The sequence below is a fragment of the Mytilus galloprovincialis genome, chromosome 8 (assembly GCF_965363235.1).
Source record: "Mytilus galloprovincialis chromosome 8, xbMytGall1.hap1.1, whole genome shotgun sequence".
In the NCBI taxonomy this organism is placed as follows: Eukaryota; Metazoa; Mollusca; class Bivalvia; order Mytilida; family Mytilidae; genus Mytilus; species Mytilus galloprovincialis.
In genome coordinates, this window is record NC_134845.1 from 69,860,600 (window position 1) to 69,920,248 (window position 59,649).

The 59,649-nt window shown below is 31.0% G+C and overlaps 2 protein-coding genes across 3 annotated transcripts; both read right to left on the bottom strand.

Moving 5' to 3' along the window:
• Positions 1–2,822: 2,822 nt before the first annotated feature.
• Positions 2,823–11,908, bottom strand: LOC143043498 (uncharacterized). The gene is made up of 4 exons (XM_076215783.1): positions 11,467–11,908; positions 8,678–8,780; positions 5,446–5,619; positions 2,823–3,592 (listed from the first exon to the last, which is right to left on the bottom strand). Exons 1-4 carry the CDS (start codon positions 11,776–11,778, stop codon positions 3,378–3,380), a joined length of 804 nt encoding a protein of 267 aa, XP_076071898.1. The 5' UTR covers positions 11,779–11,908; the 3' UTR covers positions 2,823–3,377.
• A 7,188-nt stretch (positions 11,909–19,096) lies between these two features.
• Positions 19,097–56,293, bottom strand: LOC143042468 (uncharacterized). 2 transcript variants are annotated; one of them, XM_076214766.1, is made up of 11 exons: positions 56,212–56,293; positions 44,486–44,685; positions 43,432–43,499; positions 42,661–42,848; positions 41,888–42,100; positions 40,316–40,492; positions 35,250–35,303; positions 29,989–30,099; positions 27,431–28,861; positions 26,908–27,082; positions 19,097–25,545 (listed from the first exon to the last, which is right to left on the bottom strand). In XM_076214766.1, the coding sequence occupies exons 2-11, from the start codon at positions 44,525–44,527 to the stop codon at positions 25,278–25,280; spliced, it is 2,727 nt and encodes a 908-aa protein (XP_076070881.1). In that variant the 5' UTR covers positions 44,528–44,685; positions 56,212–56,293; the 3' UTR covers positions 19,097–25,277. The 2 variants fall into 2 exon arrangements, with proteins under 2 accessions (XP_076070881.1, XP_076070882.1); XM_076214767.1 differs by lacking the exon at positions 56,212–56,293 and adding an exon at positions 50,403–50,482.
• Between the last annotated feature and the right edge of the window lie 3,356 nt (positions 56,294–59,649).

Genomic DNA, 59,649 nt, shown 5'->3' on the forward strand with positions numbered 1-59,649 from the left:
GGTTGTAGGTATTCCCATGGGCACTAATTGTGCCCCTTTAATAGCAGACTTATTTTTGTACTGTTACGAATCACAGTTTATGACTAAACTCAGTAAAGACCCGTCGAAATTGCATTTAATTGATAAATTCAACAACACTTACCGTTATCTTGATGATATTTTTTCGTTAAATAATCAAGAATTTTCTCAATATACTGCTGAAATTTACCCCAAGGAACTTACTTTAAATAAATCAAATTTATTGGTTAATAACTGTCCTGTCCTGGATTTAGATATTTCGGTTTTAAATGGGAAACTCCACACTAAAATTTACGACAAAAGAGACGATTTTTCGTTTCCTTATTGTTAATTTTCCATTTTTAGATGGTGATGTTCCTTTGGCACCATCTTACGGTGTTTATATTTCACAACTTGTTCGCTATGCCCGTGTCTGTTGTGACGGTTTTTTTATTTTAACGAACGCAACCTATGTATTACTGGTAAATTATTAAACCAGGGATATCGTTACCATAAATTACTGAAAACCTTTACTAAATTTTTCCATAAATATAAAGATTTGGTTTTGAAGTTTGGATGTACCTGTAGAAAACTTATTTCAAACGGGATAGCACATCCTCATTTATACGGAAATGTTGTTAACCGTGCCCGGAAATTTAGAAATGATCCATGTAAACTTGTCGCTCCTTAAAAAAAACTTATTCTAAAAAGTTACCTATTCAACACTGTAATAAGATCATTGAATATTGTTTTTATTCGAATAAATATTGATTTTGTTATCAGTAGATTAAAAGCTAACTAAATTTTACTAGTATGTTATATATATACATATTCATGGATCTGTCGATACCTGTAACTTGGCAATGCACAATGTCATGTTTTTCTCTGGCTGTTTATGATGTCTTTACACTAAATCCATTGGATGTTGGATGTGTATGGATTGATAGTTTAGTCTTAGATGCATGATTTTTTTTATTAGTTGTTAGTGGCTTTGAACTAGCTGTCAGATAACTGCGAGTACTCTCAGATCTGTTCATTGTGTCTTTTTGTCTCGGGATGTATAAGTACCCGGCCACGTCCACTTATATTTTTGTCCATCTGATGAGTTAAGCCTTTTTCAACTGATTCTTATAGTTCGTTCTTATGTTGTACTATTATACCACTGTCCCAGGTTAGGGAGAGGGTTGGGATCCCACTAACATGTTTAACCCCGCCACATAATTTATGTATGTGCCTGTCCCAAGTCAGGAGCCTGTATATTCAGTGGTTGACGTTTGTTTATGTGTTACATATTTGTTTTTCGTTCATTACAAATGTTAACTATAATGTCGATGAATATTATTGGAATGCATGATTGATTGATTTCTTGTTGCTTAACATCCAGTGGCAAATATAATGCTATGTGATCTTTATATGTGATAAACAGGTGAAAAACAATTAGTTATTGAGTGGACCTAGAGTAAAAAAAGTGCGCTCTTTTCAGTAAAAGATAAGGACAATCAAAACTTTAAAATATACATACAACTGCAGGATGTTGGAAGTCATGCGGCAACAGACGATGTCTGACTTGCCGACAAATACTAAACACTCAAACATTCACTTACCATTCCACTGGCTCTGTGTAAACTATATTTTGTAATGTAATGTTACTTGCAAAACCCAGAATGTGTGTATACCTTCTTCAGTGTCGATGTGGTATTCAGTATGCTGTAGAAACAGAATAGCCTTTCAACAAACGCATATAATAAAATTAACGGTACCAATTTTCTTGCACCAGATGCGCATTTCGACAATACATGTCTCTTCAGTGATGCTCGTGGCCAAAATATTTAAAATTTAAAGCTTATATAAAAGATGAAGAGATATAATCCAAAAGGTCCAAAAAGTATAGCCAAATCCGTGAAAGGAATCAGAGCTTTGCATGAGGGAGATGCATTCATTAATTTATAATAATTTCTAATATTTTGTAACAGCAAATTTTAATAACACAAAAAATCCGTATTTTCATGCCAGTACCGAAGTAAATAAAATAAATGTTCATTGACGTAACTACACCTGCCAGCCCGATCTCCCCGTAAGTCGTCATTTGAGATCACCTGGGCACGCCCAATCTGATCTAAAAAAAACTTTCGAATCACAATCATAGTGTTGGTCATGGTCCAAAAGACTGGTTCGGGAAAGGTTTTGGAATGGAAAGCTAAGGACAGTTTCCCAAGAGGGCATTAATGAAAAAACATAGAATGAGTCACTCATTTTCCTGACATCACTTGTTTCCATTAACTCTGGCTTCTTTACTTGACTTTAACAGTGTTAAATATTTGTTTTGGAATTTTGGAAGTTATACTAGTTTAAATACCAGGGTTCTTTTCATTTGGTAGGGATGTACAAGTACACATTTACGTTCAATTATATCACCTTAGACAAAATATTTCCTTATCACTATCAAACTGCTATTTATTTGGGATGATAAACACGCAGCCTCTGTTTTATTACTTTACCGTTGTCAAACTTGACATATTTTTCCACAATCATACCACATCTTCTTATAAAATTGAGAATGGAAATGGGGAATGTGCCAAAGAGACAATAACCCGACCATAGAAAAAAACAACAGCAGAAGGTCACTAACAGGTCTTCAATGTAGCGAGAAATTCCCGCACCCGGAGGCGTCCTTCAACTGGCCCCTAAACAAATATATACTAGTTCAGTGATAATGAACGCCATACTAATTTCCAAATTGTACACAAGAAACTAAAATTAAAATAATACAAGACTAACAAAGGCCAGAGGCTCCTGACTTGGGACAGGCGCAAAAATGCGGCGGGGTTAAACATGTTTGTGATCTTCTTATATCTATTTATGATTTATAAAGCATTTTCCTTATCAGACACAAATAAACTACTGATATTATTCGTAAGTGCATATACAGACGGCACGTTCAAATCTTTAATACTAATAATTTGTTTTTATCATTGTACGTTGTGTCCTCTTATAGTTGTTTCGGTATTCTTAAGTGTTGTTCATATCTATTATATTGTTCATGTTTAATTTATTGATCGAAAATCAATTTTTATGTTTCAAACTAATATAGTTAAACGAATATATATTTCCAACTGATATAGTTATACAAATTTATATTTCCAACTGATATGGTTTTACGAATTTTTGTAACTAACTGATATAATTATACGAATTTATGTTTCAACCTTATATAGTTATACACATTTATGTTTGATAGTGATACAGTTATGTACAAATTTTGTATCCATAATGAAATATCACATCGGTTTTTTTTTTCTAAATACGAAGATAACAATTGAAAAAAAATGTCAAGTTCATTTGAATAAAGAAACCAACGTTTGAAATAAATGTTTTTACACTTAGAGTACAATTTCGCAAACAAAAGAGTTTTTTTGCCGAATATTACAACTTTCATCATAAATTGCATTGGCTGTCAGAGAACCACACGAGGCGTCACTATCCGTGCGATATCCACTATCAAAGTCATTCAGTTGAACAGGCATGGTATATATATTTTGAAATATATCTCCTGTCATCCATCTTTTTGACCGAAGACCAATCCATATGTTAATACCTAAAATAAATATACTCTGTAGCACAAATGCGAAAGACAAACGTTCCTTTCTTTTTAAAATATTGGGCGCATATGAATAATGATGGTAAATTGAGGTAAAATATTTAAAGAAACAAATCTTAATATTTCATATAGAATTAAGTAAATCTTCCATGTAATTCTTGTATAAACTTTTTTTGCATATAAAGATATAATTAGAAAGTCTATACTGTTATGTAACTTTTACTATAATAATATAAATATTTGATGTGAAATTCTTTCTATTTGACACTAATGTTTGACAGCTTAAACTCTTAGAAGTATTTTCTGTAGCAAATATATCTAAACCTTTTTCTATTGTTCACCTAGAAAATATAACCGGATTTCCCCTAATGATTATACAATCAATGTATTAAGTAATTAGAAAGTATAGTAACCTAAAAATATGTAAAAATGTGAATTAGCTTAAAGAGATCTACAACCAATAGAAACTTTTTTCATGAAATTAACTATCCAAGAAAGCATTTTGATTGGTGAATAAAAGAAGTCCAACCAGCAGTGACTCCCCTTTTACAACAAAAAAAGGGATAAGATCGATATTCCACAAATCATTTAATGACATTTTTTCAACATCCTATAATTAACAGCAGTATTATACATGTATCACTGAATATATGAGGAAACATTACTCATAATATGAAACAGTTTAGGTATCATAAATATATAAACTTTGAATTCATTCGGGTAAACGGCGGATCAAGAATTGTTCATATAATGGACCTTATTGCCATAAGAAAGTACCACTCCAGTGATTTCCTTAATAAACAATCAAATTGTCCAAGAAAAAGAAGTCCCTGCCCATCCCCCTGAAATCCGCCTTCTGGTAGCTCTAGATCATAAAACTTTGCAATTTTGTCCTTGTAAGTTAAACTCCCGAGAAATGTGCCGTACATCTTTAAAATAAAACTAATAATTTACGATTCAGCCAATGTAAAAATAACCACACCGTACACGATTAATTAGAACTTTATAACTGATATAAATATTTAATCAATCAAATTGTTGATAATCTATTACTATTCTACAACAAACGCATACTCGGCTTTTTTTTAACTGGTTTTGAAAATTTACGGTACTTTAGATTTAAAGTCAAATAATAGTCCATGAGCTTTGTCGCAGATTATCATAAAATTTTGCATACAACCTTGGCTGGTTGTCTTACAAATGAAATTGAAAAAATAATGCATTTATCTGTTTTATTGTCTGAATTATTACAGATTGATTTTTTTCACTATGGGCGAATATTTATATACATGAAGAAAGTATATGAAATCGGCGAAAAATCTACAAAAATTTGTATTAAAACATAAAATCTCGAACATGAAATCTCGAATTCTTACTCCATAGATTTAGAAAAAAAAAAGAAAAAAAAAACATAATGTTGTCGATCTGTAAATTTCTGTTTTAATGATATCATATAATCATAGGGTCACTGACTATAAATCAAAACAGGCAGATAGGGAATGTTAACATTCTATTGCGATTTGTTTTTTTCAAAGATGACGATATCTTATCTCATTTAGTATGCAACTGAAATTAATGACAGACATAGACAGTGAGATGAATGTGAAGTCTTTTTTTACTAACTATTAAAAATCTATTTGTCATAAAAAACGCACATCTGTAGATATCAAAATAGCAATCACGCGTAAAACAGACAATCGCACATCAGCGAACGGCCATTGCACTTCGTCCTAGACCAGCGCACTTCAGGGTGACCATCGCACATCAGTGTCCCCATCGCACTTCAGCGTCCCCCTTGCACCCGAGTCCTACACATATATTCACAATGCAAAATAAATTATATGAGTTACCTTTTAATAAATTCTGCATACATTTCATTTTTTCCAACGTTGTTATACTGACTAATTCTGCACCTTCATCCAAACATACTGTCCTTGCACTCGTCCATGTTGATCCTGAGGTTGACACTAACTTCAGACATAAATTTTCCTTAGTATAACGTACATATCCGTCAACTTCACATTCTGAAATATATATTGTATTCATATAAAAACTATTAAAAAAACTTAAACACATAAAACAAGCATGATGTTGTAGAAAACATAAAGCGTAAAGGATATCTTAGACGGTGGTCTTAGGAACTGTTTATATACCACATGATTATAATTTGTATCATTAAAATGGTTGATATAACAGCAAAAGTAAAATGAATTTGAACGAACTAGCTATGCATTTAAAATTTGAAAACTTGATGATATTAAGGCAAAACGGATATTGGCCGATTTCATGTATTTTTTTTATACAAATCTTTTGAAATTTGTACATTAATTCGGCCGTTAGTTTTTCTTGTTTGAATTGTTTTACATGTTTGAATTCGTGTCCTTTATACATGTGGCTGATTGTGATAAATATACTTTTCTCATTATTAAAGGATGTAAGATGACCTATACTTGTTAATTTCTGTGTCATTTTGGTCTCTTATAAAAAGATGTCAAATGGCCATCATACCACATCTTTTTTGTTATATTTATGCTATATGTTTAGAACCCGGTTCATAAACGGGGACCTCGTTTCACCACATTAACACATTTATACGCCGAGGTATGATGTCAATAATAGGTGATTTCCCTCAAGTTAGGTTAACACTTTCACGGCGTTGTTATATTGAGATTGTCCAAATAACGTGTGCCATAATGAACATAAATGTTAAATCAACCTGCATGTAACTATTTCAGCATATTATTTTCCGTAGTTATTTTGATTTCGCTATTCTTCTTGCGTGCTTTAGTTTGTGTAACGCGTAATTTTTGTTTTTGTTTTGAAACAAATGGATTAACAGTTTCTCCTTTTACATTTGACAATTGTCTTCATTCTGGTGCTGGTCATTATGTTATAGCTATCCGAAATGACAAGATCAAGAAGATATATAGCTTGCTGTTCGGTGTGAGTCAATGCTCACAGTTGAAGACCGTTCCTTGGCCGCTAATGGTTTATTTTATAAATTGTGACCTGAATAGAGAGTTTTCTCATTGGCACTTATACCACATCTTCTTCAATCTATGAAATAGCCAGTCGTAATATTGTCTATTAATGAAGTTCTTAATGGATCCATACATATGTTGTGTGCGGTTAGTTGCTTTGGATTGTTTGATTACTCATTACTTCATGTCCTATTTTTACATACAGACAAATCGGAAAGAAAAACAAAACGCTAGATGATTATCTAAACAGTCAAATGCATGATTGTACAACTGATATTCTAGATGTAAGGTCAATTTCTAATTTACTGTAAAAAGGCTCACCACTTTTTATTTATTTTGTATTAACATTCTCTCATAGATCAAATTTATTCGTTTAGTATATGTTTACTTGTTAATATGTCCTTGATTGAGTTAAGTTATTTCAATTGATATTTTACAGTGTATCTTTATATGTTATGATGTGACACTATCATCGCAGGTAAAGGTTGGCAGTAAACCTGTGTCACCCGCTGCATTTGTTGTCACCTGTCCTAAGTCAGGAACCTATTGTTCAATGGTTGTCGTTTGCTGATGTGGTTTTTAAGTGTTTCTAACTTCTCGTATTTTTCTATAGATTAGACTGTTGGTTTTACATTAGTCGTTTAATGTGCACATTATGTAGGTGTTTACTTTTTACAAATTGAGACTTGGATGAAGATTTGTTTCAATGGCACTCATACCACGACTTCTACTTCTATATATCACAGATTTTACTATAAAAACGTATTCGACTTTAGTTCGTTAAATCATATTACATTTAATGTCCCCAAATACTTGCTTATCAATCCTGTTAGTGTCAATATTTTTTTCTGTTACCGAAAATAATTCTGATATCTAAAACAATTTAGATATCTATACCAATATCACGGCGAATATGATTGTAAGTAGAACTTATGAGAGTTAATTTTGTCCATCGAACCGATCATTGGAACTGATTCTATAGTTTGTGCTGATGATGTGCCGTTGCACCACTGTTCCAGGGGAGGGAGAAGGTTGCTCGCTCACAAAAAGTCTCAACCTCACAACATACAGCATGTGTCTGTTCCAAGCCAGGAGCCTGTAAACGTCAGTGATTTTTGTTCATGCTTAAATTAATTTTTCATTATTTTCTTATTGTCCAGGCTGTTTGTTGACATTGTTAATTTGTTTGTCAAGTTGTTTCAAATTTTACTGCCGATTATACGATATGGGAACTGCCCATTGTTCATTGCCGTATAATTCCTAAAATTGTTTTCATTTGGAACTGTTATATGGTTGTCTCCTTGGCGATTATACATGTACCAAATCCCAAATTAAACATTATGATTTGTTTTTTTATGATTGGCTGTCCCTACAATTTGTTTTGTTCATTTGCTAATTGTGATGAATTTTCGATCGCATGGACCATTATATATTGTTTTTATGAATATACATGTATATTAAAATGTGTTGCTGAAGTCATTTTAGGTCATTTTAATTGTTAATTGTAAAACCAACTTCACCACCTTCAACGAAACTATAAATGTTTAAATTCCGTAACGGGTTTTCTTATCACTTAAGTTTTTATCCCAAAAGTGTAACAGAAAAGACACCATTTAACATGATCGACAATGGAAAATAACTCCAAGGTATCGAGCGTAAAGATTACATTTCTGGAAATGGTGTGCACGGGGCAATCATTTTGGGGGAAATTAAAGTTAATTCGGTTTTTTTTCTAAATGACCAACCCTGCAATGCTATGACGAGTTCATTAAAAAAATATAATAGAACTGTAGATGAAAAAAAGTATAATGTACTTTTAAAAGGGGTAGATCTTGTTTCAGGGAGAACACTCTTTAAATTAGTTATACGTTTGTAAAGGTTAAGTTTTATCAATGAATTTAAGCTGATACCTGAAGCAGATTGGAAATTATCTCTGTAACATAGAAGTTTGAATATACTATTAAATTGGTTCACACAAACGTACAGATGAATTTACGAGTTGTTTCCGCTTACCTAAATCTACATTCTTAAATAATCTGAATAATTCAGTAGCAATGATATCTTCATTGATAATGATATTAAGAACAAAGTCTTCCAATACCTTTCACATCTCTATTACATATCTTTTTGTCATCTTTCAGAGTCTGGCAAAATTCTCCCTCAACACAAGCATCGCTGCCGGGACATGGATCATAATAGGAGTCCTAAATATATAACAAAAAAAGATAAACCATCGTTTGTTTCATAGTAAGCTTTTGCACATATATCCCGTTTCTGAATGATTTGTTGTCATAATTGGTATAAACTACAATGCTAAATAATAGACGAGGAAGGTAATTCAGAATAGCATTATCTATGTTCAGTTAGTACGCTAGTATGTATGAATTCACAATATATAAGGTCAAAACATTAGTTTTGAAATGATAATGTGGAACGATTTTCTAACCTTATTTGTCTATTCTGGCTTTATATGCACTTTCAGGGACGTATACTCAACATTTGGTTTTATTCATACCAACAAAAATTAGAAAACCCTTCGGCATTTAGCAAAAGTATGTGTTCTATGCGCATTTATAGATTTTTTCCAATGACCTAATTTCAGTCAGAGTTTTTTAATTACTTGTTTACCATTGGTGACGAACAAATTCCTTCATCAATCGTCAATTGCTCAACTTTACTTTACCCCCTATATCTTCGATGATTTTTTTTCGATTTTCATCTTTTTTATAGATTTCTAAATTTATGCTATAAGTGCACATTAATTAGACATAGAAGTTGAAAGACGTACAACTGAAAAACTTGAAATAGAAAAGAAATTAATGTTTACTTATTTAAAGTCCAAAATACATTGAAGAATCAAGTATTTCTTCATCACTTTATAAAGACATTTACTGATAACTTAAATTGTTTAATTTGTTTTAATGAATTGTTTAAACGGAAGAAATACATCACAGAAGCCCTTATTTGGTTTGCGTAGTTTCAGCGGTAGCTTATTATGTACTTTTATGAAGGGGAGTGGTTTCATGTTTAGTAAGGAAGATGAAGAAGTCCAATTTAATATTATACTTATTTTCAAAAGAAAGGAGATTATCAATAAAGTTCAACGGGTCAGTAATTAAACAAAAAGATTAACGTGCGCAAGCATCTATTAACCTTCTACGGTACTGAAATTCAAGAGAAGTCAATCGAAACATTTTTTGGCTTGCTTGAATTTGGAAAATGAAATAAAGTGTTCATCGAGTAAGCAACATGGTTTAAACTAGTTTGCTCGATATATGTATAGTTAAGTTGTTATAACGAGGGAGATAAACTACGTCGTTACAACAAATTAGCTAGATCAAAAGACCACGGACCCCTTATTTCAAACATGACAAGTTTATGTGTCAATTTTTATGAACAAATCATCGATTATTTTTTTTAAATTAGATAAATATAAAACAAAAAATAACCCTTGTTTACTTAAGTCATAAAATGTGATTATCAAACATTGTCTGGTTCAACTTGTCAATTTTCTGATTTGTCAAATCTCAAGGGTTGAACTTAGTAGATATATTATTCATTATAGAATACCATATAACATTCAACATTGTATGCAATGTGCATCATTTCATTTTCATTTTATTTAAAACGGATTAAAATGTCAACACAGAATATATTCATAAATACTTTATAAGTATGATCAACTTACAATTATTAGTATGATCAACTTACAAATTTTGTTTTTTTTTTTAAAACATTGTATAGTTATTAGTATTTGAGTGACAGAATTCAGTCACTCGATTTTATCTTTATATCACAGAATTCAATAAGTATAATAGAAAGTAACATAACTCTTATTTGTACTTGTTACTTCTTAAATAAAACTCAAACTGTAAATTGAGATAAAACAGAATTCGGATTATAGATTGAATTATTTCCAAAGAATTGAACTCAAAGCACGAACAAAGAGAAGATTTTCCAAATATTTTGAAACTATCTTTTGAAACAGAAAGGTGTGTCCTTCCAAAGGATAGATATTCCAATAACTAACGTTATGACATGTGGTTTGATTATATATGCAGATTATGTATGCCAATATATTTTTTAGATAAAATATGCAGCAAAAAAAAATTACTTTTTTTTAACCTAATTCATAAAAATGTGGCAAAGAGGAATTATTTCCAAAGAATTGTCACCAATAGTTATCAAAGGTACCAGGATAATAATCTAATACGCCAGACGCCTGTTTCGTCTACATAAGACTCATCAGTGACGCTCAGATCAAAATAGTTGTAAAGCCAAAAAAGTACAACGTTAACCTATTCCTGGGATAAGAAAATCCTTAATTTTTCGAAAAATTCAAAATCTTGTAATAGGAAATTTATACAAATTACCATATAATTTATACTCAGGTCAACAAATTGAGAATCGAAATGGGGAATGTGTAAAGGAGACATCAACCCGACCAAAGAACAGACAACAGCCGAAAGCCACCAATACATATTGAATGTTTCGAAAAATTCAAAGTTTTGTATCAGGAAATTTATAAATGTTTATATAATTGATTTTCATGTCAACACCGAAGTGTTGACTACTGGGCTGGTGATATCTTCGGCTGAAGTAATACATTGATATTGAGTAAAAAATCTGCTGAACAATAAAAAAAACAAATGCAATTATAAAACAAAACAAAACATCTACAAAAAAGCAAATCACTAAAACTCCTCCCAATTAATAAAAAGATCACCGACAAAAAAGAATCACTAATTAATAAAAAACATACAAATGCAATCAAAAGTGAAAACCACAAATATACAAAACGAATAATAAAGAATAACCTAAGTAAATGAAACTCTATGATAGTCCATATCAATGCCCCAACCATAATTCTGTAGTAACAATCTTACTCACCCCTCTGTATTGTGTCATATCAACATACACACAATTAGTTTCGTCCACAAAATCTGTTTCTGAGCTACTAGTCATTTTGTTTATGTCACATCTTCGTATTATACTGTTGTAATTAAATGAATGGCACTTTGTTCTTCGGATACATTCGTTGTAACATGTATTCGGGCCAATGTTAGAGAAAGTGATATATGTATATCCGTTTAACCTAACCCCAGTCTTATCTGCATCTACACGTAATGTTCTGACGGTGCATTGCTGAAAATATGCAACTCCAACATTATAGAGAAATACTACTATTGTGAATACCTCCATAGTTAATGTATGATTATCAGCTAGAACTCAAATCTTTCGTTTTTAACACATTCTCATCCGATTCCGTACCTTCAGATAAAGAGTCGACTACTAGCTAATTGATCCGGGAATTACCGAATGAACACATTCAATATGACACTGTATATATACGGCGTTATTAAATATTTTTAATGAATTTTTATTTTTGTTATTATGTATATTATTTTTTCAACTTCTCTGTAACATTTGTACTTGCATGGTTTTATGAGAATAAACTATCTATCTATTAATCCCAAACAATAACTTGAATTAAATAAACCGGTTTTGCGTCATTCATTTCGATGCTTATTAAATATTTTATCGAAAATGTTACCTTTATGCTTAGTGGGGGGTAAAACGTTTGTCATATTTATTGATTATCCACGGGCAAACACATTAACATCTTTGTCATGCAGTTTTGTTAGCAGTTGGTATATGCATTTCTTTATTAGAATCCATTAATTATATTTGGTTTCCAGAGAATGGTTGATAATATTGGTACATAATTTATATTATTTTTAATGTTGTCGTTGGTTACTGTTTTTTTTTCGTATATTTTCTATCATTAATCAGGCCGTCGGTTTTCTTGTATGAATTGTTTAACGCTTTAACATGTCAGGGCCTTTTGTGATTAAAGGCAACAAAAGTATACCGGTGTCCAAAAGTCATAAATTGATTGCAAGAAAATATATCCGGGTTACACACTAAAACTGAGAAAAACACGTCAACTATAAGAGGAAAAGGAACTACAGGAACACTGAAGTGCAAAAAAAAAAAAAAAAACACAAAAAACCCGCTTACATTCGTAAAAACGAACTTTTTGTCAACAACTGCCATATTCTTCATTTGGTACACTTTAAGAACATGGTGGGTTGAAACTGGTTTAATGGCTAGCCAACCCTCCGCTTTATAACAATGTCTTTTCGCCACTTTTAGTTATTCTCATTGTGCGACTAAAAAGTGTTTCAAAAGGGTAAAGAAAATAACTTTGTTTCATATTATTCACCTCGTATACCTTAATTAATGTATAAAAAACTGAAAATCATATGTCTGAAATGAATGTATGTATAATACTATAAAATCTATAGTATTCTACTTTAAAACAAAAGTTTAACAAAATATCACAAGATTCAAAGCAAGACATGCATATATATATATATATCTGATCATTATGTCGTCTATTACATAAAAATGATTCTATCTTTCCGTTTTTACTTTTATCAGACGCATGGTATTTTTTGCATCCTGCATTAATGAGGCCCAGCATGGGGATGACCAAGTAATCACATAATCACAAATATTTGCCAATGTAATCACATAATCATTAATTATTATTTTAATGAGATAATGAAAAATTCAATCCGAAATAAACAAGTAATCAATAATCATGAACTATTGGGTCTGGTAATCAAATAATCACTATAAAAACGACCAAGTAATCATATAATCAAATACACCAATCATCTCTTTTCCGTTACACACCTTACAATGAACTGTACGTCAAATCATGAATTATTTATAATTTATGGGTGAGGCAAAAAAAAGTAACACAGTCAATACTTCAAGTACATTAATACCACAAATAGATAAGCTGACCATTTTCTTGCAGTCAATTCAGTTTACTTTTCAGCAGTTTTCAAGACGGTACAGTATTATGTTGATGTGTACAATTAAATAGAGACTATAGAACAATTTGAACATGGCCTGGACAGATCTGAATTGACTTACTTCAAAGTACTGAATTTACATCATTGGAAAAATCTGAAAATTGACTAAAAGACTAAAATGACTTTTACAGATCTGAATTTATGTATTTGTGTTAAAATCAGGGGGTCATAGGGCTCAAGATTCAACACACTGTGACAGTAATTGATTTATGCAAACTTTAATTTTTTTGCCGTACTCAAACATGTTAAATGTATTTTTTACATGTAGCATCCAGATTTCAAAAGGATTATTATCCGCAATAACTGTTACAAAACCAAGCAGGAGTATATGTGTTTGTGTCAATTAAATAATAAGATTAACGGTACTAATTTTTCTTGCACCAGATGCGCATTTCGACAATACATGTCTCTTCAGTGATGCTCGTGGCCAAAATATTTGAAATCCAAAGCTTATATAAAAGATGATATATAGTTTGTTTATGGACACAACTCTTATAAACACTGGAAACAATAAAGCCCTTTTTGTTGTCGTTTTTGTAGCGACATCGTGTGACATTGTTGGGTTGATTTTTTTGTAGTCTCCGTAATATATTGACTAGTTTTATATATAGTTGAGGAAATAGCCACAGAGTTAACAATAAAATAAAATACCAACTTACAAGGAACTTACCAACTATTTTTATCGAACAACCTTCAACAATGAGATAAACTCATACCATAGAAGCTATGATATTATACAGGATTACAACATATTGAACGAGCCAAAAGAATAATTAACCCAAAGCATTTGCTTATAGTGTACAAACAAAACTAATGATAAAAACACTTAGACGGACAACAATGTATAACATCGTATAAGAATAATACAATGACTATCTATGTGAACATTTTTCGATGGATTTTTAACTATCTTTCTGCTCAAGTTATTGGCGAGAAAACTAATGTATACCAATGATTTCAACAAGAATGACACAACCTTATATGTTTATGTGTGCAAGTCATGTGCCTCTTGACAATCAGCAACAGACATGTCTATTAAAAACAAAGCAATTAACTACGAGTACTTGGTTTCATTTATTTCTTGAGTACCAATTTCCATGAATTAGGGAGAACTTGCATGTTTGTTGGTGTCTAATTTCGTGGTTTTCCCGAAGTCTACATACAAGCCTATAAAAAATTTGTCATTCATTGAACATTTAATTTCGTGGTTCATTTGTACCATCGAAAATCACGAAATTGGTATCCAACGAATAATAATGCATCAAGAGTATCTTAGTGTTGGAAAGCTTGTATCGATAACCATGTGTAGGATATTGAAGTGGCATTATTTTATTTGAAAATATTTTACTCGGATAATTTAGTTCACGTGTAGTCCTTTTCGCTGCGAATTTATCTCCCGATTTTTTAAATTGACTTGAAGTATTTTTATCAGATACGATCCAAGTTTTACATATTTGCCATGATTTATATTCCCGTTATTTGTCTACTTAGTAAAATTAGTCAGTTTACAGGAAATAAACAGTAATAGATAGCTTACAGTTGTTCAAAATTGAAATCCATTCTACTTATCACCATTTTGATTAGATACGTTCGGGAATTTGCGTTTTGTTATTTCCAATTAGTTAACTAGAGCAAACTCAAATACATTTAATTTCATAATGACTTTTGAATAAGTAATTGCAATTTTGAAAATATATTCCTATTCACTATAAATTTTTAATAAGTAATGTTATACCACCTTTGAAAATATATTCCAGTCGTCATTAGTTTCAGTTATTAAGAAAATCAATGAATCAATATATTCAATTTTATTATAACATAGTTTATACCAGGAATATCTTGATATATATAATTAAATCCCTCTTTTATTCAACAGGTATGAGATGTGGTATGAGTGCCAATGAGACAACTCTCCATCCAAGTTACAATTTGTAAAAGCAGACCATTATCAGATCTAGTTCATGCACATTAGTTTCATAATGTTGCGTATTTATTGTTCTTCTGGAGGTTCAAGCGGAAGAGCGGAGGGGGGTTTTAATATGAATATTATACTGAAAACCTTGTAGATAACACATAGATATAGGAAGATGTGATATGAGTGCCAATGAGACAACTTTCAATCCGAGTAACAATTGAGAATAGTAAACCATAATAGGTCAATGTACATACATTGATAATATCAACACTAGATGAATACATTCCATATGGGTTCTGATAGTTATTCTGCATGAACATATTTGCATATTCCATTGGTTTTGTTTTGGCCGCTCGTGTGGGTATAGATGGGGTTCAGACTTTGATGTTAAAACTACATTTTGAATATTGGGGGTTTCCTCATCAGAGGTCTTCATACATTTGTAGGTTTTTTATATCTTGCAAGTGTTTTTTCTTTTTTGGCACGATGATAAAAAGTTTGGAAAAATTCTACATCGTGAATGCTTGGGTATTTCATTCTTATAATATTCTTTCAAATAGATGACAAAACACGTTACCTTTAATGTACTTTTTTGTCTGAGTCTTCCCATTACTATACCAAGAAATGAAGATACGTTTTAGATTCCGAAAATGAAGTCAGCCGAGCTATTCCCTCGATATCTAATCAATCTCTTTGTCTGCATTTTAAATACCTTTGTCTATTTGTCTACATTGCATTTTATATTATGCATGCTTATCGTTTTGGACGCCGTCTTTCCACGAATTAAATGTTGAGAGTGGATGGCGTTTATCCCCTATTTCAATCGGCTTAGTGGCCTATTATGTGACAGTTGCCACATTTTGTGGATATCAATGCTCCTAGTATGTCTGGGTCCTTCACCATTAAGTTCCTCTGCCTTCTTTTAGGGATGATATCAAACCAATTTTTTTTTCGAGATTTCAAATTCTTCTGAACAACTGACAGACTTTAAGTTTCTTAGCACATATTGTAATTTCCGTTAGTGTGTTAGTCAAAATGGAATATTCTCAAACATGTTACCTAAGTTAGTTTTTTAATTCATTGCACGAGCGAAATGCTATCACAAAATTCATTCTCCGTAAAAGTTTGCTTGTATTTCATGAATTTTAACCCAATTGTTTCAAAAAAAGTAAAATCACAAAAATACTGCACTCAAAGGAAAATCAAATTGGAAAGTCCCTAATCAGTCACAGATATATCGATCTTTAAGGAGTGAAAATTTAAATTTTAACAAAGATGGTTACAAAAAAAATCACTGGTTTGTTGGTTACTGGGAATATATATTTAAATTTGAGAAGAGGGGTAAAAAATTATGGCTTGTTTGACATTTCATTTTCATGATAGTTTTGTTTTTTGAATTCACTTAAATTTACTTTTAGATTTGAATATTATCAGAATAATTATATTTAAGAATACAAACAAAATTAAAATGCTATATAACTTTTTTCCATAACCTATTTAAGAATAACCCAAATAGGACATCACGTGAAAAGAAAGTTGTAATGTCACAGGGCCAATTCTTTAGTAAGAAAATAAAAGAAATAGGTAAAAATATACGCCATTACAGTTATTGGAACAAAGGATGATCTAATCTATATAAAAAACGAGAAACGAGAAACACGTATAAATTACATAAACAAACGACAACTACTGTACATCAGATTCCTGACTTAGGACAGTGCAAACATTTGCAGCGGGATTGAACGTTTTAATGGTACCAAACCTTCTCCCTTTTTCTGAAACAATAGCATAACATCACAACATAGAAAACCACAAGATAAAATATCAATTGGAAGGCTTAACTCAATCAAAAAACGTAAATTAAGCAGGAAGTCCATATTACAGTTTGCACCTGTTACAATTGTTTGTGAGGTTTTTATCCATGTGCTATATGGTTATACTTATATTAAGTCCTGTGTGTGCTGTAATTATGGATAACTGTAGATTTCAGCACGAAAGACTGATTCAAAACAATCGAGTATTTATTTGAAAAATAATGGTGTAACTTTTATTCATCAGCCACCATAGCATCCAGAATTAAATTCTTGTGAGTATTGTTTTAAACTTATCAAAGATGGAACTAAAGTGACAATCAGTTTCTTTGAATATCATATGGAACTTGCAATTTGCTGATTTAAAGTAATATGGAACTTGCAATTTGATGATTTAAAGTAATAACTAGTAATGGTAATAGACTACTCAAACAAAGTTAATTTGATGCAAAATCAGTATAAGGTATAACTACAAAATATAACATTTTTATTCAATATAAATCAAATCATAGTCATGCTTCCACATGAACACAATCAACTATAAAAGGTATTAATATAACCAGAGACATATACATTGTATATATCATAACATGGCACAAATGTATAGATTCTTTAACATTATTACTAGTGGATTATCGAATTTATTGAATCACTCGGGGTGGACTTTCAACATTTATAATTTAACTATCCAAATTGGATAAATCCTCTTCGAGTGCCTTCCATATTCTTCAAAGTTTTCAATTTTATTACCCCCGTTAACATATTTTGATTCATCCATTGTGCTCTTTTACTCACCCAATCATCTTCTGAGATCACTGGTACACATTGATTAAAATGTTTTATACAATGAGTAAAGGTTAAATTGACTCAGAAATATATCTAATGATGTTACTTTTCTAGCTTGTGATTTAACTTTATTTGAATTTAATTTCCAAACGAGGTAAAAAAAATATAAACTCGACCCCGACTTCTGATTGTAAAATCAAGGTTGAAAGAACATCAGTACATCAGATTTTTCATATCAAAGACCATTAAAGCTCTATTAATAAATTTTATTATTTGATAGATTGTTGTTTGCTTAGTTTGTATTGGCGAATATTTAATGCATATTCAGGACAAAAGCAAAATAGTATTTTAGAGATTAACAATAAATACAGTATATTTATGGACTGGTATGAAGAGACAAATTTGAACTACCTATGGAAAATAAGACATTTTAAGGGAGAGAGCAATCATCAGTTCAGCAATCAACGGGTGCCACATGTGAAGCAGGATCTGCTTACCCTTCCGAAGCACCTGAGATCACCTCTAGTTTTTGGTGGGGTTTGTGTTGTTTATTCTTTAGTTTTCTATGTTGTGTCATGTGCACTATTGTTTGTCTGCTTGTCTTTTTCATTTTTTAGCCATGGCATTGTCAGTTTATTTTCGATTTATGAGTTTTACTGTCCCTCTGGTATCTTTCGTCCCTCTTTCAGAAATTATACCTTTCACCAACCACCTTAGCACGATCAAAGAGTTGTTGCAAAATGTCTTTAAAATGCAGTCAGATATACAGTAAAGATATGAGGTTTCTGCATAATTATTTATACTTTCTGCACAGCCAAATGGAGGCGCAGGGAGTGTGACACTCTCATCAAACAAGGGGTCAGATTTACAGTACCCATTCTAGCCTTACAGGTCAGAGTAAATATACATCCAATAGAGGGAAAACAGATACTCCACAGTATAGCCAGAGGTTTACTGGCAGATAGAAGTAGTCCCAAATAAATCTGTAATCAGATAACTAACTTTCAATGAAATGTTCAAATAAAGAGTTTACAATACTGTAAAAGTACTGTTATTTTTGTTTCAAACCAAACTGTTTCTCCAAATGGCATCACTGTAAAAAAAAAAACAAAGAAGGGAAACCAAATTTGACATTTTATTTAAACAGTAATATTAAATACTAACAAACTCTTCAATATCAAAAGAGTTAAGTCGAAACCGGTTTCATTGCATATATAAAAAATTCCTAGATGCATGATATTTTAAACATTTACTTAAAGAAAATAAGAATATCTACGATATTAAACAAACAATATATTGAACACATTATGAAATATGCATGTAAAAAAATAATATTGCTCTTATATCAACAAATTAATATCAAAATCTATCAAATTAATCATACAAAATGAATATTCATATGGGACTACTTTTCATGAATTTAAATGGGGAGGATAGGGACTAAAAAATCAAATACTTAACAAAATGTGCATTTATTTGAAATAGTTCCTTTGATTGGATACAAAGTCCCCTACTGGTTACAAATGCATTGTACTGCTAGCTTGGTCTATAATTTGTCATGGTATGAACTATATTATAACAAAAGTTAACATATTCAAGCATGATGAAAAAAAGTATGGAAGTCTGAATATTTATGTAATTTTCTAAGTTCAATGACCATATATAACTCTGCACAAAATCATCAGGTCCGAAAAAATAAAAATTGATCTGTAATTTGTCATGAAAAAAATATATACCAATTATCAACTCACTATCTTAAAAAATGATGGAAGAATGATGGAAAAATGGTGGAACACTAATTATTTTAGTGAATTTTAAAGTCCAAGGACCATTACTCTGCACAAAATAATCAGACCACAACAAACTTGAGCTTGATCTGCAACTTGTCATGATTAAATTTTATTCCAATTATCAAATCAATATCGTCAAGCATTACAGAAAAAAAATCAGAAAACTGATCATTTCAGGGAATTTTTTCTAAGTCCAAGGACCATAACTCTGCACAAAATCATTAAACCACAACAAAATTCGGAAGTGATCTGTAACTTGTCATGATAAAACAGTATACTGTGGATTCATTTTTATTCGTGGTATACCAATTTTCGTGGGTTTTGAGGATCACAGCGAACCACGAATTTAAGAATTCAACGAAGAATAATCCCGATAAAAATGTATGGAGTCGCATGTTTTTTTCCGGTTATTTTATGCAGTTCTAGTATAGTGTTGAATAGCAATAAACATTGTAACATAACACATGTTTTTTTTATTAAAAGAAGATACAAGTATTTTTATTAAATCAATATATCGAATATCAGTGAAAATTTACTTTTTAAAATTGATTAAAACTGTTCATGGAAAATAACTGCAAGTTGTTAATTACCGTGTCATAGTTTGGTTTACTAGTGATTGAAAATCAATAGGATTAAGTACGGGGATATTGCCCGTAGGTAATATTGTTTATGACAGAAACATTTATTTTCACACCTTTTACTTATATGACTGTTTATTGTATCGTGATTAGGAAAATGAGCTTTCAATCATAAAGTTTTGATTGCCTTATAGAATTCCGACAAGTATTTATAAATTGTAAAACAAACAAATAATTAGTTGTCTTTGTCCATTATTGTAATAGAAGTTTTCAATGAACACTTTAACCTAAAATGACCAAGCGAGGATTTTGACAATTCAAAACTTTTTCAATGAATTCCTTCTTTTTTGTTTGTTTTATTATTGATTAAACCAAGGAGGTTAAATGATCTACTAAATAAAAAAAAATCCACGAATTACGTATCTGAATTTTTTGTTGTTGTAATCAGCGATCCACGAATATACGTATACCACGAAACGTCTTTTTTTTCTCTATCCACGAAAATTGATACCCACGAAAATAAATGAATCCACAGTACTTAATATCAGATTAATATGGAAAATTGATGTGCCGAACTGACTGGACAGACAGACAGACAGAGTGCAAACCTAAAGTCCCCTATTACAACTGTAGTATTCATCTTAAATAATAAAAAATCTCACAGAGAAAAAAGATTCTTGTTGACTCTTTTTGGTTATATGTCTATGACATTTATAATGAAAGGAAACAGCATCCAAACAACATAAAAATATGTTATTTTGTAATCTTTAATTAGTTTTATCATCTTTTCATTGTTTAATTCTAACAAACAGCTTACCCTCCATGCAAACACCTCTGACCACCTGCTTATTTGCATTCAATGATACACTTAGTGAGATTTAGGAATAAGTGTCAGATATTCCTATTCCTTGGTTTTTCCTCTTCAATATTTTGCCCTATAACACCCATTTTTTTTGCTTATAAGACTTCAATAGCTTATGTAAGGTCATTTACCAAAATTTAAGCAGATTAAGATTTCCTTTCTTTCAAATTGAGACACAAATAATAGTTAATACCAATGCAAACATAAGGTTAAAGGTTGAGTTAGCCTTTCGCCATTTAAAAAAATCAAATATCTTATTTTGTTCCTTAACTCATGCTCTTCTGACATATAGAATAAATATTTAGTTCTATTTTTATTAATTACACCTAAGTACATCGTTAATACCATGACAACAACAGCAACAAATGTACCGTGAAAACAACTATTAACAATTACCTATAACAAAGTGTTTCGACTTGTTACACTTACAAAGCATACTGACCATTGTTATATATAACATAAATAAACTTTGTACCTTTAACATGCTTGAAAAATGAAACATTTCAAATGCCTAACAAAGTATTGCTTTTATTTTTTAAATCAAACATGTAGAATAAAAATTATTCAAAAATACACAATACAAATGTAGGATTTGGACTTTCAAATTACAATTAACATACAAATGCATAGATCTTTTTCTTAGCACCTTACTTTTTACCACTAGACATGAGGAGAGCTTTTTATTTCAAATATTTTCCTTTCAACGTCAATCTTTATATAAAGTCCTTCAAACATTTATTTCTTCTCTAGACAAAATAAAACAGTTTAATCTTGATTGACATATATAACTCTATCACAGAACTTTATCACATTTTTAATCACGCTTTCAAATTTTATAAATAAAAACACAGCATTCTGATGATCATAAAAATAAGTCTGACTGCTTCCTACTTCAATAAATTGCAATCATGAAGGACATTTTATTCTCTTTCTGAAACATGATACATACATATAACATTTATAACTAAGTAGAAATAAGAATGTGTCCATAGCACACAGATACTCCACTCACACTATAATTTTCTAGGTTTAGTGGACTGTGAAATTGGATTCAAAACACTAGAAAGACCATATCATAGGGAACATGAGTACTAAGTTTCAAGTTGATTGCACTTCAACTTCATCAAAAACCAACATGACCCAAAAATGTAACCTGAAGTGTAACAGACGGACAAATAGATGGACAAACAATCAAACGATGGAACATACAGACAAACAAACGGACACACAGATTGAAAATCATAATGCTCCTAGCTAGGACATAAAATAGAAATATATTTTTTGTACCATATATAAAACAATGAAAAAAATAACTGGACTGGTTTCCACCCTCCAAAAATTGCTGAGATTCCTATTCTAAACAGTAGGAAGTTTTAACGTTACAATATTATACATATTCCTTTTTCTGCAACTCACATGTATATATATAAATGAATAAATGTTGAACACATCATAACATGTAAACGAGTAAACATTTGCATTATAGTAGTGTATCATATTTTTTTAAATTGTTAGTAAAAATCTATAAAAAAAAAATGTACATAAAAATATTTTTTAAGGCAGATCAGAAGGTTGTGTGATAGAGAAAGGGTGATATACTGTAAGACAATTTTAAAAGCTGCAGTTACAGAATTATCTCCCTTTCAGACTTGCTTGAACATAATCATACTGTCATGATACATAACATGTATATAAGAAATGAAGTAAAAATGAGATTTAAAAGTAAAGTATAAAGAAATAAAACGAAAAAATATAAAAGAAACAAAAACAATATTGCTCACACAATTTTATCAAGTAGCACTGCTCATGATTTACTTATTCCTTTCCATGTCATAATTATCATCACATATTCATGTGAATGTTTTTAATAAAATAATAAATTTATTGGATTAAACTATATATAATTATTTAAAAGGTGGCTTTCCTCCTTTCATAAAAACAGCAGTTTAAAAGACAATAAAGGTTACCATCAAAGTTATGAAACCACAAGAAAATCATTGAAAAGTAAATTTGCAAGTTGTCAAGTCCTACCATATCTGTCAAGTGTACACCAATGAATTTTTTATGAACAATTAATTAAGAAAATAAGTATTTAAAAATCTCAACATCATAACAGTTGCAATACGTTGTAAGTACAAAAGTAGACCAATTGTTTGTCTTTTAAATAATCAGTCTGAATTTTACAATTTCAAGACCTCTTTTTTTCTACAAACTGGCCTAAGATTAGGATATTATCATCACCCATAAAATGTAATATAAATTAAAAGACTATGGAAACACATCAAAAAGACAGCAATCTTACATAATAAAAACATCAACATATATATATATATATCTTTTGTTCTTCAAAATGTCTTCCACAATAGACAAGTGTAATCAAAATATTTAAAGTTCAAAAATAAAAAAGATACAAAAGAGGCATAACCAGAGGCTACAAATTAGGGAAAACAAAAATTGTTCAATTTCATTAAAATAAATTAAAAATAAAACATGGTGAATATATTATTTTCTTGCAAGTCAAAAACTTTTCCTAATCCCTATTCATGCAAAATTAAAGGAAACTCTAAGTGGGGATTCCATGCCCATGTGTTAAGCATGTGGTCACCATTGTTCATTTATTAAAAAAAAAAAAAAGAATGTCAAAATTAAGAAGTGAAACAAGGGAGCCACCTGAAATAGCCATTTTATTGACAGATCTCTATAAATCATTCTAATCAATTAGTAACATATATTTTAAATCTGAAATTGAAAAAGACCTAGACAAATTGCCCCATTATGATTGCACATGCTTGTATATATGTCAATTGGAATTCATTAGATCAGGTTGTATGACCATTAGTTTTTTTGGGGTTAAATGACCATAAGTAGCATAGTAGGTCATCTTGATGTGTGATCAGATGAAATATAGTCTTAAAAATTGCACAAATTAATGATACATTATAATCAGTCAATGCATTGCCTAAGGTTTCTTTGGACTTTCTATAATAAGTATGCAAGTTTTAATATGTAATTATTCAAACATAATAATTGATAGCTAATAAACCTTTATTAATTACATAAAAAAATTCTCTCAGAAAATTCCTCATGAAAAATATATATTTTGACTATAAAAAATGTAAAAAAAAATATGAAATTATCTGTTATATACTGTGGATTCATGTATTTATGTGTGTACTACTGTGTACCACTTTCATTGATTGAGAAAAACTTGCATTTTTATGCATACATGTATATATCTTCTTTCATTGTTTTGGAAAAGTCTGCATATATTTCTTTAAAAAACTTGTAATTTGTTGAACATTTAAAATCCAGGTTTTCCTGTATCCAAGAAAATCCTTTATTTTGGTTTCCAATGAATACATGTACTACTGAATCCACAGTATGAGAAATAAAAGATAAAGATCTAACAAGAAATATATTCTAAAGATATAAAAGCTTATAACTAATAAATTGCTGTAACAGTTCTACAATTCCATTAACAACCAGAAATATAAATAACAGTAAAGTCTGGATAGATTGCAATGAGACAACAATCCAGCAACACAAAAACGATATTGAAATGTTAAAATACCTATTGCAATTACAGGCAATAAGTTATAATGTCTTCCTTATTTGTCAAGAGAAGTAAATATATTTAACAGATTTAACCATTTTTCTGCCATTAAAATCAAATTCTCAAAAATGACAGAAAAATCATGTGACAAAAGGAGACCATTAAGTAGGTGTCTGACTTGGGACAGGCCTAACATAAACATGTGACAGGATTAAAATAATTCAAATGAGATCTCAACCTTCCCCCTTATAATCTCAATCAGTAATCTTATAAAGAACATGAAAGACTGTACAATAAATATCTGGTATCCAAATCATACCATAAACACATTTAGCTTTTTTAACATATATTTCATTGTCAAAGCAAATACTTAATTGATACTTTTAGAATTGCCTTTCAACATAATTTACATGATCAAATGCACTTTTTGATTTACATAAAAAGAAGAAATTATATCGTTGTAAAAAATTCCTAAGAAGAAATAACTGATCAAGTTGTGATAAAGGATGAGTTTTACAATCAGTCGTTTCTTTTTTTATGGTGTTCGTCACTTATTCTCCTTATATCCTCTGTAGACTCAGAAAAAGATTGTGTCACAGTTAAATAGAGCCTATTACACATAGCACAGTCTGTGTGATGCTGCTTGATAAACTGTATTACATCTTCTCTAAGAGAATCACGCTGCACAAAGTATTGGACAATGTCACTTATGTAAAGTCCTTGGCCAGTGTATTTTCCAAGAGTGAAGAGAAAATGGCCTTTATCAGGATTTCCAATGGAATGATGTCTGTTAAATATATAATTTAAATCATATTTACATATACATGTATCTTATATTATTTATTTATATCTAATACCAGAATTATTTTAGAGTTCATTTCATTGAATACATATGGCATTTAAGAAATTAGAGCCTTATTCGGGTTTAGTTTTCTGTAATTAGTTAATACTTCAGTTTCATTATGTATATCTCTTTCATATTCATTTGATAAAATTTACTGTTTGCAATAGCATGAATTGTTCTATATAATAAGAATGTTCTTATCCCGGGCATACAAACAATGCCGTATTTGGCAAAACCTTTTCAACTTTTGATCTTCAGTGCTGTACAACTTTGTACTTTTTTCACTTTCGATCTTTTATATCTGGGCGTCACTAGTGAGTCTTGTGTGGACAAGACGCGTTTTTGGCGTATTGAATTTTAAACCTGATGCTTTTTGTTATCTATTAATCATGCTTTTCTTTGTCTAATATGGTCTCCTTTTTATTTGTATTGTAGTCCTGTAATATTATGTTGTCATTTCAATGTTATATTTAACTTTGCCATTAAAGTGCGAGGTTTGGCATGCCATAAAACCAGGTTCAACCCACCACTTTTATTCCCCTTTAAAAGTGTCCTGTACCAAGTCAGGAAGATGGCCATTGTTATAATATTGTTCGTTTCTGTGTGTGTTGCATTTTAACGTTGAGTCGTTTGTGTTTTCTCTTATTTTTGAGATAAGACGTGGCACGGTACTTGTCCATCCCAAATTCATGTATTTGGTTTTGATGTTATATTTGTTATTCTCGTGGTGTTTTGTCTGTTGCTTGGTCCGTTTCTGTGTGTGTTGCGTTTCGGTGTTGTGTCGTTGTTCTCTTATATTTAATGCGTTTCCCTCGGTTTTAGTTTGTTACCCCGATTTTGTTTTTTGTCAATGGATTTATGAGTTTTGAACAGCGGTATACTACTGTTGCCTTTATTTATGTTAATAATTATTTTTTCTATTACCCCCCTTTATCTGTTTAGAAATTTCTGTTGTCAGTTTGCTAATATTGTTTTCTAAATGTTTGAGTCTCCTGTTTAATGTAAATTGATCAAGCATATTTTTTAGTCAATTCCTTGAAACAATCTAAAGAATTTAAGACAAAAAGTATGTGGAGAAATATCTCAATTATATCCTACAAACTGTTTAAAAAATAAAGACAGAATGAGAATCACATAGAATAAAAGGTTTGGAAGGCAGATTTATACAATTAGTTTGGTCAGGTTCACTTTCCAATATCTTTCTTATTAGCTATATAGATTAATGGTTTCATTTTTATTTTGCTGTATAAGTGAATATTTTTTTTAACAGCTGAAAAGTTCAAAATGTCCAATAAAATAAATTACCTTATACTTTGTACTTCTTCTTCTGACAATTTAAGCACTTGAAGAGACAACCCAAACCATGACTTCAAAGGTCCATAGAAAGAATCAGGATCTATATGATACCCTAACCTCACAAAAAATGTCAGACTTAGTTCATCCTTTGCTTTACTTATAGGCATGGTACATGTACTGCTCACTGAAATAAAAGTATAAAATCACAGGTGCATTATAGTTGCCATTTTATTTAGGCATTCTGTGTAGCAATTTGTTTAAACATGTTTTTCCTTGGTTACAAAAACTTAACAATGTATAGCCAAATGTAATTATCTTTTGATGTATTGACTATTAAAACATGAATGATCATGAATATCCTTTTTGATTCTAAATGACAGATTAAACATATGTATGAGTTATGCATATCTGGGTTGATATCTCATATTATGTAGACTGTCTGTCATTGATGTCATATGATCACATTGGCTTAAAGTGTTAATTAAAATCTAAATCTATTTTTATCTTTTTGTTTATAGTGTCAGTTATTTACCTCTATCTTCGTTACTTTTAGTTCTGTAATTTGACAGACACACAACAGCTGGTACTACAGGGAGTGAATGAAATTCTTGTGATATATCTTCTGAACCAGGACAGGTATCTTGACCATCAGTCTCAATGCTTTGTCTATTGCTTGGTACAGGTTGAGTCTGAGGCAACAATAGTGGTGAGGGGAGTCTCCTCTGAACTGGTTCACATTCTTTATTACTATTTGAGTTAGCCCGTCTTGTGTTCTGGTCCCTAGAATTGTCAGAATTATTTAAATTTGTGCTCCTTAGTCTTCCAACTGATACATTCTGATTACCAACCTGATTGTTCATAGCATCAATGTCACATGAACTTCTGCCCCCTTGGGAGGGACATGTCTGACTATTCCTGATACTAGCATGAGCTGCCAATTTATTATCTCTGCTGTTCTGATGTTTCAATGTTTTTGATTCTTTCTGATGACTTGGTGATGATGAAGAAGAACCAGAATAATCAAAGGAATCAGGCTTAGGCATAACACAGTGATTCCCATAAACAAGAGGATGAAACTCTGCTGCTGCTGCTGCTGCTGCTGCTGCATATGGCTGAGCTGAATACATTTCAGAAGGAGGGTCCATTGCATGTAGAGAATTAGCTTGAGACCCATCTACATTTACATTTTTATCATACTCTGTAGTTTTTGGCATATCTTTTCTATCAAAATTAACATGACCATCTGATACCAAACCTGATGAATGGTGGCTTATCTGTAAATCATCTAATCCTGGAACATCTGTTTCCAAAAAAACATCAATGTACGGATCAGTTTCAAGTTTTCGATTAAGGTGTATATATTGATTGCCTTTATGTTCACAAGATAAGTCACAATTTTTAAAAGGATTTACCGCTTCTTCATTGGCCTCTTCTTGTGTACCACATGTTTGAAGTAAGGTTTTCTTCTCTTTGTCTTTTGTTAAGAACAGTGTTGGTTCTTCTAAGGTGTTCATTGTTGAATCATGTTCAGACATAGTTTCCTGCAGAAGAAGTTCACCATCAAATATTGAACTGTAGTCATCGGTTTCTTTCTCTTCTGGCTGGCTCCTACCACACAACATAACAGTCAGGCAAATATCATTTTTATTAATACTGTTGATCTCTCTGCACTCTATCATATCAAGTTCACTATTAATTTCCTGTTTTTTCCGATCATTTGTTTGAGAACTATCCACATCAATTGGGGTTCCAGGATTTTTATCACCACTTTTAAAATCAACTAGCTTCTCTTTATTCTCTTGGTAATCCTTTCCATTTTTGGTATGAAAATAATGACTATCAGTTGTACTTGAACTGCCTGAGTTGCTATCTTTACTACTCTCAGTAAATGAAGATTCCTCTTGTGCAAAGCTGAAACAGCAATTTCCATGTCCAGAACTGTTTTGTGACTGAAATTTTTTTTCTGAAAAATAAATACAGTTACTATGAATATCAACTATATTCCTTTATTTACCTTAAATCAATACTAAGTCGTACTAAAAACCAAAAGTTGGGACAGCAGCACGACATAAATACTGAAAGCCTTCAAAATATTTTTTATTTGTTCCTTTAATGGGACATTAACTGTCACATTCGGTTCACTAATTTGACTCAAATTCTCATATTTGATTTATAACATACTAAAATGTATATCCAAATTGTCATGGTTATAACAGTCTAAAAAAAAACAATTAACAATGCATTTGCTTGATATATGTCAGTCAGGGCGACTACTTGTACAAGTTATCTTTATTTACTTGAAGAAGTAAATAACATATATACAGTACTTATATAAGTTAATTATAATATTTGGATAATCTCCCCTTAATTTCCTAAAAATTTACTTGCATAAGTTAATATTTTTTTTACGATCTCAAGTTTTGAGATGTAAAAAACATGTCTTTAACAACTTTTTTCAGTTCTTCAAGTAAATAAAAATTACTTTTATAAGTAATACACCTGAGTATTTGTTATTCTCCACCAGTATTCATGAATGATATAACATTGTTCAGGTTTGTACAAATAAAAAACTGTCATGTACCTCTAAAAACTTTCATTATATATCAACTCCTGCAAACAATAAGGAAAAAAACTCTTATATAAACTATAACTTGCTGTAATATAGCAATCTGTTCTGGGACGACATAAACCAACCAATAACCAATCAATCAATCTTAAACTATAATTATCAGATACATGTATATCAAAACTCAGCAATATTAAAAATCTGAACTATGAATCTAAAATTGTCATAAAACAAATTTACTTTTTAGTGAATATTGAAAAAAACTTGTGCAAAATTCAGCGAAAATAAGTTGGTACATGTAATTATAAAATATGTACCTGATATTTTCCCCCCTAAACCTGCATTTCCACAATTATGCTTAACATAAGTTTTGGGGTTGCTGTCTCTTTTAACATTTACTGCACATATCCTTCAACAAATATGACATAAATTCATAAGCATAGAATGGGTACTACAATATGGAAATTGTCCTCAAATACTCAATACATAGAAATAAGAATAATTTTTAAAATAATTTTAACTACCTGGTAATTCAACGTAAACCCCTGAAGATGAAGTATTCTGCCTTCTAGATCTACATTTACAATAAACTACAGTCACAATAATCAAAAGCATTAATACTCCACCAATTGCACCTGTAAACATAAAGAAAAGAATTGTCAATCATAAAAATGTATTTCTAAATGAGATATTAACTAAAATTTGTCTGTCATCTGTATTGAACGAGGTTGCTATCTTGTCATTAAATGGATTTTGGCCTTGTTTGTGTAAGGCATTGCACTTGACTATATATATTGATGTCTTATTTCATTTTAATGCACGATACAACTTTTGCTACCAGTATGCCATAGAGAAAACTGGAGTTACCTGGTACATGTATAACATGTATAAACTGCTTGCCTTAAGGACAGAGGGTAATAGATAGGATAACAAATATACACTGTTGAGCTAACTACTAAGTATACAGATAATGCCCCAGCTTGCATATAACCTTATAAGAGACAAAACTAGCTATAGAGAACTGTATACTGTGGATTCATTTATTTTCGTGGGTACAATTTTTTGGATTGAACAAAACTTACACTTTCGTGGACTTTTAATTTCTTAGTTCTGCCAAAGTCTGCATACAAGGTTATGGAAATTCGTTATTATTTGAACATTTAAATTTGTGCTAAACTCATTGAGGTGAACCAACACCTGTGTGAATCATTTCGTTAGAGTCCCTGAAGTGGATACCTTGGTATGCAGGGTTGTCAAATAATGCAAATGAATGCAACATTAAAATAATACTCCAAATTGACAGCAACACTTCAAATGGTCTGCAATTTTATTTGCTATGGTCTACATGTTTCGCCTGCAAGGCAGGCTTCATCAGGACAATTTTTATAAAGAAATTCATCCCTGAAGTACTCAAAGTGGTGCATAAAATTTGACGTCGTCATGGTGAGAGAAACAATGAAAAGTCAAAGTAGCAATACAGAGTTATAAATAGATAAGATAAATATAGAAAATTAAAGTTTGTATACAATGTAACTTGAGTTTGTTTTACCATTATATGATACATGAAATTGTTCTAAATTTAAATTTGTGGTTCACCTGTACCCAAGAAATCCATGAAAATTGGTATCTAACGAAAAATAATGAACCCACAGTAAGTGAAGAAACCCAAATTCTAACTTGATCTGTGTTTAATAGTAAAAAGCATCTAATAGAGTTTCATAATATTTAGATGAAGCAAAATGAAGTTAAGAGAAAAAATAATTCTTTATTCCATAAGCAAATATACAGCTCATAGGATAAGAGAAAAGAGATAATCAATACAGCAATATTTCCATTCAAAAAGGGGCAATAAAAGTGAATGGAAATGGGAAGGAACCCGAATTCAAACTTGATAAAATTTAGCTGGTTTAGCTACTGTCTTATATTAATTGCCAAACCAAATTAGATGAATGTGTAAAATATCAGTGTTGTTCAAATTTACTGCTTTCAAACTAGCCAAAGAGTGATAACTCTAACACATTAGAAAAACTAAATTTTTTCACAAGCATCAAAAAAACTTACAAGTTTGCAAAATGTCTAAATATAAACAGAAGTGAAAATGTTGTATCCTTCAGGATGTGTTTTAGCTTACAGATGATACATCTATAAAAGATCAGTCTAATTGTAGTGCAAAAGCTACATGTACAGCTAAGGCTACTATTCACTTAGTCAATGTTGATCATAAACTTGGTTGTCTTTAGTTCCATTTTTATGCTTTTGGTTATCTAAGAACTTAATGAGTGTTGATTGCAGATCAATTTTCTGGACTTGGAAATTTAAGCTATATATAATATTTTATCAAAGATATTTTCTATGATGCCCTTTGTAAGCACAGGGGAGGATCCAGCCATTCTAAAAATGGGGTTTCCCAACAAAGGACAAAGGGGGGTTCCAACTATATGTCCCCATTCATATGCATTGGTCATCCAAAAAAGGAGGGTTTCAAACCCCAGAACCCCCCCCCCCCTGGATCCGCCACTGAAGCTTTTAGTTTTTGTTGAAAATATTTGTTAGTTAGATTTCAGGTCTCATTGACATGATACCCAATGCCTCTTTTTTGATGTTTGTGGTTATTCTATCTAGATAAATTAGAGGTTTCAAACTTTTGGTCTTAGGCATACCAAAGAAAGTTATGATTTTATTAAGATGCTGGATCTTATCTTAGCATAATTTAACGCAATTTACTGACATTCAAACACACATGTACTACTGTGGAAATTGGACATATTAGTTTCATCTCAAATACCTCATTGAGGAAATATAAACAGCATTTTATTTGGGATTGTTGCGATTTGTATAATAGGGCTGTTCAAGAAAATACTATGTCCCCCAGGGGAGGCATTTATTTTAAAATTTTATGTGGGTAGTTGTATTTGAAATACCAAATGCAAGGAGAGTGTTGTTCTAATTTGTTTTTATATTTCTGTGGGTGGTGGGGGCTTAAAAGAGTGCCTTCCATATAAGATTTGAATTAATTTGTTTTGTTGATGAATAAATTTTAGGTGAAATTTTTTATGAACAAGTTTTTTGTCTGCTTCATATTTTGCAACTGTGTTATATGTACTTCAATTTTGTAAATTCTTAATCACTCCTTTGTATCTTATTCAATATCATGTCATCATGTTCAAGAATACAAACAGTATTACCATTTACAAAAATAAAGGTCAATAAAATAATAATTAAAAAGATTAAAAACCATGTCTCTCTTATCATTTTTAGCTCACCTGGCCGTCTGGCGTCCGTCGTCGTCCGTCGTCGTCCTGCGTTAACTTTTACAAAAATCTTCTCCTCTGAAACTACTGGGCCAAATTTAACTAAACTTGGCCACAATCATCATTGGGGTATCTAGTTTAAAAAATGTGTCCGGTGACCCGGCCAACCAACCAAGATGGCCGCCATGGCTAAAAATAGAACATAGGGGTAAAATGCAGTTTTTGGCTTATAACTCAAAAACCAAAGCATTTAGAGCATTTCAGTGTTGGGTTGCTGCCCCTGAAATGGTAATTTTAAGGAAATTTTGCTGTTTTTGGTTATTATCTTGAATATTATTATAGATAGAGATAAACTGTAAACAGCAATAATGTTCAGCAAAGTAAGATCTACAAATAAGTCAACATGATCAAAATGGTCAGTTGACCACTTTAGGAGTTATTGCCCTTTATAGTCAATTTTTAACCATTTTTTGTAAATCTTAGTCATCTTTTAGAAAAATCTTCTCCTCTGAAACTACTGGGCCAAATTAAACCAAACATGGCCACAATCATCATTGGGGTATCTAGTTTTAAAAATGTGTCTGGTGACCCGGTCAACCAACCAAAATGGCCGCCATGGCTAAAAATAGAACATGGGGGTAAAATGCAGTTTTTCGCTTATAACTCAAAAACCAAAGCATTTAGAGCAAATCTGACATGGAATAAAATTGTTCATCCGGTCAAAATCTATCTGCCCTGAAATTTTCAGATGAATCGGACAACCTGTTGTTGGGTTGCTGCCCCTGAATTGGTAATTTTAAGGAAATTTTACTGTTTTTGGTTATTATCTTGAATATTATTATAGATAGAGATAAACTGTAAACAGCAATAATGTTCAGCAAAGTAAGATTTACAAAAAAGTCAACATGACCAAAATGGTCAGTTGACCAATTTAGGAGTTATTGCTCTTTATCGTCAATTTTTAACCATTTTTCGTAAATCTTAGTAATCTTTTACAAAAATCTTCTCCTCTGAAACTACTGGGCCAAATTAATCCAGACTAGGCCACAATCATCATTGGGGTTTCTAGTTTAAAAAATGTGTCCGGTGACCCGGCCAACTAACCAAGATGGCCGCCACGCCTAAAATTAGAACATAGGGGTAAAATGCAGTTTTTGGCTTATAACTCAAAAACCAAAGCATTTAGAGCAAATCTAACAGGGGTAATATTGTTCATCACGTCAAGATCTATCTGCCCTGAAATTTTCAGATGAATCGGACATTTCGTTGTTGGGTTGCTGCCCCTGAAATGGTAATTTTAAGGAAATTTTGCTGTTTTTGGTTATTATCTTGAATATTATTATAGATAGAGATAAACTGTAAACAGCAATAATGTACAGCAAAGTAAGACCTAAAAAGAAGTCAACATGACCAAAATGGTCAATTGACCCCTAAGGAGTTATTGCCCTTTATATAGTCATTTTTTTTTAACAATTTTCACAAAATTTGTAAAATTTTACTAACATTTTCCACTGTAACTACTGGGTCAAGTTCATTATAGATAGAGATAATTGTAAGCAGCAAGAATGTTCAGTAAAGTAATATCTACAAACACATCACCATCACCAAACCACAATTTTGTCTTGAATCCATCTGTGTCCTTTGTTTAGTATTCACATAGACCAAGGTGAGCGACACAGGCTCTTTAGAGCCTCTAGTTTTTAGAAGTCATTGTCTGAGAACTACAAAATTTATTTGACATGGCCTTTAATAGTAATATAAACTTTTTTGTGTTTTATCTTTACTGTAGCTCAGGGTCATGCAGAAAGTCACTGGAGATATATATATATATATATATATATATAAACGATTCTAAATTATTGAAAACTACGTTCAAACCTATGATTGCGTTGGATAAAAACCGCAATTTTTATATGTGTGCATGTAAAACAAATTTCGTTGTAGAAGGGTCTAAAAAAAGCACAAACAACATTTTCCAAAAGACCAAAAAAGTGAAAAAGTATATTTAAACAAAACGCATTTGACTAACAGGTCGAACAACTGATGTTCTTTAACCCTGCTGACTGCCATTGGCGATTGCCAAATAAAATTGATCACAAGATGTAACAAAATGGATCTTAATATAAGTTTAATACTAAACAGAAAATAAAATTTAACTTGTGGCCACGATGTTATGCCACAAACATACGTTGTCAATATTTTTTTAGTACACCAGATCCGGATTTCGACAATAAATGTCTCTTCAGTGATGTTAGGGATCGAAACGGTATTTGGAAGGCCATATAAAAAGTACCCTCATTTTTAGAAAAAGTACCCTTATTTTTAGATAGACTCTTGAATTTTAAGAGTCAATATAGGATGAACGGATCATATAATACAAGCCCAAAAGAAAAAATATAAACGATTCTAAATTGAAAACTACGTTCAAACCTATGATTGCGTTGGATATATATATATACCAGTACTTCTTACTGTAAAATTGCCATAAGCAAAGCAAGTGTTAAACAATCCTGCAGAAAAACATTAATTTTTACCTGTTATTATGTAAACTATATCTATGACATTAGTGGACTGTGTATTTCTTTTTCCTAAAATGAAAAGGTAAACCTGTAGTTGTATTGATTACTTGTTGTAAAAAACAGTTTTGTATTTTTGTCACAAACTAAATTTTAACCAGATTTAATTTACCGACATTTATTACATTTTTTTCATAAGAACTGATTCAACTCTACATGAACTGAAAATATTTTGAAAGTTTAAACAAAAAAATGATAACAACAGTATTTGGCAATGATACACATTCATCTCATACTACTTATAATTATTAAAATAGATTTTGGAGGAAAGGAATTCACCAATTCCCCTGGCACCAAATATACTTCTATCTGTAATTTGTTTTCATTAATTAAGGAATGACTGTTATATCTATTCAGTCTATGAAAAAATGACATTAAAAATATGGTGCACACTGAATTTAAGGATTTACTTAGTTCAGGAATTTATGTCAGATGTTCAAACTCCTTGGTTTTTTTTCCATTGATACAGGGTAAAATATTTTGCTCCATAACCAGGGATCTCCATGACCTGTTTAACGATGGCGCCCCGCCATCGTTCAAATGTCTTGCGCCATCGTCAAATGACTCGCGCCATCGTTAAATTGTCTTGCGCCATCGTTAAATTGTCTTCCGCCATCGTTCAAAACTTCATCGTTTTTTGAAGCCCGACGCCATTTTTTATCAATTATAATCAAATGCATGTAAATGCATAACCCTTAGGCATTTTATGTTATAATCCAATACAGTTCTAACGCCTGAGGGATATATCCGGATTAAGATCGGTAATCACTTGTACCTGAGCTTGTACAGGTAGATCAACAAACCAGACAGGAGAATACTATCTGAGGATAGACGATCCCTTTGTCGAATTAATCAACTAAGTTTCAGCAAATGATTATAATAATTTAGATTAAATAAATAAATTAATAATCCAGTTACAAAGAAAACAGTTAAACCAGTCGAACACGTGCTTTATTTTGACTTAAGCAATCAGTATCCCCCTTTTTTTAAAAGTACAAAATAAGATGCATAACAGTTAATATTATTTCATCGCAAATAACTCGAGTACTACTGTAACGATAATTTAGAATTACTTTAAAAGTTTAAAAGTAAAAACTTTAAAAATATTTCCTGTAAAGAAAGATCGTATTGTAATTCCGAATTCATTTCGTATATTACAATCAAATTGATACATTCGTGTTTCCGGTTTCTATTCAGACTCGAAAGATGCATGTTGCACAGCATCAATTTGCCAGATAAAGTCATTAAAAACCTTTTCATTTGTCAACGTTTGCTTTACAAATCTCTTTAACCTTTTACATAACCCGTACGAATCGTTTTGTTGGTGCTGCAAATCAGCCATACCGGTAATGGGTTCTGAATTTGACAGTGTCCATGAAAAATAAGCTCCACATCATATGATTTTTAACCCCCATAACAATTACCAAAAATACAAGAAATCTACGTAACATGGGGACCTTCATGACAGCTTTTGGTCATTCTCCACTAAGGAGGGACCATGAAGACTTGGCATTTGAATGGTTAAAAACAGCAATAAATGAAGATATTGATAATTCTAATTCTATAATAAAAATTCAAATAAATATAATTTAAATAAGCAATGAATTAGCATGTTCACGATTCCTTGTATGGAGGGATAAAATACCTCCCATCGCGCTACACTGTACAGCGTAGACACGGTTTGTAATGGTGAAAGTTCCTCCATCGTTCAATTTTCATCCATGGAGATCCCTGATAACACTCATTTTTCTTTTCAAATAAGCCTTCAAAAGCTCATAAACATGATAAAAGGTCATTTATCAAAATTAAATAAGATTCTTCCTTTCCTTCCTTTCGATTTTAGATGCAAATTATACCAATGCAAATATAACTTAAAAATCTGAGTCAGTCTTTTCCTGCCAATTTAGAAAATCCAAATATCTTGAAAAGGAGCTAAATAACCTATTAATAATTTTAGCTTAATCTGTTCCTTAACTTATGCTCTCGCGACTTTTATTATTCTAATTTTAAATTCTTCATTTTTAAAATTTTACCCAAGTACATCCTTAAAAAAATATAAAAGAATGAACCACAATTTTGAGGTTATTTTGAATAGATAGAAAAAATATTAGTCATTTATTATAATCTAATTTTAAATTCCATTTCTTAGAAGTAAATCCTGAAAAAATGTTGATGACATCACGGTCACATGACAAAATTATGTCTACAGTACGCCCAAGGAGTTTGTAATCCCAAACTCCATACTCCGATATTTTTCCTGGTGTAACACCAGGAAACTCCGACATCCCTCCCAAAATTCTCGGAGAAATTTGGGAGTATTCCCTCCGACTTCCGCGTAAATCCGCTACCTTTTGTTTATTGTATTAGCGACATCTCTCCCAGTCTGGTGTGACGCGGTGTGACACCAGGTAATTAATTGCCCTAATCCGTCTGATCTATGCCGGCACGCGACAGTCAAGGTATGTGAGATTTCTAATGTAATTAAACAATTGTATTTCCTGTCTATTGATTATCAGGTTATATCTGATTGCTTGAAACAAATGAAAGATTAAAATAAAAAGCAAAACGTTGTTGTTAATTCTTTCAATCTTTCAATTACACTGTACATTTTAATCAAGTTTTTAAACAACTATATTTGATTTTGACTTCCGTTTTTTTATCAGTAAATAAATATTTAATTTACTAAAAGAGATATAATTGTGCAACAATAAACGGAAAATAAATGAGGGCAGTTTAAAGAAAAATTACACGTCTCAAAGTTTTTTATACTACAAGTAAAAAAGAAAATATTATTCACTATCTGTTATGCTAATAATTCTACGCCATTTCCATTTTACGATTACAAAATAAAAGTTTTAAAATCCAAAACGTTGTTGTTAATGCTTTCAATTGCATTAAAGTTTTATAAAAAAAAATCTATACTTGATTATGACCTCGTTTTTTATTTATCGGTAATTTATATAACTTACGAAAAGAGACATACTTGCGTGAAAATAAACGGAAACTAACGCTGAAGGTATAAAATGTGAGCAGTGAGTTTAAAGAAAATTACGTGTCTTAAAACTTGTATATGCAAGTAAAAAAGAAAATACTATTCACCATTCGTTATGCTTAATAAGTCTACGGCATTTTCCCTTCACGATTAGCATTACTTTAGGATATAATACATTTCGGCTACAACAGGAATACTGCTATAGCTGCATCAACTCGTCGTTGCATAATATTCATTTACGCACAATGAATGTAAACTTTTGTGTTGTATTTAGAACAGTGATCTTTAAATATTTTTTGCCGTGGGAAGACGACACGCATCTCAGTGATCAACAGTGCGTGGTTGAACTTGAACTTGACTTCGCTCACAATATTGAATGCTAAAAATAGTGACATCAATTTTGTCCACGAGATTTTTATTTGGCGGGAAATAGTATCATGTAACAGTAAACTCAGGTGACCTTTCTGGATAACCGTGGGAAAATTCATTGAAGGTTTAAACTTGCTTTGTAATGATTGACATTTGTGTGCGTTAAGATTGAGGCTCTAGAAGGTCCTTTTACAATTGATTAACCGGATTCTAAATTTTATTTCTTTTCTGAATAAACGAACATCAGCCTTTTATTTATACGTTTCTCAGTCAACAGAGGACATAAACCTGGACATTATTTATACTTCCATAGTCAACACTATACATTAATGGTAGATGAAAACAGGATGCATGTCGTTCAGTTCCTGATGGGCGTTGGTGAGATCCTCTGTGAAAATGTGTCGATCGTAAAAATCCGATCCACATTTTTTTTTACATATTTCTTTCTTGTACGATATAATTTCATTTTAATATTCTATAGTATAAATTGTTGAAATACTTCTTTTTATATTTCGCCGAGGACTTTTAACGAGCAGTAAAATACGGATTGCGCCAATCCAATTTTATTTAAAAAAAAAATAAAAGATCAATAACCGATCATAACAGATAAAAAAACACATGATTTTATTTCTTCATATAATTAAATAAGGTTGTGATTATTGTGTTGTGTCTGGGCGGGGAATTATCTCAGTATTTATGAATATAGGGCTGCCACATTGCATACAAAACTATTTGTTTCTTTTTTAAATTCAAATATTTCAAGTCGGTAATCTACCGAGGTAGTGAAACATAATATTTTATATTTCAAAATAAATTGAAAGTAACAGAGTTCACTTGTTGGTCCGATAAATTAACTCTAGGGTTTGATTTAGATTGGACAAATTACCGTAAAAACATCATTTTGTTTTAAGCAAGTTGATATTAATTATATAATATTAAACTATTAATGAACCGGATATTGCTCACTGAGTAGGTCATAAAAGGTTCTAATTGTGGTAAAATCATCTTTGTTGAAACTTTGTTGAAAAAACAAAAATTATGACCTGATCGGACTATAATGAAAATACTAAATAAGTGTTTTATTCGTATTTTTATACGTTTTTACGTTTTATTTCATATGACAATGACATGGGCATATACATACAAGAATAATTATCTTATTTTAAATAAAAATGTCACACTTTTATCTGGCAATGAATGGACATTTAAATAACGTATTTTAAAGCACACAGGTGCAATCAAGATCGATTAAATGTACAAAGGTAATAAATCTGGCTAATCCGATTATGTTGTCACGCGTCATTAATTTTCAGTTCATCCGATGGGCAAAAAACCAATTAACAGCCACGCGGTGTTGGGAGAGAATCTTTGGAGGAAATTGGGAGTAGAATCCGTGATTCGCGGTGTCACACCGCTACACTCGGAAATCGGTGATAAAAGTTCGCGATTACAAACTCTCTGGGCGTACTGTATGAGATGATAGACAAAAAACTTTCATGTAATCAATAGACATGTTGCATCCAAAACAAAATTATTTGGACATACAACCCATACCTAAAAATCAAAATTCCCTTTCTACCTTCCCATGCTAATTTTAATGTTACAACTTTCATTTGTTATATACAAGTATATATAAGGAAAGATGATCAAAACATAATCCAACCTCCATCTTTAGTTAATACTGTGGTATTTGTACACGTTACTGTAGTTACTGACGAAAATGTGCTTGTTTGTTTCTCTAATGGTGTTGTGCTAGTAGGTTGGTGTGAGGCTGCAGAGCTTGGAGGTCGGGTTGAGGTCACAGAGGTTAGATGTCTATCTGTAGGAGCTTGTGTCGAATCTAACAAAAATAGAAATACAGTTAAATGATTAATTAGTTAAAAAGTAAATGACATATATTTGACAGGATTTATTTCACATAATCATGATAATATGCATCATGAAAACAAGTACATGAATAAATTGTTATTAAAGGGAAATAACTATAAGAAGTTAACTGACAATTTCTGCCATGTCTACAAAGCCTTGTTTTTATTAATTTTGATTTTATAATTTCTATCCATTTATAATACTTTTGAAGATAATAGACAGAACTGAAAAAACATGATATGATACAAATCATCATTTAAGGTCAATAACTATCATAACATATATCAGGGGTTGACTTATTTGTGGCCTGTAAATCAGTAAATGTAAGGTCGAGACAAAATATGAAGACAAAAAATAGGAGAATGTGTCCATGGGACAGAGATGATGACTCTCTTGCATAAAATGTTATAAAGGGACATAACTCAAGAGCATGAAATTGAAGCTTCCAAATTGAAAATTTATCAGACCCTAGTGTTATTATAAATAATTTGTAAATTGTATGGACGCTGTCACATTAGTTGGTTGACTATTATGGTAAATATTCTTTTCACTTGATATCAAGATATCAGATATGTTCCTTATCTCGTAACTACAATCCCATTCCATTTTCATGAATGTGACCTACCGAATTAGATTATTTACTGGGTTTGTAACAAAATGAGCAGCATGACATGTGCCACATGTGGAGTAGGATCTGCTTACCATTTCAAAGCACCTGAGATCACCCTCAGTTTTTGGCGTAGTTTGTGTTGCTTAGTCTTTAGTTTTCTATATTGTGTCTTGTGTACTATTTGTCTTTTGTCTTTTTTCTTTAAAAGCCATGGTGTTGTCAGTTTATTTTCGATCTATGAGTATGACTGTCCATCTGGTATCTTTCGCTCCTCTTTGAGCATTGTGTATAAGTTTCATAACATTTATTTGAGGCAAACTAAAATTAGAGAATTGAAACTTATTTTGGACATACTTACCACAGAGAGATGGCAAGAGTAACATTTAATGCCCCCTCCATTACAGCTAAAGCCTCAAGTTTAATAATTTTTAATATAACTTTATAGCAAAATATAAAACACTATGGATTACTTTATAAAGCCCACAACATAAGATCAGATATCTTTATTGGGATCTAAAAATAGTTTTAGGATGTAGTCAAGCAGGTTTAAGTTAGGATAATGGGTTTTTTAATTGCATTCTAATATTACAGCTGATTTTGCAATGAAGGTAAAAGTGTTCTTCATCATCTAAAATTTTAAAAACTTTACACATATACCAGTATATGTTCTCTTTGGATTTTTTTTTTATATCAACCATTCATCATGATTATCAATTTCCAATTTATGGTCACTTAAATACTGAATTTTGTAAATACCTGGTAAAAACATCTTATCACAAAACTGTTTATCCTTATCTCCAAACCAAGTCCATGTCAGGTTGACACTACATCTAGCCGTCACATTGTGTTGTAATGTATATCCTTCATTACACACTGGTGTGCAATTCCTATATGGGGTTACTTCATTTGGGAGTAGGTTTTTCTCACAGTTCCAAGAATAACTGTCAGCAGCTGACAAGGGATCACAGGCTGAAATATCATAATAAAATATGTAAATAAAATACTTATGTTACAATTTATAATTACATTAAATTTTTTATTTAGTCATGAAATCAATTGAAATTGGTATCCTACAAATAATGCTGAATCAACAACTAATGTTCTAAAAGGAAATACTTATACATAAATATGAACTGTAAATTTAGAAATTATTATGATGTTTTTATTATTGGGAAAAATGTGTCAGGGTTATAATCGGAATAATTCAAATTCGCATTGTAATCTTTTTTATATGAATTACTGTAAATTTAGAAATTGTTGCGTGCATTTATTAGTGCGATTTTGTCATTTTAGACTAAAATGTAATTTTAACCTTTGCAATATTGAGACAAATCCTGTTTAATTCAGATAAAAAATGTCAAAATGCAAGTTACCCTGAGACATTTTTTACAATAATTTCTGAATTTACAGCAAACAGGATTTTTCACAATAATGCGAAAATAAAAGTTGCATTTTCATGATTTTAGTCCAAAAAGACAAAATCTCAATTATAAATGCACACAACAATTTCTGAATTTACAGTTACTTACTTGGAATCTCTGTGTCTGGTACACCAGCATAAAACCAAGCATATTTTAAATAAGAATGTTTGTTGTCCCAGTTTTTGTTGGAACATTTTTCATTGATGTATCCTTTTTTTGTATACTCATAAGGGCTTATAACACTGGTGTTCACCCTGCATAACTGCCATTCGTGCACAAATGTATTTTCATACAACCTGAAGAAAAAAAATCAGGGATATTACATATAATAGACAGTCTATATCAAATCTTTGAGGGTTTGTCTGACTGTATAAGAAATTTGAACTTTTGACTATTTACATTCAACTAAAAACCTTATAATAGTTCTGCATAACCAAATTATTTTTAGTAACATTTTGTTGGTTAGAAAGAGTTTGGGATACACTTGATGGTTGGCTGTATTCAACCAGTTGATAGTTAAATCCATTTTCAGGACAAGAACATGTTAATGTACTAGTTATATGAATGTTAAGGATTTTAGTTGCTTTTTTAAAAAAAAAGCTTTTAAACCTGCTTTTAAGAAGAAGAATATGTAAGGAATGAAATCTTTTTCTACATGTTCTACACATTGGCAACATCTTGACAACACATTTTGTTGTATGACGTCAGCAAAGTGATATAACCGAGTTTTATTTCACATGGAAATCAGTTATTCATTGCAACCAATTGCAATGTAATAAATATATTTCTTGATGTTAAGTGTCCTTCAGAATGCCTATTACCCATGCATACTGTTCAAAACTATTTCAATTCAAAATTCACAATACTTTGTTAACTTACAAATTCTCTGGTTCACCGTCCAATAAAATGAAATCTCCACCTTTGAACTTTAAACATGCAGCTTCATGCTAAAAACATAAATAAAAAAAAATGAATTGTAGAAAAACACTTGTTTTTTTAAAGTAAAATCACATTCTAGTGTACATTTTCAAGTTTACAGTAAACATGGTGAATGTACAGCTAGAAGAATGATAGTTAGTTTAAGCATGAAAGGACAACGTAATACATCAACAAAATTTTATATACATCCATAGGGTTACTGGTACTATTTTTTCCTGTTAAATGCACTATAAAAATGTCCCTAGTAAAATATGTCAAAGAAATAAATTCGTCCATTTTGGCAAAATGCTTTATCACATTTCCATTTCTAGTGATCCAGGGAAATCGAGGTCAAAACATTTATTCTAGCTTATATTTTGCGAATGACATACAGGGTATATATATATATATAATAAACCTGATAAACATGTGAACTGATTTTTAAGGTATTTTTTACCATGTTTTCCATAACTTGATGGTAAATTTGTAACCTCAAGCATAACTTTAGCGATATAACGTGTATACATTGTATATATATATATATGTTTGTTGATGTGGTTCATTATAAGTGTTTCTCGTTTAGTACTATATATATACATGTAGTTGTTATATATTGTTGTTTTTCCTGTCAGAATTATTTTACACTAGTCATTTTTGAGACCCTTTTTAGCTTGTTGTAGGGTCAAAGCTCCTTGTTGAAGGCCGTCTTTTGACTTATAATGGTTTACATTTACAAATTGTGACTTGGATGGAGAGATTTCTCATTGACACTCATACCACATCTTATATCTAAACATGATATATTGGACAGACTTTTTAGAATGAATGCATGCATCTAAAAAGGAAAAATATATTATGTGCCCCTACTTTAGTAGACAGGGGAAACAAACCCACACAGGACAATATTTCCTGTGTAGGACTTCAAATACTTTTTCACTTTAAGAATACATAAACTTTTTGGTTGTCATGACACTCACCAATGAAATTATACAAAACTGAATTATAATAAACTTACCAAAAATAAAACAAAAAACAGACAGATACTAAAATATGTCATTCTTCATACTGCTTCTACTTAATATTATACGAGAAGTTGTTGCATTTTTCTTTCCGAGTGCATTTACTACCTCCAGATAGGAAACTCTGATTTTAAAGTACATGTAGCATATATATGCATCCTCAAATAAATACAGTATTGGTGATTTCTATATCAATCTGGAATATAAAAATATAAAAGATCTATAATATATAAATATATATATCTTACTCATTGTTAAAGGTTTTACATAGTTACATGCATTAACAGTCCCTTCTTTTTGTCAGTCAGGAATAATATATACTTTTTCCTAAAAATGGATGGGGTTGTTTACTTTTAAATGTTATCAATTAAATTACAATTACTTTAATTTGCTTTAGAATTTGATGTAATCTATTCCATTACAATTACACCTGAATTCAAATGTAACTGGTTACTTTAGATTACAATTGATTACAGTGTACATACACACATGACACATGGTGTATACTATCGTCTTGAAAACAAACTTTTTAAAACATTTGATCCTCACATAAACTAGAGCCTGAATCGCTCACCTGTATGTCAGAGGAGAAGATTTTTAAATGTCAAGCAAACTTGATGAACAAATTGTGTAAAATTATCTTTAAAGGACAATAACTCCTTAAGGGGTCAATTGACAATTTTGGTTATACTAACTTTTGTGCAGATCTTACTTTGCTGAACATTAATGCTGCTTACAGTTTATATCTATCTATAATAATATTCAAGATAATAACAAAAAACTGCAAAATTTTGTTAAAACTACCAAGTCAGTGGCAGCAACCCAACAATGGGTTGTTTTGATTTGTCTGATAATTTCAGGGCCGATAGATCTTGACCTATTTTTAGTTTTTGAGATACATGTATAAGCCAAAAACTGCATTTGACTCTCTTGTTCTAATTTTAGCCATGGCGGCCATGTTTGTCAATGGATCAAAACTTCGGATACAATTTATAAACAAGATACACTAAGGAACATTTATTTAAAGTTTGAAGGTAATTGGCTCAGTAGTTTCAGAGGAGAAGATTTTTAAATGTTAGCAAACTTGATGAACAAATTGTTTAAAATTGTCTTGAAAGGGCAATAACTCCTTAAGGAGTCAATTGACAATTATGGTCTTATAAAATTTTTTGTAGATCTTACTTTGCTGAACATTATTGCTGTTTACAGTTTATATCTATCTATAATAATATCCAAGATACATGTAATAACAAACCAGATGCCCTGCAGGGCGCAGCTTTATATGACCGCAGAGGTCGAACCCTGAACAGTTGGGGCAAGTATGGACACAACATTTAAGCTTGATACAGCTCTGAATTTGGATTGTGATTAAATAGTTGACACAACATAGGTTTCTAACACAGAATGAATGTGGTCTGAGAACTTAAACTTGAAAACTTAAAAAATTTAAATTGGACATTTACCTATTATGGTCCAATATCCAAAATCTAAATACATGGTTAGATTCAGCATATCATAGAACTCCAAGAATTCACTTTGTTATGAAATCAAATAATGTTCAACTTTAGACCCTTTAGACCTCAATGTGGACCAATTTGATAACAGGGCCCAAATATTAAAAATCTAAATACATGTACATGGTTAGATTCAGCATATTGAAGAACCCCACATATTCAAAGTTTAATTTTGGACCCCGATTTGGACCAACATGAAAACTGGTCCTATAATCAAAAATCTAAGTACATGTTTAGATTCAGCATATCAAAGAACCCCAAGAATTGATTTTTTATTAAAATTAAACTCAGTTTAATTTTGGACCCTTTGGACTTTAATGTAAAACAATTTGAAAACAGGACCAAAAATTAAGAATCTAAATACACGGTTAGATTTGGCATATCAAAGAACCCCAATAATTCATTTTTTGATGAAACCAAACAAAGTTTAGTTTGGGACCCTTTTGGCCCCTAATTCCTAAACTGTTGGGACCAAAACTCCCATAATCAATTCCAACCTTCCTTTTATGGTCATAAACCTTGTTTTAAATTTCATAGATTTCTGTTTACTTAGACAAAAGTTATAGTGAGAAAACCAAATGTCTTCGGACGACGATGACACCAACCTCATATCAATATACGACCAAAAATTTTTGCGGTCGTATAAAAACTGCAAAATTTCCTTAAAACTACCAACTAAATGGCAGCAACCCAACAATGTGTTGTTCGATTCGTCTGAAAATTTAAGGGCTGATAAATCTTGACCAATTGAAGAATTGTACCCAATGTCAGATTTGCTCTAAAAGCTTTAGTGTGCATTTGACCCCTATGTTCTATTTTTTGCCATGATGGTCATGTTTGTCAATGGATCAAAATTTCTAATACAATTTATAAACTACATGTAGATACCCTTATGAACATTTAGTTAAAGTTTGAAGGTATTTGGCCAAGTACATGAAGTAGTTTCAGAGGAGAAGATTTTTTAAATAGTTTACCATGACAGACAATGTCGACAGAGGATGGACGCCAAGTGATGGCATTATCTCACATTGGGCCCTTCCGAACCGGTGAGCTAAAAAGCTAATATGAGCAAAATGTGAATACATTTTAATTGTGTTTTTCTCATTTATCTTAAACATAAACATGTCATGCATGTCATTCATAAGAACTTAGAACAGGAGTAGTGTAATATTTGTATTGGTTGACAACATAATTTTATTTGACAAATTTACTTTGAATGTAAATGTATACATGGTATATGTGCTTTCTCTGTAAAGAGAAAAACATTTTTTTTTTTTTTTAATATATGAGCTCAAAACACTGAATGACATATTTCTAATTAAGAAAACGAAATTAACAAATGGTGATTATTTAATGATCAAGCAGTCATTGAAGACCTGTTGGTTGCCTTCGGCTGTTGTCTGCTCTATGGTCGGGTTGTTGTCTCTTTGACACATTCCCCATTTAATGCATTCTCAATTCTATTTTTGTCTATGTGGACATAATGGACACTTTAATTTGTTTTTACAGGTGTTAATCATTTACCGGTATATATTTTAAAAGAAGGTTGTTGAGTAAGTATTTAGTTTAATAAAGTGTCACATATTGAATCTGATCGACATAATAAGAAGCAACATAAATTACATAAACATAAGGATAAATATCTACACATGAACAATCCATATCCAGAAATAAAAACTATAAAACTTAAGTTAAAATTCTATAAAAATTTCAAATTAATCACATAAAAGCATACAAGTCACAAAAAATGACCATATAATATTATTAATCAATATACATGATATATTCACTTATAGTATATGTTATTGGGTCTCAGACAGCGTAAATACATTTACAAAGGTGAAGGGGCCTAATAAGGGGGTGTCTTCCTCCTATTCCCACTTTTTAAAAATACTATTCCTTCTATTCCCACTTGCAAATAACAATAGATGTTTTGATAAATAATTTGTTTTTATAGCAATCAAGGTTAATTAGAATTTCACCTAAGATTTACCTGTATTTGTTTTCAAAGTATAACATATTTGATATACTCATGCATATATTGTTTAGGTAATCAGATTTGATTAACTTTAATTGACTGAGTTATCCAAGCTAAAAAAATCCGAATCATTTTTGCAAGCTAAGAACTCAGCCGGTGGGAAGAGAGCAGCCCCCAAGAAGAAGTATGTAGAAATCAACATCAGATTAGACGAACTTAAACTTAGACACCGCAACCAAGAAGTAACTACAATAGAGTTTGGTGATGCAGCCTTCCATCTTCTTCACGTAGAATAGATGATAAACTTTAATAGACTTATATACAATGATTGTTGCTACAATGTGTGATTTGATTTAGTGTTGTTGTATAATTTGTTATATTATGCTTGCTTGAATCCAAAGTTGAATTTGTGTTATAAAAGTAATAAAATAATTATACTCGTGTTTGTTTTAATTTCTTTCTTTGTTTAAAAAAACCCACAGAATTCATACAGATACAAAAATGACTTATTACCTGTTCTCATAAAAAAAAAACGGCAACACTCCTTTTGCATTGTTTTGCGCCAATTACCGTTTTTCAGGGGTATCATTTGCGCCAAAATTTTGTTTTCCAAATGTATCAATTGCGCCAATATTCTGAACTCATTTGCGCCACTTTACCTGTACACATGTATATGGACCATAATTTGCTATTGGGCTCGTTTCCTATAACTATAGAAAAGTGATAAAAATGTGTATTACTGTAAGAAAAGTTGTAACTACATCTAAAGATGCCTTTATTTTTATCAACATACAAGTGTATGCTACTCTTCCCTAGAAAAAAATTTGAAATTAACAAATTTTAAAGATTATACGACCGTATTTTTGTGTCGTTTCTCGCGTTACTTTTCGCTTCCGAAGTGCATAACGCTGACTGATTTATAGATAATCGTCACCGGCAAATTCGTAACTTTTGCTTTCAAATAATAAAGAACATCGACCAATAAGAATAGTCAGAAGAAAATGCCGAGAACTATAAGTATTTCTGTAGCAGGTGTAAGAACACTAGCGTTACTTTGGTTTCCATTTTCGTAACGCAAATTTTAGATGATGTAATCTGCTTTGTTGTAATAGAATTCTTTATAACAATATGCAAATATGAACTATCGCGAGATGTTCAAACAGGTAAATCAGAGATGATTTACATTCTAGTTTTGTTCTTCGTAACAATCAAGTTAGAAAATGACGTTATCGTTATGCGTTACATTTCAAACAAAACAGAAGTCCAGTTATTTCCTTTTTTTTATTAAAATTGTTTTTGTCGTTAAGTTCTAATCATTTGCGGTCATACGTGAAACATGTGACTAAACATGTGATCACGCCCTTACGGCCGGATGTATGAAATACTAAGTCTAAACATTGTTTTTGTTTCCAACGGGATGTTAGCAAACATAATCTGTAGACTTGTTTCGTCTTTTTTAAAAAAGGAAAATACAATTTTCAAAGAGATTGCGCCGGGGGTCTATTATTTTTCCTATGTGCATAATGTTACATACGATCTTGTGTGAAAATAAATGCCCAATGACTTGACAAAATCGATTTCAGATTTGACAGACGTTATAACACACTTTGTTTCCTGATAACGATGTAAAGGGTCCTTGGAAAATTCAATAGACATTACGTCTCTTATCATTATGCCGATGCTCGTTGGATTGATTTTGCTTCAGCAGTAAATATTACTGGATATTTTAGGTGATTAAAGATAATTTAATAAAAAATACATGTTAATATACCGTTACACTTGGAATGTACAAAGTTGGTGTCTTTGTCACAATTTTTAATTATTTTTTTTTATACATGTTCTGCAAACACTTTTCAGAAACGCAATAAACTTGTCAAAGGAGAAGTAAACTTTTACCATGCATGACTTGAAAGGAAGTACTTTATTGATTTTAGCCCACTAAAGTAGGTTAAAATGTGGAAACCATGTAGATGGTGTACAGGTCACAAATATCACATGGTGCCTATTTTAAAGATTTTAATTCCAAAACCAAATATAAATACATTTTTTTTGGCTAAAACATCAAGATACAACGATTATGCTATCCTGTATCAATGAAGAAAATATGGAAATTTCTGAATAAATTGTACTAATTGTTTTCAAAACAAGCACATATTTAGGAGTTTTATAATACTGTTACATTTAACTCATTGCCCCCTGAATCTATTTTTAGAAAACTTCACTGTATTCCTGATAAGATTTTCAACAGCAGCATCTCTCTCCCTGAAGGAAAATGGCTGCCATAGATTGTAAACATAGGGTGTATTTAAAAAAATAATTAAAAATATTTATCAAATAGATATAATTGTTGTGTTTTGTTTTTTGTTTCAATAATATGTTATATTTTATAAATAAGTAAAATAAAAATTAATACATTCTTACTTTTGTTTTTATTTCATTGTTTATTGCACTCTATCGTAGTTTTGTACTGTAAAAATTTTTCATATATTTCTCCCTTAGTTAGAAAAACATTGTTTGCAACGTCCACTTTTCTCATTTTCACAAGGCCATTGTTTACGTTTCACAGATCGATGACTTTGTAGTGAAATTCCAATGTGTATTTTGTGAATGAAAACTGTGCCACGTGTTAAATCTTATTAATATTCATTAGAGAATCATGTGACTCTAAAGCCATGCTCCTACTAGGAACCAATCAGCAGAGGTTTAACAAAAACGGGACCCAACCAAAATGACGCTTATATGCGTCATTCGGAAAATACAAAATGGCGGATTCAGACGCACATATCAATCGTAACTACTCGGCCATTCTCGCTACGCAGTACAATAGTTATTTCTTCGTGCAACCAGAAAGGCCGAGTTGTTCCGATTGACGCACATATGCGTCACCAGAGAGCAAAACGAAAGTAAAAATGACGCATATCTGTGTCAACAGGGGCCAATGAGTTAAGATGGATTTTAAGAAAAAGTATACTGTTCAGATTATTTTAAGCAGATTTTGCAATAAAATAAAACTAAAAAAATGCTTTCGGTTTCTTATGGTTTCCTGTTGCGTTTCATATTCTTTAATTTAAGTAATTAACAATTGTATCGAAAAGATTAATACTTGATTATCATAATAAAATGTGTTGTTTTTATTTAAAATGATTAAAAGGACAAATAATTTTTATTTTGTTTCATTTATTTCCCGACAAAGTTATTTGCCATAGGTTTTACTTTGATATGCGTCAAGTAATAAGTAAGGGACAAAGGGTGTGGTCAGCTTGGTAAAATGTTTATGTAAGAGACATGAAGACAAAATGAATATATATATTTATAACTTTATTGTTTTTATTTAAATTCCGACAAAGATGCGTGTATATACAAATGGCTTCACTAAAACATGAGTAAATTCCGAAAAAATACTATAAATCATGATTTTTATTTTTACACTTTCTATTACTGCTTTATACGTTCTAGTACGAATAACGATTGAATTGAGAGAAAAAAAATTCATGTGGCGTCCTTGGGGTTTATCAAAACCACTAGTTTTTAACCAGTTTGATATCAGTTTACAAAGGCTTCATACGGTACTTATTTATTTGAAATTGTTTGACATTTTTTTTTCTAAAAGTAAAAGAAGTTCAAAATAATCATTTAACGAATTTTAGTCAGATTAGGTTTTATTTCAAATATATAAATATGAAAGAGATAAATGTTTTTCAAATGTTCCACAGGCTATGTGGTATGTGCTTTACTCGTATGTGAATTACTCACTGTTGAAGGCCGTAGGGTAACTTATAGTTATTAATTTCTGTGTCATTTTGTCTCTTGTGAATAGTTGTCTCATCGCCAACCCTATCACATCTTTTTTAATATTGGTTGCATGTAGTAAAAATTTATTATCGTATTGAACTCGATCGTTTTTGTTCAGAAATATATTACTCAAACGTGTTCTTCATATGATAAGAAATTTTGAAAATGAACCATAGCATACGCAAAAAAATAATCGCTGTCTAAATCCGTCTGTTTACTTGTACATGTAGCTTGAATTAAATAAGTTTGGTTACATGTAGTAAATATTTTTTATCATATGGATTTTTTTTGTCCTCAAATACATTACTCAAACGTCTTCATATGTAAATTAAAAAAAAAGAAAAAAAAAATGAAAATGTACCATAGCAAACGCACAAGGGTGGTTGCATGTAGTAAAAAGTTTATTATCTTATTGATTTCGTTTTGTCCAGCAATACATTGCTTAACGTCTTCATATAAGAAAATAAATATTGAAAAGTGCACCACATGAAATAAAATAATGTGTAACTGGAAACCAAAAAGCATACCAGAACTTGTTAAAATCTCCACGAACTAGTCAAGCTGAAGTTTGCCGACTTAAGACGAGCACTGTACAGGCCAAGGCAATTACCTGCTGTTTGGATACTATAAGCGCCACCAATTATTGTATCAATGCTGGCTCACAAAATCATCTGACCAAAAAGATCGTCTTTTTCATAAACTTATGAAAGACAGTGACAAGTCAAGATTGACTGCAGAAAAAGAAAAAACTATGACAAGTACTCTGTATGACTTTACTATGCCGTTACCCCAAAGACTTGCCAAGAAACCATGCCAGACAAAAAGACCTAGGGTTGCCCGAACACAGCCGCGATTTTGAACATTTAAATGTCTTATATTCAGTGCTATGAAATGTAATGTAAATATCTGTATATATATATATATATATATATATATATATAAATGTGAATTAAAATATTTAAAAGAAATATATATATTCTGTCATTTATTAATATGAACATGAAATTAAACAACCTTCATTAGATATAATATGTTGTTCTAGAGACAAATTTATTATTTACAAAAAATAATTACAAGATACACTTGAGAAAAAATATTTCTTCATTCTGAAAAAAAACAACACATTAATAGTATTTCAACAACAATTCATTTATTAGTATCCAACTTTACCAATCTTGTCCATTAAACACAACAAATAGCATGATTCCCGTGTAATCAGTTATGTAATTTGACACGTGTCAAACGGTTCATTGATTTTCGGCACATCAAAGAAATACGGGCACGTGTCTAAATAATGTTGAATATCTTATTTATCTATGATTATTTTTATACAAAAATTGAAATTTATCCATTAAATATCATTCTCTACCATAATATGAAAAGAAATTACATGTAACAGCACCCCATCTAGTCCTTAGTGCACTAAGGACTCCTTAGCAGTGTTTAGACGCACCCCTCTTCAAGTGGCAAATATAATAATTAACGCATGTTAGGACAGATTCTGTCAGAAAGTCACAGGACAAAAAGTCAAAATTCAGTTATGAGTTTATTTTTCTTTAAACAATGTTAAACAAGAAAACACTTATTTTGAGATTTTTTTTTTTTATTTTTCTTGAAGTTTTATAAAAGAAGCAACTTTGTAATTAAAATTCATTCATTAAATATCAATAATGATCAGGTTATTCTTATGAAAACAAAATGTCAAAGTGGCTTGGTACTTAAATGGCTTCATTTTGCCAATAAACATATCCTTTGCATGATTAAAATTTAATACATTTTCATTTATCAAGGTTTATGAGCAATATCCTTAACTTAAAAATGAAGATATATGTAATAAAAATACAATATTTCAAAATATATTTAAACATTTGTCAAAATATTATTTGTGACTTTTTGTCCTGTGACTTTTTGTCCTGTGACTTTTTGTCCTATCAAATTTGTGACTTTATGTCCTGTGACTTTTTGTCCTATCAAATTTGTGACTTTATGTCCTGTGACTTTTTGTCCTGTGACTTTCTGTCCGTTTACCAGCTTACCATTCATGACAAGAGAAAATATAAATTGATATCTTTATGATGATGAGGGTGGTAAAGGGGGCTATGAACATGGAAACATGTGAAATAAAAGTTGAAAATACTTTGCACAGAAAATATAAATGGTGAAAAACGAAGCATGAGCAACTAAATTGTAAGTATTTAGGAAAAAAATACTAGAAGTTATTAATCAGACATTCTTAGGGATCATTATTAAATGACATGCAGATTCTGTGGTCAACTTTTAGCGTCTGCTAGTTCAACTGATTTGAAAAAGAAATATATTCATAGTATTCGTACTAATAATTAACTTGCATTGATAGCTGTCATTAATATCTACCGAACAAACAATTTAAAACAATCTCCGTACCTACTATGAATTAACTTTGTAATCAATTGTAGGACAAGCACAAGAAATTGAAAGTACCAACACGAAACACAGAAAATACACCTTATCGCTATTTCAATCTTCAATCTTTGTCGTGATGACAGAGTAATCTCTCTTGTAAATTATCCTCTCTTGTAAAATAATTATCACAAATGTAGTTTCTCCTTTGTACTTATATATTGTAGGTGGCGCTTTAAAAATATTATAGAATTATTGTATGAAGTGAAATAAATTTAAAAAATGGTTTATTAGGTTATTGAAATGGCATGAAAAATTAAAAATATAAAAAATTTAAAGAAATTTGTATCAAATTATCCACTAAAACGGTTTGTTTCCTCTATGTACTCCGCTAATAGTTGATTGATATTTTCTGCATTTGGCAAATTGATTGTTAATAAATTGTCTAGATCTGTTGGAATTTGTCCTGTTATGAAGTATATTTGATGAAATAATTTGTCTCTAGCATCTGAATACAGGTCACATTCAAAAAGGTAGTGTTGTACATTTTCTTTTTGTTTGCAGTGATGACAGGTTTCCGAGTTGATGTGCTGGTTTATTATAAATTGGTATGCATTTAATTTAGAATAACCTGTTCGTAAACTGTTGATTATGTTGTACATTTTTTTTGACGGGAAGTCTTTTTTAACTTTATCTTTAACTTCAGGATGAAATCTGAAATAGTGACGTCCAGTATCACTATTTTCCCATCTGCGTTGCCATTTTTTGTAACAGAATTTCTAGCTGCTTTTTTTACATCTTGTTTTGTAAACACTATGTCATCACTGGCTAGCGTTTCTGCTTCTTTAGCAGCTTCTTTTGCCAAGGAGTCTGCCTCGTCATTTCCTTTTATGTTGGCATGTCCTGGTGTCCAGTTTAAGTTTATTAAAAATCCATGTTCGTTTAAATTTTTTATTTTCCCTTTGATTTCGTTAATGGTTTGATGATAGCTGTCACTTTTCCAATTGAGAGTTAAGATACCTAATGCTGTCTGACTGTCCGAAAATAAAGTTAAAGTATTAATTTGCTCTTTTGAAAAAGATTCTATGTAGTCCAGAACCATTTTTATTGCTATAAGTTCAGCTAGCAAGATTGATCCTTTGTTAGAGACAGGTCTTTTTAATTTTTCTTCTTTATCATTAATGTAAATTATAGCTCCTGCACCGCAGGGGCCTGGATTTCCTAAACATGACCCATCTGTAAAAGCAACTGCTGTGTATGGTGTTTGAGATTGGACTTGTTCCGAGATGATTTGTTTTCCTTCCTCTATTTGGGCTGTTGTTCTGGATTTTGAGCTGCCTATGTTACGCCAGTAGTCAGGGGCTCTAATGACTGATACTAGACCTTGGTATTCATACTGCGGTTCTATCTTGTCTATATCAACCAATTCTGTATCTTTCATATCTTCAGTTTGTTGGTACATTTTCCCTAGTGGTGATATAAATTTTTCTGGATTTTTCTCCTCTTTCCAAATTTCAAATTTTCTTTTAATTGGGACATTATTTGTCCGCCATTACTGGATATCACACAGGTTGCCGAAAAATTTTGACGTCATAAAACAAAATATGTGACGCCACAATGGAAAAGTGATTGTTGTTGATGTCAAAAGTTTAGCCGGGATTAGCGATAAGGTGTTTAAATAAGGGGAAACACGAAGCACCCAAGTTGAACTAAACACTAGAAATTGAGAAATAGAACATTCTCTCTTCAAAGAAGTGTAGAATTATAAAACCTGATATCAAACAGGTGGGTTCCTAGTCTGGTGCTTTAGAACGATTGCTACAGTGCTGAAGGTCCCGAGTTCTACATCACAAGGACAAGGGTTTTTACCCTCCCACACACTTCTCTGGTATTATAAACCAGACCAGAGACTGGCAGAGTACCCGGGTGGTTCTCCGAGTACTTCGGCTTCCTCCACCATAAATTATAATAGACTTCCCGGTGTCCTACCACTACCTTTGTGTTGGGTGTGGATTTAAAGTTACGTTTTCATATCTAAATATTATTGCATTCAAATTACCTGAATGAATATTGCTCATTGCAAATTTCATTATGATTGTTTCCTGGTTTTGAGATTTTGATGAAAGTAGAGTACATGTCTAAATACCTCTAGCACAATTTTGAAAGATAGTATACCACAACGTACTCAGAAGTATTTTACAACATTTGGTTGTAACATGCGTCCTTTCTCTTAAATGTATAAGAGGTTATGACTTTAAAAATGTTTTACTTGAAAATACATACTATGTGTCCCATACAAACATAGGTGGATCAGGGGGCACCCTTTTTGTAGGTGTAACGGAGGGGGTCGGTAACGACACCTCCCGGGACGTGTAGTGGCCAGTACTTCGCCCCTATTCGACCTTCTTCTCTAAGTCAATGCCTCCGCAACGGAGCACCCGTGTCACACGGTATAAAAAAATCCCTTATTTTTATTTATTGCTGTTTAAAAACATGGAGCAGACTAGATTAGAATATATACAATCCTTAAAAGATTATTGTTGTCCTAAAACCGTTTATTAATGTAAAAAAACACTAAAATAAAAATATTTACACCTACTATTTTATGTACATTAAGCATATAATAATGTTAGTCAAAATATCTTAAAACGCACAGATTAAAAAGGAGTGAAATAGATTTACTGTTAAAAGGTAAAAGGACATAGTTTACTTATTTATTTATTTCTTGACAGAAAAAAAATAAAAGGATTAATAAAAATATAGATTGTTATTTAATGGTCTGGGATTTATCATTACTATGTACACCACTAAAATTAAAATTAACTGTTATGTTACTGTACAGAACATGCATAATTTATATCAGTATATTTCTATTTTACCAGTTGTTCTACAGTTAAAATAGAGGTTGATTATATGGAATCATGGAACTTTTATAAAATCTAAAATATTTGATCTGAAACATTACTAATTTAGGCTTTTTTTTTTAAAATCTAAAATATTGAATATTCCTTTTTTGTGTTACTTTGTCCATTTACGTTTACTCTCAAGCTTCCTTTTAAGATATATGTCTGATAATTAACTAACTTAATTTTTTTGGGGGGTAAAAATTAATAGTTATTTAGACATTGCACCATCGGGATACCTGATATCAGATTATGGCTGAACAACAAACAATTAGTCAAAAGAAAACTATATTTTATTCACAAATGTACAATAAATGTATTAATTTAAACAAAATCGGAAAGAACACAGGAGTCAGAAAACTTTCTTAAATGAAGTTCAAAAATAAAGTAATTTCAAATGTAAAATGAAAATAAATGTGTTCCCAGAGTTAGTCTTTAAAGGTTAAGTAAATTAGCTTCGCGTTGTTTTTTATAGTAGTATAATTGCACCAAAAAAGGTGACTTACTCTGGCGAACTGCCCCGAAATGGTGACTAACTCTTAACTCGAGTGAACTGATGCAGTCCGGCGAGTATTTGGAGGAGTATTTGGAGGCTTGTGCAAAGCCGACTCCGACTGAATATCAAATAAAATTCTAAATTTGTCATTAATCAGGCTAACTTTAACAGAAAAGGTACTGAAGAAAAGTTAAATAAATGAATATTCTTAAAACATTATAAAAATATCAAAAGTGAATACTAAAAACAGTTAAATTAACATTCTTTACTTTTATCCTACTATATTTAAATCAAATTTAACATAAAATAAATATTTAAATACTAAATAATTAATTTGTCCAAATTAAGGGGAATTAACCTAGGCATATCAAGGCACATCTATTACAGTAGGGAAAAAAATGATTGATTATCTGATAGGGATTCACTGAAGCATGACTTAAGAGGGTCCACGGCTCTTATGGCAGACAGTGACCTCTTGCAAAAAGTTTTGGATCCGCAAATTACAAAATACTTTTTTACCATTATTACAATAGGGATGAATTCCTAGTTGACATTTTGTTTAACAAGGTGATTCACAGATTTATTTATTTTTTGTAATTTATACGTGTTTCTCGTTTCTCGTTCTTTTATTTTATATAGATTAGACCGTTGGTTTTCCCGTTTGAATGGTTTTACACTAGTAATTTTTGGGCCCTTTATAGCTTGTTGTTCGGTGTGAGTCAAGGCTCCGTGTTGAAGGCCGCCATGCATTAATTGACCTATAATGGTTTACTTTTTTTAAATTGTTATTTGGATGGAGAGTTGTCTCAATGGCACTCACACCACATCTTCCTGTTATGCTTAACAGGCACATTTCTATCTACTATGGAGCATAGGGTTGATAAAAAATGAAAACTGAAAATTATAAAAAAGAGAGAAAGTATGAAGCTAATAAACGTCTAAAGAAAATGTAAGAAATATTAATACTAAGTGAGACAAGTGATAAACAATTTTACACCAATTGATTGATTAATTGGCCGTGTAAATAAATAACTTAGTTAGCTTTTTTTTTTTGGTGAATGAATATTCTGCAGCACAAAATGCTAGAAACAATTTTAAAATGTGTACACGAAGGCGGGGAAAAAGCAAATAAATTAACAATATGACAAAGAAATCATATTAAATGTCTCCCTCCCCACCCCCAATAAAAATCAAAATCACGCTCCTGGTTGTCAATTTTCAAAGTTATGGAACTTGACCTATATATTTGCTTTTATTGTTAGAAAATCAAGAGAATTCAACCATCAAACATATGAAATTAATCGAATCTTTAGTGAGATGCTAAAATATTTTTATGAGAAGAAACTGAGTACAACTAATTAAAGCACGAAAACACCATGAAATGTGAAAGGCGTATCCGACTTACTTTAATTACTCTTCACGATTTCAATTTACCTATTTCTGTATTTTAACCAAACAATATTCAAGGGCAGACATCTAAATTTACGCTTTATCAAATAAATCTTTACTATTTGATCGATTTTTCAAAACAGATTAAAAGAATTATACACTTTCTGGATCTAAACTGATTTTCACACCACCAGAAATCGGCAGCCTTTGTGTAGCATTCTGTAGTCTCAAAATGAGATACTGAACGGCATGTTATTTAAAAAAATTCAAGCAGAATAAGTCGCGAAGTTGTACTCTTTTTTTCGTTTATATTTGAAATGGTTATTTTTTTTACCGGAGACATTTATAGTGGCCAATTGAAATCAAAGACGTTCATATACAAAATAATTCTGCTCTACATTAAAGTATTGGACGATCACCAGCTGCAAATGATAGAAAAATAAAACTAGGAAATACTCTGTGCCATAACTCTGCTTTCTCTCGTCATTCTGAAATTAATCTTCATATTAAAATGAAATGCAACATTCATGATGACACGAACTTTCACAATATAAAGTGCACATGTAATTAAAAGAAAAACTTGATAGAAATCGTGTTTTCACGATCCTAGCAAAAACGAATTCATAACATGTATAAGTAATGAATGTTTCTGTTAGAAATTTTACAGGGTTGTGAAAGCATTGACCGTGTGCATATTTAAAGAATGAAG

Excerpts from the sequence above, each read along its gene's own strand:
- LOC143042468 (XM_076214766.1), bottom strand. The coding sequence starts at position 44,527 with ATGACATATTTTAGTATCTGTCTGTTTTTTGTTTTATTTTTG. Across the intron at positions 43,500-44,485 it reads TGTTTTTTGTTTTATTTTTG|CATGAAGCTGCATGTTTAAA; the intron begins GTAAGTTTATTA and ends TTATGTTTTTAG. Across the intron at positions 40,493-41,887 it reads TGATAAGATGTTTTTACCAG|ATTCGACACAAGCTCCTACA; the intron begins GTATTTACAAAA and ends TATTTTTGTTAG.
- LOC143043498 (XM_076215783.1), bottom strand. The coding sequence starts at position 11,778 with ATGGAGGTATTCACAATAGTAGTATTTCTCTATAATGTTGGAGTTGCA. Across the intron at positions 5,620-8,677 it reads ATGTAATAGAGATGTGAAAG|AATGTGAAGTTGACGGATAT; the intron begins GTATTGGAAGAC and ends TATATATTTCAG. Across the intron at positions 3,593-5,445 it reads TATGCAGAATTTATTAAAAG|GTATTAACATATGGATTGGT; the intron begins GTAACTCATATA and ends TATTTATTTTAG.